Here is a 72,089-nt window from a genome sequence, read left to right as displayed (position 1 = left end):
GAAGCTTCCAGTTTCCCAAGTGTGTCCTAAGCGAGGGCCTATTGCTTTTCTTTCCTTATGGTTCTAAGGAAGTTAACAAATGCTAGTCACTTCTACAGCCCATATAATTACCATTGCTCTCAAATTGTGCTGAAGTGTAAGAGTTACTGCATAAGTTAGCAGTTCTGCTTCAGCCGCAGAGGGAGACTGAGTAATTATGATGCTACAACAGTCTGGGGATTATCACTACTCCACTCACCACCACCGGCAGCAAGAGCTCCTGATGCCATAGGACCAATGGGTGGTCCAATTTCTGGAACTCTCAGAGTCTGCTTGTTGGTATAACTTCTAGTACTAACCCTTTTCATTTGAGTTCCTTAAACAGAAGACACTGAGATAAAGACTTTCATGCAGGCAGTTTATTTAGGATATGATCCAGGAAACATAATTAGAGCAGTAGAGAAAGTGTGCCAGAGAAAGGAGAAAGCTAATAAATAGGTTACTCTGAGAAGCAACTGGAGTTCAATCCCTCTAGGGCTTTCTAAAGAATCATGTAGAGATTCCTCATGGTTTTTTCACTGAGGGATGAAAAATTCCACTAACTCTCTCCTTTGTTGAGGACTGCTGGGTAAGGCACAAAATGCTCACATGCCAGCTGAACAAGATACTGTGGTACCAGACAAGTTCGCAGGTAGGAGAGCCCATAGATGAGGGTGCTGGAGATTGGAAAGCACCAGTAAGCCGGGGAACTCCCCATCACAGACAAGTGCATGGGGATCTGGAACAAGGGGACAGCACCTGCCTCACTGACCATGCCTCTTCCATTCTTAAAAGCGTCCAGTAACTTCCTATTGCCAAGTCGCCATGTTCTGAGTGATAAACCCTCTGCCCTGTGATCCCTTTGTGTCAGCCCTTCAATCATCCCAGGTCTTCTTTCTGTACCTCAAGCATGCCCTCTAACACCAGTGCACCTCTGTGGGCACTGTTCTAGCACCCTGGCCCTTTTCCTTGCTCTTTAATTTCCTATGCACCCCTCGGAGTTTATGGATGCTGTTCCCCTCAGGACTGCTTCTCTAAAACTTCAGGGAAGGTGAGCTCCCATTGTGATTTACCTCTGGGTCATTGCACATCCACGTAAACAACACGTGTCATCCTCATTACGACGTGTTCCATGTCTGACCTTGCCCACTCGACCGGAAGCTACAGGAGAAGAGAAACTACTTGTTTTGCCTCTCTAGCATCTAGCCAAATCATGTCACACAGTAAACCCTTCACTAACATGTGTTGACTGAGTAAAGAAAGAACTTAGAGCTGAGGGAGAAGATTAGAAGATAACAATTAGCAGAAGCCTTCTGATCAGAAACATGGAACTCATGACTCGTGATGTAGTGACCATGCCCTACATATCCTGGCATTTTCACCAGGCTTTTTGCACTATCTGGCACGACTGCTACTTCTGAATGCTTGCAAAAGCCCGCGAGCGCCTTCAGATTTGTGTCTGTGGAGTAGAATAACTGATTCTCATGAAAAAAAAAACAAATCACTTGCACAACGCAACCTTAGTTTTTATATCTAAAAAGAAAACATATAACTAATATTGGAAGAAACCAAAACAGGATAGAACACCTATTGATTCTTTCCTGGAGGGAAATATATCTACAAAGATAATTGGGCCAAAGAGCACAGAGAAGATTTAGGAACGTCACTCCGAACAGAATCTCAACAATTTTCATTACACCCTTTTCCCCTCAATTTTGTGTGTTTCAGAATGCACACGACAGCGAATGGAGAAAATGAATCACAGCTGAGATCTGGCCCATACGCGCTCAACTACACTTCTCCCCTCTGTCAAAGCACAGCCTGCAGTGACGTGCACACATCTGCAGCCGTGCTCAACTCAGGGACACGAAATGGCATCTGGCTGCAGTCCTGTCATCACCTAGTTCTGAGCCTCCCCACAAGTGACGGTAGTGGTGGGCCCTCAAAAATATGTCCACCCGGAATATCTGGTAGAATTTTCCTGGGGGTGGGATTCAGGCATTGGTGTTTTTGAAAATTTCCCCCAGCTGACTCCTATCTGCAGTTGGGGCTGAGAAGCTTTGTAACAGAGAAAGCCTCACCGAAGCACAGTCCATTCTGGCACGAAAGTCTGGCAAAATCATTATGCCAACTGATGATGATGATGATGATGATGATGATGATGATGATGATAATGGCGGCATAGTAATTGTACTAGTCGTGGCGGTGATGGTGGTGACAGCCGCAGGAGTGGTGATGGAGGAGGAGGGAAGAGGAGGAAGGGCACTGGTAAGAGCAGTATTCCGAGTAGAAGTAGCAGTGACAGTAGACGGAGAGTCACAGTGGTGGCGGCTGAAACTTACCGAGCTCATACTAATATGCTCGGGCTCTTCTAAACTCTCTGAAGATCAATTTGAGCCCATCCCAATTTTGCAGATTAAGAAACTTGGCCACAAAGAGTATTAACTTTCCCAAGGCCAGTGAGTGGAGAACATGAACTCAGACATCTGACTTCAGAACCACTGCCTTTGACCATTACACTCCCTTTGACAACTTACCACTCAAGACTGGCATCCGTGAGGATATCTTTGGGTTGGTGGGCAATCTGGCATTGAGAAAAATGACTGGTCTTCTCCGGAAACTATAGTTCACCACATAGAAAATTACACAGGTAAAGAAATAACCTTGTAAGATTACCACACAAGGATTTCACTGAGAACTAAGCGCAATAGGACATCAAGATTGAAAGTTCCAGAACGCCTGGGTGGCTCAGTCAGTTAAGTATCTGACTTCGGCTCAGGTCATGATCTTGTGGTTCATAGGTCTGAGCCCTGCATCAGGCTCCATGCTGACAGCTTAGAGCCTGGAGCCTGTTGCGGATTCTGTGTCTTCCTCTCTCTCTGCCCCTCCCCAACTTGCATGCGTGCACGCGCTCTCTCTCTCAAAAATAAGTAAACATTAAAAAAAAAAAAGTAAGCCTTTCCAGAAGAATTCCCAGAAAGGACTGAGTCTGAATTGAGAGCCACAGAAATGCTTTTAATCCTTCAGTGTACAACACAAAGTGTCTCCTCAAGAAAAAGATTCTCCACCTCATACATGGGAGAGAGGAGGAGACAAAATAAAATTAGTTTAGGCAATTTCAGCTACAATCTGCCTCATACCAGTATCAGTCTACAAGAGAATATCTGGGATTATTGCCCTCTACCACAGTAATCCCTTTGTTATGAATGTGTCATTGACTTCATTATTAAATGTGGGGTTGTACTTATGAGGGGGGCACAAATATCCTAGTTATCCCACAACAAAAACTTGAATGACACAGATCGCACATGCATTGATATATACATATATATCTGTGTACATATAATAAATAATACACTATTATGTATTTTTATATGCTATATATTATCTAATAATTACTAACATATATGCTTACATATAGTACTATGTGTGTTTAATATACACAGATACATATCTGTACATAACATATACACACACACACACACACACACACACATATGTATTCTTCCAAATGAGGGGTAAAGATGTGTTAGAAATACAATAGTTAACTTCATATAGTTGGCATAATTTCAATAGTTTTTTTAGACAACGTTATTTATCTAGAAGCAAGATTTTTTCAATGAATACTTAAAAACTAGATCTACATTTTAAAATTGAAGAAAACGGGAGGAGATAAATATGCATAAGAAATAAGAGCATATATGGTAATGGATATATACATGCTTTTCTGGTGATTTTCATCCTTAGAGCTTCTCTTTTTCATCATCATATCCCTTACATACTCTAAACAAACATGTTCTCTTCCAGTGACTTTGGCTTATCCTTATCTTCAAAAAATACATAATTGTATGTGACACAATGAAGTCAGGAAAGTATATAGGTTGAATAACAGGAGCCTGGGTTTTGATTAAGTATTAAGACCTGTATCTGAGAACAATAAGACAGCCACACATCCATTCTTAGTTGTCATAATGAACTATCTCATTGTCTAAACTAGGCGATTTGCTACAGTATATTTGACTTCCCTAGAGGTTGAAAAATAGGAAATGATACTCCCATGTTTCATGGCTAGTTCAGTTAGATCTTATAGAAAATAAGTCAGCTTGGCAGTCATTCCATCATTCAACTACTTTCTTTAGGCTGAAATAACCCTCTATTATCCAAAATAGAGCACTGTATGAGAAGATGACAATTTGTCTTGGTAATGAAGCTAATTATGCCATCAGTTACAGTCACATTGCTTGGATATGGTGGTTCTGAGGCTGGGCAACAAGTGAGTCCTTCACATGAAAATGAAACCAATTGTGTGAGATATTAATGGAATTAGTTTTGTCTTCCTGACTCCCAACCACCTAGTGATTCAACCCTTATGTTGCCTTTGAGCATGGATTAAACATACATATTAAACTTGATGATTTTTCTTTAATTTCAGAGTCATTACAACTGGTTTTTTGGATAAATACTAATGCTGAATTGACACTTCTATTAAAATAATCTATTAGTCATCACTAAGTTTACTTAAACTTAGAAATGCATGTTTACAGTTTTGTTTTTTTTTTTTTAATTTTTCCAAGGATCCATCTTTCCTCTAACTTTCCTCAAATGTTTAATGCAATCTTACAAATAATATAGCAAAATAATAAAGTTAACCAAAATTTTCACAGGCCTGAAAACTGGTATTGTCTATGCTCACTTTAAAGTCTGCTTCTGACAGTAAAAAGTCATCCATAATCTCATATACAGATACATTTATTAATTTATTCAACAAAGATTTATTCAATTAGTTACATCCTGGGTACACTGCTGTGTGTTAAGAAAGCAACATTGAACAAGACACATGTTTCAGATCCTCCCGGAGCTTAAATTCACAAACCTGCTGGTGTCAGAAGAGTTTTCTCAGCGGGAGGGCCAATTTGCTGAATTCACCAATTCACTGATTTGCCAAAAATATATAGAAGTATGTCCTACATTTGGCAAATAAATCCCAAACTCTTTTTACAGTTGTTAAAACATTGTTTCTACGTTGGTAACAAGCCCGTCAAAACTATTAAAAACTTGTGTTGAGTCACTAAGTTTTGTACGTGTGGTGATTTGGTCATTTACAAGTTCATCATGCAGGGAGTTGATTTTGGAAAGGTGAGTGTTACTGAATTGACCTAAAGATGCTTTCTTCTTACCCTTGCTGACGTCCAAATCCCAGAACAAGCTTGTCAATGCATCTCACCGAATCTCACCAGAAACTATGTGCAGCTCTTGCAGGAGGAACTAAGATCCGCCACGTAGATGATGACACCGAGTCAAATATGTGACAAAGATCATAAAGTTCACATCATGCACGAGCACCGTGTCTTTCAACTTAGCGACCAGTCCATTTTAACTACAAGGGTCTCCACCATGTCTTTTGTCCTCGACTGCTGGAGCTGCATCTTTTTGTGTGTTTTTTTTTTCTTGGTGATATCAACCGACATGTGTGGATTGATCATGCTGGTAATTTCTAGTACCCAAACGTCAGTTGCGGTCCAGCTCAGGGAGATCCCACAGCCAGCCCGTATGCTTGAAAATTCGGAGCTGAAACCTGCTGCCATGTTGGTACGTAGGCCATCCCTGGATTCACAAATGAGCCACAGAGCGGGCCAAGTACATGCAGTAGGTTCTTCGGAAGCATGACATATGCTGGCAAAATCAAGTGTCAAGTTTACACAGCAAAGCTCACGGACTTCTGTAGAAAGTTTTGAGGACGGAACTGCTATCAGAAAACATATCCGGCTTACATTTTTCATTTACCCAGCAAATATTTGAGCTACCCAGTTTAATTATTAAACCCCAACAGGACACAGTCTCTGCCTTCAAATTTCAACTCTGGTGGAGAAAGAATGTGATAGGACCCCAGGAAACTTTTAAACTTCTGTGCCTCAGTGTCCTCAACGACGTGATGGAAATTATAGTGATAATGATCCCGTCGAGTAGTGATGAGGATGAAATAACACAATAAAGATTAAATGCTTAGAAGCTCCTTCTCAGTGCTGACACTGGACTGAATCTGGAGCAGGAAAAACAGGTGAACAGATACTGACAATCACATATGCACAGGTCACAGGCACAGGTCATAGGGGGTCTCTGCAGTGCTGGGATACCTGGGCTCCTACAGACAAAAGACTGGGATGTCCAGTAAGAATCAAAACAAAGGCCTTTTACACATCAAGGGCTCTGAGTTTCATCCTCTAGACTTTAAAGACATGAACTGAGGGGTGTGAAGCAGAAAAGTGTCATAATGAAACGTACATGTTAAATGGATGGCCGAAAATCCAGAGATAGCAAGATTAAAGTCATCAGATCAATAAAATAGTAATTACCATGAGCCTACTGTGCGCAGAAGGATAGTCCGTGAACTTGGAGCTTTCAAAACCAAAGCGGACATGAAGCTCAGAAGCATGACATCACAGGATGGCTTATAAATGAAAACGGGGACTGTTTAACCTTTACAGTGATTGGTTATCACAATGGAAGTTTCCAGATGGCAGGGTACTGGTTAGAAGTGATTATCTTATACCATTTTCAGGAAGATAATTTTAGTTTCCTTTATGATTGCCAGAGGCATTTACAAGAAATAAGCTAAGTTTCACGTATGTTCATGAAATAAGCTAGATTTAGAATAAGTTTACGTGACTTAAATGGCATTGTCTGGTTGGATCAAGCCTGGTCTCCATTTTATTGTAACAAAATCATTCCACGAACGGTATGAATGACTGGATACGGATAGATAGCACTGTAAATATGGGCAGAGGTATAGATAGGATAGGTGTGGATAGGTAGATGCAGAGGTATAGATAGGATAGATGCTGTCGACGTAAGTGTAGACATGGCATTTAACCAGTGAAAGAAGTTTCTTCCTGTCCCAGGCCCTGTGCCTGGTGCTTCACACATACGACTTCAGAAATTAACAAGAGAGCCTCTTAGCCCTCGAGGAGTTTAAATTCAGGAATGAGAGAGGTTTTGCCACAAGACATTTCAGGGAGAAATTATATTGAAACTCAGCCCGCGGGGTGCAGTCAGGGAACAAGTGTTACCATGCAGCAAAAGCAGCATGGGCAGAGACCCAGAGGCAAAGGAACACACACTCCAGTGTGCTGTGGCAAGGAGGCTGGGGTACTTTTATTGCATGACAGGCACTAGGTCCCTTATCTAACAGAATGGCCACCACAAATATGCAGGGCATCATCCATTACTATGCCCATTTTACAGATGAGAAAAGCACAATCAATGGAAGCCATTTCATGAACTTACACTCAAGAATCACATATTCAGGGATTTTTTTAGGAAAATAACTGTGACAAGGGGTGCCTGGGTGTCTCAGTTGGTTAAGCGTCCGACTTCGGCTCAGGTCATGATCTCACAGTTCGTGAGTTCGAGCCCTGCGTCAGGCTCTGTGCTGAAAGCTCAGAGCCTGGAGCCTGCTTCCGATTCTGTGTCTCCCTCTCTCTCTGCTCCTCCCCCACTCATGCTCTGTCTCTCAAAAATAAATAAAAAACATTAAAAAAAAAGAAAAGAAAAATAACTGTGACAAGAGTAATCTGAGTAACCCCTCATTCCTTTCTCTTTAAGATGAATAGGGGACAGATTGTGGGAATATGAACTTGAAGGCAGGGAGACCACACTGGAAACTATGGTAGTGGTTCAATGCCAAATGTTAGGGATCCTGACATCAGCCAGGCGACATGGCAAAGGTCAATGGGACCAGCAGAATGAGCAAGAGGGGAAGAAGGCTAGAATGGAGAATCTACAATCTAGAGTGACTCCCAGACAACACTGTGTAGCCTGGTGAAAAAAAAAGGAAAAAAAAAAAAAAGGTAAACATGGAGTTTAGAAGAAAAAGCAGGTCTGGCAGAGGTCATATCAATTTTTAATGTTTTGAGAACAAGGCTTATCTGGCTATTCTAAGGGAAGCATCACCTGGAGAGGTGCATCTGGAGCACAGGGCTGAGGTCTGTAAGTCCTCCTGGCAGAGCCGGTAGTCGAAGCTGCACCGGGCATCCCGGTAAAGAAACCCACTGGGAAGTAAGGGGTTGGGCTGCACCCCCTCTCCCTTGAAGCACTGTCATGATGACATAGCTCAGTAGGACCGTCCCTCCTTGAAGACGCCTGGTCCTGCTGAGCTGTGACATATTCAAGGAGTGAAAGACTCCCAGGTGTGCAAACATCAGCTAATTTAATGCAGGTTAGAAAGGAAAGCTCTCGTAAGGTGTCATGATAGGCAGCTCTCAACAGTTCCCCGACACCGTGTACCAACACAGAGTATCGTGATTGCCATTAGACTCGAATCTAAGAGAGGAATTTACGGTACTACAGGAAGGCTTGAAGAGTCGTGAGTGGAAGAGGCTGCTCTGTCACACCATGAAATCTTTCTGGAGGGCACCCCATGACCAGCAGCTGAAGTCCGTCAAACAGAAGCACCATGAAGGAGGCACTGCTGTCCGGCTGGCCTTCCCGCACTCACGTTTGGTAAGCAGCGTCAGCAAAGACCGCCTTTAAAACAAAGGTTGATGGTTTTACACAACATTTGATTGTTCTGTCTTCTCGGAACGACCATAACAGTACGCTTGACTAAGAGACAGACTGATCATACTTCACTTTGACTTACTCCAGAGACACAGCAAATGTGTCCTGAATACTCTGCATTTAAAACTCATTACATAAAAAATATTCTACATCCTTCGTAATAAATTCTGCTAAATTAAGACAAACTATGTTCAAATGAGAACAGCGGTTGATGACCACTTTTATTTAAGAAGTTAACATTTTTTTCCTTTAGTTTAAAACACTTCGAAAACAAAACCAGCATGCTGTCCATAACAGAATAGGATCCTTCTGGCACAGAGTGTATTAAGACCTTCTGAGAGTAGATTATTACTATGTTTTGGATCCTTAATTCAAAGCATGTCTAAATGCTTTGAGGCTTACAGGCAGATTTTCATGATTATGTGGAGAACTGCTTATAAAAGATAAAAAATATGAAATAAACAAAACCACCTCTGTGAGTGAAGGATAATACACAACAATGACCCTCAGGAAGGGAGTCAGTGAAAACAGTGGACGAGATAAATGGCCTGAAGTCTAGTAAAAAAGAAAAATGTTTTTTAATTCCCCCTGCTATGCAACTGCAAATTCCATTTTAGTTACTAGTCATTAAAGCCATTTAGAATTTAGCTTAAATGTTAAAAAAAAAAACATTAACTTCAGTATCTTTTCAATGTGTTTCCTTAATATTCTGTCTGTACATATCATTATTGTATTATATTTAAAGCCAAGAGGATCTTTTAATGACATCAATCTATACCCTGCTAACAATTGCTTTCTATTTTTAAAGCTATTTTCTTATATACCAGACATTTCTCTACCTAAACGTTCCATTCCTACGCACACCTACACAAATATGCAAACATAGAAACAAACACACACACGCACAGTATTTTATGATTTAGTAACAGGTCTTAGCTGCATCTTACAAATCTGATAAAAATGTAATTTGAGAGTCCCACTAAGAGTAATATTGATTCTAGCACACGTATACTGTCCTGCATGGTTTGGTAGCATTAGAAAGATATCTTCCAAGTAAAGGAATGTTTCTGGCATAGAAACAAAGTGTGGAGGGCCACCTGGGTGGCTCAGTCAAACATCTGACTCTTGACTTCGGCTCAGGTCATGATCTCGCAGTTCATGAGTTCAAGCCACACATCGGGCTCTGTGCTGACAGTGCGGAGCCTGCTTGGGATTCGCTCTCTCTCCCTCTCTCTCTGCCCCTCTCATTCTTTCTCGCTCTCTCAAAATAAATAAATAAACCTTAAAAAAATGTAGAGCGCGACAAGTATACGATCGCTCTTTCAGTCACGTAATTTGATCCATTCTCCTAGGTGCTATGGTTAGTATACAGAAATTTTAAAAATTAAAATTTTAAGATGCTAACAAGCCATATTCATAAGTCCAATACTTACTCAAGATGCTGGTTGGTAGCTTTCTGAAACAATGTGTCATCCCAAAGCTGACAATTCTAGAAGTTGACAATCTTTTATTTTAACCTAAAGGTAGCTACAATTTCTTCAGCTTTCCATGACATTTGAGTTGGTTATTTATTTGGTATTCACTGACTTTTTTTTTTACATTAAAAAAAGTATTTAGGTTCTACTACTCAGTGCTAGATGATAGGTAAATTATGTAAAACATGTAAATATTTTGATTATATAAATACCAAGCTCGCTGCAAATAAATTCCTCTAATTCTAGTTGTTACATTTTATAAGGGCTTTTAAAGAAAAGTATAATTACTTATTATCATTGATCTGAGTTCTTAAAGGAGTTATGGATGTCATAAACAGGTTGTATCATATCTGTTCATTCAGTCCAACCAATCAACAGATATAAGCAAACAATACATATGTTAAGAAACAGGAGAATAACATTTAATAGCAATGTGTGCCAAAAGTGATCTTTAAACACACAAAAAAATGATTTTCACAAAAATTTTTAAATGCTTACTCTATTTAAAGATATTAAACAACCCATAAAACTGGAAGGTTCAACAAAAATGCATTCATTTGCATCACACACACAACACACGCAAGTATGTATGTGTATATATATATATATATATATACACACACACACACACACATATACACACACATGCATGATATATATATATATATGATGTATATATCATATATATAAGATGTATATATATATGTATGTATAAGATGTGTGTGTATGTGTGTGTGTATATATATATATATGTGATGTATATATATGACGTTCAACTTTTGGTCATAGTTATTAGGCATTGTGTAAACAAAACAAAGACAAGCAAGTAGGTTTGAGACCTGGTTAAGGTCAGATTATAATTCCCATGAAAACTGTCTGTCACTCTTTTATCCTCTACCTTCCTGTATCAGTCTGTTCAGGCTGCAGTAACAAATTACCATAGACTAAGTGGCTTAAACAACAGGCATCTATTTCTCACGGTTCCGAGACTGAGAAGTCCACAAATAAGGTGAACTCACTCCTACACATTCTGTTCCTGTTGAGAGCTCTCTCACTGGCTTCCAAATGGTCACTTTCTCTCTGAGTCTTCATATCAGAGACACAGCCTTGTCTCTCTTTTCCTCTTCTTCTGAAGCCACTAATCCCAGCATGGGGCCCCACTCTCATGACTTCACGTAACCTTAAGTACCCTCCAAAGGCTTCATCTCCAAATACCATCATATTGGAGTGACTTCAATATATGAATTTAGTGGATACACAATTCAGTCCTGGTACTTCTTATCTCTTCTTCACTATTACTTCTTTTATCTTCAAAAAAAATTATACAGGAGATATGAAAACTTTGGGCAGCTAGAGGTGCAAATGTATGTCCCCAGTGATGTCCCCATTCAGTATATGTAGGCAGAAAGATAAAAGATCTCTGGGTAAAAAACATCATCAATTCATAGCAAGTGTCTATGAAAAGTGTTCACAACTTTCAGTTAAAGTCAGTTTGGCAAAACAAATACTGCTATATGTCCCCATGATATGCTACATATTAAATTAGTAACACTACATGCACAAAATACATAAAAATACACGACTGATAGCAGTGATGAACACAGTCTCCAGAACTCGACAGTTTGAGTTTGAACTCCTGTTCTGGCCCTTACTAAGTAGCTGACTTCGAGCAAGTTAATTGACTTGTCTGTGCCTCAACTTCCTCATCTGTAACACAGAAATAACAGTAATATCCACCTCCTATGACAGTTGTGAAGAGTAAATGAGCTCATCCATAGAAGGTACTCATATATATTATATAAAGTACAATTTCTGGTAAATAGTAAGCACTAGAAGTTTGTTATCATTCGCAATGAATGAAAGAATCACCAAATATGAAGATGAAACCTAACATACACTCTCAAAGGAATTGCAATTATAAAGAAGACTGGAAAAGGATATGGACTCTACTGCCAAGTAACAGAATAATAACCCTGAAAAAGCAAGGACTTTCTGAACTAGTCAAGTTTCTTACCATTGCATAACATGGCTCAAATTCATGATGGGAACCAGAGTATTCATCAAATCAAATGTAAGGTACATGAGGACATGTTGGCTTCATTGATGAATCCCCAGAACTCAACCAATGTATGTTGAATGTTTCGATGAAGAAATATAAGCCCCAGTGGGAATGATGTATGGATGAGGAAAATTCACATAAATGGTGGTGATAAATTTGGCCATTTGGAATCTCAGCAAAGCACACCAGACACCTGGTGAGAAGTTAAGAACAGAAATGGAACGGTCTTCTCATTTGGAAGTCTGAATTGTTAGGGCTAAAAGAGAGTAACAAACTCAAAAAAGGGTAACAACGAAATGCTTTGAATTCACCTACATAGAACTACCTGTGAGCCAGTTGTGGAAGACATTGTGAGAAGTCTAGTAACAAGCAATAGTTATTCATTCACTCCAACAGTGTAGGCAAGAGAACTTACACACATGCCTCCCGCCTGTTCGACATTGAAGCCACTTCTTTTAGTAACACCACATGATTCATCTTTGAATAAAACCGTCCTCCAAAATAAGAGAATCACAGCTTGCAAAGATACCAGCCAAAAAGTTGGACCTGTGTTGGAGGCACTATAGAAAGCCAGCTTTGCTCTATTAAGAATCAGCTCTATCTTTCATTGCTGCAAATCACAATCTACGACTTGCAGCCTCATGTCTGGCATGCAGAGGGTATCGTCACAGTATGACTTCAGTGTATAAACAGCTAAAATTTCAAAATCTACAGATGCTTGAGAATGTCGTTAAACTCTCCCATAGCCTTTTAAATTTCTATTTCTAGAGTAGTTAAGTGACAGAAAGTTCAGTAAACACATATGTACTGTTATTTGTGTACATGTATATATCTGGATATTTCCAAGTGTTCCAAATATCTTATCTTCCAAGATTTAAAATGTCAATGTATTTTTAAATTTGTCAAATGACATTATAAATGGCTAACAATAAATTCCTATTTGTACAGTCTCAGGAAAACTGCTTAATTCCTAAAAAGAAATAGGAGTTTGATTGAGCACCAAGGAATGAATGAATGAATGACTGGGAGTTGAGAAGCAGAAATAGTGAAAGCTGATAACTCCCCTCTCTCTCATATATATGTATGTCAGTAGTATAGTAACATTTATGGCTAATAACAGGTGTTTCCTGTAAAGAACAATATCCTGTAGCACTCACCAAAGCAGAAGTGAACAAGAATGGAAGAAAGAAATTAGCAGAATGCTGCTTACATACTGGAGCACTAGTTAAGAAGATCTAAAAACTGATATGGCTGCTGTTGATGAGCAGACCCGAAGAACTCAGCATGGCACAGCTAGGTTATCAACCTCTGCTCTTCTACTCATCCCATTATAATAACTGTCCTCATTGCCTTTGCATTAAGTGTGTCATTATTCTTTGGAAAGATTTTTTTTCACATTCCTTCAAATATGTCTAAAATTATCTATGCCGCCAAAGTCTCTCCATCTTAGCCAAAAGGATTTTCGTTCAACATTGCAAAACTGTGTAGAATGAACCCACCCTGATCCCAAATTCAGTGCATGGAAAGAAAGCGTTTGTGTGCAGTCTGGTGAAAAGTAACACAACAGCAATGCTACTGCAGTGGACTTCTCCATTGGGTCCAGTTTGCCAGCAGGAGTGAGCACTCCAGTCCACCAGAGACAAAGCCAAAAGCTGAGCGACTTCAAAGACGCATTGGATTTCCCAGCATAAATACAAGAACATGAAATAACATTCGAGATGTGATTTCTGGCATTTACCTTTGGATACAGGTGTAGTTTTTCATATTCACCCCTATTAAATTTAACATCACTGGTTTGGGATGATTTTTCTAGCGTGTTGAGTTCTTTTTGAAGATTCTTAATGTATTACCTAAGCAAATTAGTACGAGATAATTTGGGGAAGGTTATATGCACTTTTGTTGTATCAAACTGGATAAGCCAAAGGCAATCAGGAGACACACCCTTGTTAAAGTATGGCCCCAGCAACCAAGCAGTACTGACTGGGTGCTGATTGGGTACTGGTGACTCCTGAGACTGTCATGCAGACAACCGAAGCAAATCTCTAGTTTCTGGGAATGCTAGTTGTCATGTCTACACAGTGGAAGGGAAGACTGCCGCAACATGAGGGGATCAAAGACTCTGATGTCATGACCTTGCTGTAAGCTGCATCAGTTTTCTAGGTCTGCTGTGACAAAGTCTGAAAGACTGCGTGGCTGAAAACAACATAAACATATTGCCTTATAGTTCCGGAGGTTAAAAGTCCAAAATGAAGGAATCAGGAAGGCTATGCTCCTGATAGTTCTAGGGGACAATCATGCCCCACCTCTTCTAGCTTCTGGTGTTTGCAGGCAACGCATGGCTTTCCTCAGATTGTAGGTGCAATGCTACAGTCACATGACCATCTTATTTGTCTTCACATCATTTTCCCTGGGTGCATGTCTATCTCTGTGTCCACATTTCCGCCTTTAAAAAAAAATGTTTATTTATTTATTTGGAGAGAGAGGAACAGACAGAGAGAGCTGGGAGGGGTAGAGAGAGAAGAAGAAAGAGAATCCCAAGCAGGCTCCACACTGTCAGCACAGAGCGCGATATGGGGCTTGTACTCATGGACCGCAACATCATGACCTGAGCTGAAATCAAGAGTCTTATGCTCAACCGACTGGGCCAACAGTCTTCTGCTCAACCCACTATTTCCCCAGGACACCAAAAATATTGTATCAGGATCCACCCTAATGATCTCATTTTAACTTGATTACCTCTGTAAAGATTCTGTTTCCAAAGAACAGCACCTGCTAAGGTACATGGGTTAGAACTTCACCATATCTCTTTGCAGGGAAGAGCACAATTCAATCCATAACATACAACTTGTTGAAATTCTGACACATACAACACTCATGAGAGTATACCGATCTGCTAAAATTTCATTTCAAGTTCTCTTGATAAGGATTGTATCTCTTCATTCCTAAATCAGTGTTTGGAATTTTCATAGTTTGTGTGTTTTTAAAAATCCCCAGTCAGGGGCGCCTGGGTGGCGCAGTCCGTTAAGCGTCCGACTTCAGCCAGGTCACGATCTCGCGGTCCGTGAGTTCGAGCCCCGCGTCAGGCTCTGGGCTGATGGCTCAGAGCCTGGAGCCTGTTTCCGATTCTGTGTCTCCCTCTCTCTCTGACCCTCCCCCGTTCATGCTCTGTCTCTCTCTGTCCCAAAAATAAATAAACGTTGAAAAAAAAAATCCCCGGTCAAATAGAATAAATGTTATTTTTAAACAAATTAAAATGGGCTTATCTATTCTAAAACACTCCAGTCTTTGTTATAGTAATATGTACTGAAAAGTCTGAATAGATGAAGATAATATGCAATGTTGACATACATGTCAATGAAATCCTTTTATCATGTAATACCACATGGGAAACACACTTTAGGAATTACTGCCCGAAGACATGCAACTACTAAAAATAACTTTTTAACCTTATTCTTTAAAATCATCTATGTAATCAAATACTCAGTTTTCATACTGTCCTTTCTCTGCAGTATTATGACTCTCGATATGTAAGAAGAGACTGAAATATTATCTTTGTTTTCTGCTCATCCCATCTTCTATTTATTAAAAAATTCACTAGCTTTCCATTTCTTTTTCCTGAGTAGTCAACTACGCTTTGGTGTGTCTATGTAAGAATTACTTCCTTTGGGAAATCACCCTTCTCTCATTCGGAAAATCATACTGCCCAGCACACTGCGTTTGGATGAGACCAATCCCACCCAGGCGTGAGAAATACAAGAGTATTCTCTTGGGGTTTTATGTGAAGCAAAGCAAAGAGAGAGATTTATCCTTGCAAGTTCTGTGGTCGGGGAAAAAGAAAAAGAGAAGAGGGGCACCTGGGTGGCTCAGTCAGTTGGGTGTCCGACTTTGGCTCAGGTCATGATCTCACAGCTTGTGGGTTCAAGCCCCACATCCGGCTCTGTGCTGACAGCTCGGAGCCTGGAGCCTGCTTTGAATTCTGCGTCCCTCTCTCACTCTGCCCTTCCCCCACTCATGCTCTGTCTCTCTCTTAAGAATAAATAAAACTTGGGGCGCCTGGGTGGCTCAGTCGGTTAAGCATCCGACTTCGACTCAGGTCACGATCTCGTGGTCCGTGAGTTCGAGCTCCGCATCGGGCTCTGGGCTGATGGCTCGGAGCCTGGAGCTTGCTTTGGATTCTGTGTCTCCCTCTCTCTCTGCCCCTCCCCCGTTCATGCTCTCTCTCTGTCTCAAAAATAAATAAACGTTAAAAAACAAAAAAAGAATAAATAAAACTTTTTAAACAAGGAAAAGAAAAGAATCTTGGTTTGCTTGAAAACTGTCAGCAGGTATTTTGCGGGCAGCAACCGGTATGCTCACCTTCTTCTTTGCCTGGGAAAGTTTGAGTTAATTTTTATCCCAGGCCACTGAAAGAGTAGTAACACATGCATGATAGTTATTAGCGAGGCATCAAGGATTCCTGTAGTTCACACGCAGGAACAATACCAGATACCGAAACAATACCCAATACAATGCGGTACTTCTCCATTTTAAACGAGGTCCTAAATTCCAACAGAAATAGCATTCACCAGCCTTCCTGCCTCGTTCTGCTTCTGTTTCCTCTAGGAACTGCACTGGCAAGTACAGCAAAGGCATTTTCTTCAGAGAGTAAGTCGCTTAAGAGCAGACACAATATGTTGCCTTATTTGCATCTTTCATAAATCTTAGCAGAGTGCTCAATAAATATTTGTTAAATTAAATTATTTCTTTGATATCTCAGTAGATAATGCATCATTGAGTTTATTGATTAGAATTAATTGCTCTGTCTCCAATTAGAATTCATTCACTGTAACCCCAAAGCATGCCCATCTTAAGATATTTTACATAAATTGGGTTCCAAATTGAATATCAGGTTGAGGGATTTCCCTTGCCCTTGTTTCTGGCAGTCTGTTTCCCTTCGTGTGAAATATTAGTCTCTAAAGACGAGTTTCCTTCGAGCAGATTATCAAGATTAACAATCATCCTGCACTCTCTGTTCCACAAGGAAAGCTTTTACTCAATCTCTCCAGGGAAACGAATGCACTCTGTACTCTTCCCGATTTGTTAGGTTAACCTATGTTATTTCCTGTTGTTGGAGCTGCTGCTACTGTTATTATTATAATGTTTAATTTTTGGAGTAAGTTCTCTGAATAGCATTGAGAATATCCCCACAAAGCTCTGGTTTTTTTTCTTAAAATACTAGGAACATTATTCCTACAGAACGATAACAGCAAGATGGCCGTTTGATCCCTATATATGTCCACTATGTGCAAATACTAAGATCTTCATTCACCAACAGGTTTACCTTAACATATGCATTAGCAAACATTATTCAAGCACCTACTTTCTACCAGCTTCTACCTCTGGCGTTGTGGACACACAGTTGAAAAACCACACCTGGCTTAGGGAATATGGTCAATGGTATTGTAATAGTGCTGTATGGTGATACACGGTAAGCGCAGCATAACATATAGAGTTGTTAAATCACCATGTTGTATACCTGAAACTAATGGAACATTGTGTGTGAACTACGATTCAATTTTTTAAAAAATTGGGACGCCTGGGTGGCTCAGTCGGTCAAGTGTCCAACTTCGGCTCAGGTCATGATCTCACGGTTCGTGAGCTCGAGCCCCGCACTGGGCTCTGTGCTGACAGCTCAGCACCTGGAGCCTGCTTCGGATTCTGTGTTTCCCTCTCTCTGCCGCTCCCCCACTCACACCCTATCTCTCTTTGTCTCTCAAAAATGAATTTTAAAAATGTTAAAAAAAAAAAAAGGAGGGGGTCCTGGGTGGTTCAGAGAGTTGAGTATCTGACTTTTGATTTCCACTCAGGTCATTTATTATCCCCTGATTGTGGGATCAAGCCCCACATGGGGCTCTGCACTGAGCATGGAGCCTGCTTAAGAGTCTCTCTCTCCCTCTCTCTCTCTCTCTTCCTCCCTCCCTCCCTCTGCCCCTCTCTCCTACTTGTGTTCTATAAATAAATAAATATATACATACATACATAAAAAATAGGGGGGGGAAGAAAAACATACCTTGCTTTTCTTTCACTAAATGTATTTTTTTCCCGAACATCAACAGGAAACACCAACCCTTACAGTCTGATCCTCTACTTCATTATGTTTCTGCCATTTATTTTCGCTTGAATTTTTTTATAACTCTCTCTGGTGGTTAAGATTAGATTTGGCCGTGAGTGGGCGCCTGGATAGCTCAGTCAGTTAAGCATCCCACTCTTGATTTCGGCCCAGGTCATGATCTCAGGTTCATGGGTTCAAGCCCCGGGGTGGGCTCCATGATGGCAGTGCAGAGCCTGCTTGGGATTCTGTCTATCCCTCTCTCTTCCTGCTCATGCTCTCTCTCAAACACGCACACACACAGACGTACACACACACACACACACACACACACACACACACACAGATTTGGATGTGACAACAGAGAATTGAAATTATAGTGGCTGAAACATGATGGGAAGTCTTTTTCCTCCCTCAACTAATAGTCTGGATGAAAGGAGCCCAGTGCAATACAGTGACTCCACGGTGCCAGGGACACGTGCACATTATCGGGCTTGTTGTTCTGCCGTGTTTAGAGGGCTGTTTCCCCCCGTGGCCTGGCAAGGCTCACCCTCTCATCTGCAGTCTGGCCAGTTAGGAGGGAAAAGGCGAGCAGAGTGCAAGCCTCATACCTTCAACACAAATCCAAGCTGGCCAGAAAATGGCTACACTTCCTCACCAGAGAGTATAGGAAATAGCACTCTTAGCCTTGCCTGCTAAGAACCAGAAGTTATATAATTACAGGAACAATGAGGAAAGTGATCAGGGATAATTAGCGGCTCAGCAATTCACAGAGTTTACTTTCCCTCCCTTGGCTTTGCTTTCCCAACACAATTTACCAGGTACACAGCTAACAAGACTCTGAATTATAAGATACTACACCTATAACAGAAGTTTATCCTTGGTTACAGAATAGATCATTAGCTGTTAAGGACCATAAGTTAAGATAAGGCTTTACATTTAAATGTGCTTTAATCACCAACAAATAGCTTCACTGAAGCCAAAGTCTGTATTACATGTCTCTTCACCAACCGCCCAGGCACCACCAGGAGGTGGAATTTCAGGTATTTTTCTCACCACCTGAGCAGATCAGCAGGTGGTAAGTAATCCTAGTCTTTGGAATCCAGAAAGTAAGACAGAAACCTGTGAATTCCATATAAGTTTTACCTTTTTATGCTTCCACAAATAATGATGTGTGCCTTAACGGGAAAATAGAAAAAAAAAATGCAGTTGTGTGATAACAATATAATTGAACATACGGTTCTGCTCATTTCAATACTGCCTCTATCGTTAACATCCTCTCGTTATTTTTCATTTAACATATGATAAGAATAAAGGAAAAGAAATTAGTGTGGGATATGGTTGAGATTATTTCCAGGTGCTCATGCAAAGGTGATATCATAGAGGGACCAGTCGCTCAAAAGATGTTAGCACCGACTTTAGGGAGAGAGGCCAAAATAATTATCAGCAGCTGAGGAAAAAAGAAAGCTAGGAATTGTTTAATGTCCATAGGCTATCCCAAAGAGCAATGAAAAATCAGGATGTAAAAACTAGTTTTGCATAGTAAATGTGTTTTATGGTACCAAAGCATAGCTTTGAAATGAAGGTCCAAGGTACATCAACTCTAAGTGCCCTATTCATCACCTGCGAGGCGTCCGTAGTCGGGGAGCATTAATTCTATGGTTTTGTATTGCAAGTCAGGCCACAGGATACATATTATTTTACAGGGAAATATTGGAAATGGTTGGAGGTGCTTGCGAACATATACTTGAGATAGAATGACGACATATAGCACATTTACTATGCACACAGAATTTAGATAAGTGGAAGGAACATCCTTGCTCGTCTTAAAGAATCAGCCCACCAGGCCCTAGGTAAGGTTTATGCGCTGGTTCAGCACATTCACATTATGCAGGAGGAAGGAGACGTGTGCCAAACAATTAATTTGATACCTTGAGGAGCATGAGCATCCCATTAATGGCCTCTAAACAAGAAGGCCTTCTCTCACCATGGTAACCGGTAAGAGCTGTCAGAGTTTTTACAGTTCAGGCTTCTGTCACTGCTCAAGGGAATCCTGTAGATGCCTTAATTTCCTCTGCTTCTAGACATGTTTTCCAAAGGTTAAGGCACTTTTTTGAGGGTCACGTTTAAGGTTCTTTTTTAGTATCAAGAATAAAATCAAATAAAGCAGACCTAACTGAAAATTCTGTGCAACACATTAGCACTTGCTAAACAAGGTCGGTGTCTGCATTCTGTAACTCCGGCAAAAGGTGTGGGGGAAAAAGGGCGTGGTGCCCAGGAAGGCAAGAATGTGTCACAACGTGTGGGTGAGGGGCGCTTTCGGAGACCCAGAGTTGAACTTGCCATACAGGCATAATTTTCACCATCTGGGTGAAAAGGCATCTAAGAATTGAAATGCTTTATGATTCTAATGGAGAAGCCATTGCAAAAAGGCTGTGCACATGTTCAAACGCAGCCGAAATGGATGGTGGGTAATCACTGTCCATTAAAGAAAGGTTAGGTCGCGGATAACCATGGCAGACATCTGGACCAGGGTGAACTGTCGCAGAGATGACTGCTCACGTGATCTTAGTTGTAAACAGATTTTCTCCCTCAACACGAGCTGCTCTTTTTCACGCTCACTGACTCCCTGTGTTTATCTTCTCACTTATGAAGCCTTTAGCCTTATCTGTTATGTTACACGTTTGCTTCTTGGGCAAGTGATCTTGTCAAATGTCCACCGCAGTGATAACCGAAGCCAGTCGTCTTCTATCTACAGGGCCCACGGTTATATGCTCTGGACTCAAATAATTAAGAGACCCTGGTCCCCCACGGAGGAAAGGTCTTCCAGAGCTCCGTTATCTCAGAGTCCCGTTTTCACTATTTTTATGACAACTAACCTGATGGGTTCAAATGCCGAACATATGGTATCATAGGCATACCGTGTCTTGATTTTAATAGGATACTTGAAAAACAAAAGTGTGGTCTTTGGGGATGTATTGATGAATACAAACTAGAAAACAATATAATTATGGAGACATGTAGCTGAGTATAGAGCCTACCTACCATAAAAATCTTGGTCAATGAGTTGATGCAAAAAATTTTTTAAGGAGAGAAAATGTTTCTAAAATTTTTCAGAGTCCCATCCTTGTCTTTTGCTATTTAACACAGAAATAGAAAAACTTATTTTTTTTTCTAGAATTTGAGTGTAACATACATTTGGTAGCTCATTTGAGCAGATGATATAATTATCTTTCAATATTATCCTTTTAATCTAGAATAACAGCTTGAAATTTTAACATTAAAACTGACAAAATTTTAACATTAAAATTGAGGCAAAGTAGACATACAGAAAGAGCCAATGGAAGTCAACAGAGGAATATGACATCCAAACAATAAATGTGAAATAAGGCTAGATTCATGGAAACAAAGTACTGAAATTAAAAAAAAAAAAAGATGATTTATTCATTCAAATTCAAAGAACATTGCAGTCACCCATGCACTTTGAACATGACTGGGATTTAAAGGGTGAGCAAAGCTGGACATTGGAGAACTTGCAGTGGGACAAACATAGTAGAGGACACAGGTTTGCAAACATAAACGTCAGAGAGCGTGACACTCAGAGATGACATCCAAGGTGCCGCCCAACAGCGTCCAGGCTTGTGTTAACTCTGCCTAGTGACAGACGCCCAGCCGACCCCAACTAATAAATATTTTAAAAATCACCTGAACCTGGTGATACGTTCTATCACACCGAGGTACCTAAAGACAGGCAGAATTTCTAACAAGACAGAAGCCACGAAACAGCATGGAAGGCTGAAGGAGCATTGGGAGCAAAGCCTGGAGACGTAAAAAGACTGGACGAATGGCAGGTCAAGTCACGGGTCCAGGGAAGGACTTTGCTGGAAGGCAGACCCAGAGGAGTTCGGAGTGAGCCCAGGCATGGATTTGGGAATCTCCCAGGTGGGCACGACAGATCCAATAACAGAGTGAATACAATCTCCAGGGAAGAGAATGCAATTGGCAAAGGAGAGGATGACTCCATCAGACAAACGTAAGATTTCTAGTCTAAGAAAAGTAGTAAGAATTAAAAACCACTAGCCATCTGTAATGTAGAACAAATTGCTTTTATAGAAAAGGAGAGAATGAAACGCCCACACAGCACAGTCCTATCTGTGTCCTACCCTTCTGGGTCCTGGAACACGCCTCTCAACCATGCCGGAGCATCAAACAGAACCAAACAGGAAGTCGTAAGAGGCCCTAATTTTATTTGTGCTACTGTAGTTTGCCAACTTACGTTCACATGGCCCCAAATATTCCATTGAGAAACTTAAAACTTCAGTTTGCTGGTGACATGTCTCCAAACCATAAGTCAGCCAGACTGATTCTTTCCAAGGGTTCTCTCTGGGCTTAAGTAAAGACGATCTCAATGTGTAAATTTTCTCGCTCTTTGGTTTTACCAACCTTCTTATCCCAACATCTCCCTTGGTAACTACGACAATGTCTGAGGAGGGAAAAAATGAAGAGAAATCTCTTAGAGGATTTGGCTCAGAGGTGCCCAGAATTATAAATGATGATGTTTTCCTGGGCATTCACAACAGTCATCTGATTGGAGCTCCGTGCTTGGAAGATGAAAAGGTTTGCTTCTGACACTCCTCCCACGCTGTCCCAAGTCTCGCTCGCTGACGTCCTACCTTCCGGCTCCCGCAGCAGCACTGTCACCTAATTTAACGTCACACCTGAGAGAGACTGCGTCTGCCTTGCATGACAGAACAGCAGCCACAACGGGCAGCGTGGCTCCGGTAGGGGTCACAGCCAGGCAATTTCATTGTGACGACTGAAGACCGATCAGAAGCTCTGCAGTGCAAGCCACCCTTGACAGAGACTGGCTGGGACGACCGGGATTTCATTTCATGGCTCCTCTTTAAAAAACGTACATACTGGGGCGCCTGGGTGGCGCAGTCGGTTAAGCGTCCGACTTCAGCCAGGTCACGATCTCGCGGTCCGGGAGTTCGAGCCCCGCGTCAGGCTCTGGGCTGATGGCTCGGAGCCTGGAGCCTGTTTCTGATTCTGTGTCTCCCTCTCTCTCTGCCCCTCCCCCGTTCATGCTCTGTCTCTCTCTGTCCCAAAAATAGATAAACGTTGAAAAAAAAAATTTAAAAAAAAAAATAAATAAAAAATAAAAAACGTACATACTTATGAAATCACCCTCGTGAAGTTCAGCGCGATCTTGATTAAGTGCGTCTGTATTGTTGTGAGATGCAGTTTAGGGGCAGAAGCTGAGAATATCCTTAAATCAAAAATAGTGATGCCAGTTGCAATTTTTAAGTTGAAAGAGAAGAAATGCTTCCCAAGAACAATCCCTTATGCCAAACCAACTGTTGGAGCAGACATTACTACCCTTGCGGCAGTCACCTTCTGCTCAGAGAGTCTGTTGCAAGGAAAAGGAACAGCTGTCACCCCTTACGCTGGCTGCGGTGGGGAGGGGCCGGGCTGCTGTTCCCAGGGCACATCTGGGTGTGCTGGCTCACGTCCCATTAAAGGTCCACATAAAGTGAATGTACACACTGCCCAGGTGCTGGGCTTTTGCTGGGAGCACATAATATGAGGCCAGATCACATCTGTGTGACAGCCACAGGCTGAAAATGCTGGCAGGGCTATTTACAGAGGGTTTCTTCTAAATGGAGTTTGCCTCCTCTGAATGTACTGCTCCGCCATTATGCAAAGTCAGAATGGCCTTCGATTCAGGGGCACAGAACCCTGAGGCCACAGAGATACCCAAAACCTTTCGGCAGAAACAATCCTCAATTCTCACGTTACTAAAGGATCACCTGTGTAGAGCTTCTGACAGTTACTTATTGAACCTACAGAGGTTACACGTCAAGTTCCAGATCTTCTTTCCAATGGTTCTTGCACATGACTCTCAACTAGATGGTCTACAGCCTGTTTTGCTGCCGTCAAACTGAGAAACGTAAAATGGTACAAAACATCAGACAGAGACGCTGATCCAACATACTCCGTGTAAAGGTGAAAACTGAGTCAATATTTCACTATTTTTGTTTATATCTTGATTCAACTCATTGATTTTTTTGTTTTCAAAACCTCATCGTCTTTTTCTGGCTCCCTGTCTCCCTGGAACGTTCAAAGTTGCAGGAAGATTTCGAAAAATAAGTCAGCCTTGTTCTCATGGATACCCATACTATGATGTTCCTTCTTTATCTGCTCTGTAATCTGAGAAAAGGCATAAATGAAATGTTAACTCTCCTTTCTCTCTGACATCAGGCCATAAGAGAAACATGACAGGTGATATCACAGGGTGAAATTTATACATATATATATATATATATATATATATATATATATATATATATTACTTTACATTACTGGCCAGGAGGAACTATAATGTGTAGAATTTATGCACAAATTTTAGAAGCATTTGGGTCCTCCAGACCACTCTTTTAAATTGGGGACTTTTCAAATCTCTAATTTAAATGTAAGTTTAAGCAATGAATACTAAAGGCATGACCTAAATGGAAAAGAATTGCTTAGATGAAAATGTTAGAATACAGAGAGTTGCTCTATGAGCTTGGTACAGGGTCTGAATGAAAAACCTAAGTAGTCAGAAGCCAGGATCAACTAGGTAGATTCAGGAGACTCGGCCATGACCCGCGTGTAACTCGGAAAATCGAGCGAATAGAGGTGGAACATTTAGCTGTGTAAACCACACTGCTCACTTTTAAACACATCCCACGGCACCTGGTAATTCAGCATGGCATCTGGGAGACTCACAGCCATCCACGGAGCTGAGGCCCCAGCTGGCACCTGCCTAGGCTGAGTTGCAAGGCGATTCCAAACACTCTTCTTGACTGAGCCGAACGGCGACGGACATGGGCATTGTTCACTTGAAAACTGTGTTCACGGCACCTGCAACTTTAAATTCATGACGCTCTTTAAGGGCGCTGCTGTCATTCAGGCTGCGTACTGGTTCCGAGAGAGCTCTCCCTCATGCGGGTGGCATGGGGGAGCTCTGCGCTGAAGGCACGGTGTCCGTCCCCATAAAGCTTCCCTCCCCGGAATGAGCTCCAGCAGTGTGACCGCTGACCTTAGCAGAAACCTTCGTCTCCTTTGCGCTCCGTCTTCACCAGTTACGCAGACACAGACGCTGTCCTTGCCTGGTTCCGACGAGGCCGTTATTTTCCTCCTATTTTCTTTTCGGAGCAATAGACACAACAAAACAATACACACAACAAAGCCTTGATCTCTAGGCGTTTTTTTAAAGAGACGTTAATGGACAGTGATGTGTGAGCGCAGGCCAACTTGGGGATAAAAAACTGAAAATTTGTCAGAGCTGTATCAATGAATTTAGTCACTGTCTCAGACATCTAGTAGATGGGTGAATGCAGACGTAAGGAGTACGAACGAGTGCTTACCAGGCCCCAGGGCAAGATTTTACCAACACAATTTTACTTATTTAATTCTGAAAATATAGCCTGAGATACACCTGACTTCAGCTCAGGTCATGATCTCGCAGGTTATGAGTTCAAGCCCCACATCGGGCTCTGTGCTAACAGCTCAGAGCCTGGAGCCTGCTTGGGATTCTGTCTCTCTCACTCTCTGCCCCTCCCCCACTCAGGTTCTCTCTCACTCTCTCTCTCTCTCTCCCTCTCTCCCTCCCTCCCTCCCAAAAATAAATAAACATTAAAAAACATTTATAAAAAAATTCTAACTTCTCTGACTTAAAACCTAATAATCTTTTGGGGCACGTGGGTGGCTCAGTTGGTTAAGTGTCCAACTTTAGCTCAGATAATGATCTCACGGCTCATGAGTTTGAGCCCCGCGTCGGGTTCTGTGCTGACAGCTCGGAGCCTGGAGACTGCTTCCGATTCTGTGTCTCATCTGTAGAACTGTACCTTCCAAGATTCCTTGAGATGGGAACAGGTGGAAGGATGGAATTAATGAACAAAGTGAGCCTTTCAGCTGTCCATAAATAAATAAATAAATAAATAAATAAATAAAGATGTCCCACGCACCAATCATTGCAACTAAGTGCTGGGGAAGCAATAATAAAGAGAACATACATTCTGATGTTCTTGAGTTACATAAACAAGACAATGAGAACATAGATTATTGCACTAGAATGCCAAAGAGTTCACCCTTACTAGAAAAGTCTCAAAATAAATAACACAGGTTTATAAGAATAATAGGAAAACAAGTAAAACTTGATAATGGTTTACTCTGATGCATCTATTGAGACATATTGCTTCTTCTCTGCTAGAATGGAGTATCTGTAAGCATTGCATGTCTATCGTAGCAATTCTAAGGGATCATTGACAGGCTTACCGAATGAATGAATGAATGAATGAATGAATATTAAAAAGAGTGCCAGTTTGATCATCAGGAGGCCACACTCCGGTCCTCTCTCCCACTGGTTCACTGTTGAGCTGTGGAGCACAAAGCTTCTCAGATCTTGACTTTCTGATGAGCATGGTTTCCTTCAAATTCCAAAATTCTAAGTTGATGAGTACTTTCATTATAAATTTTAAATATGTGCTTCTTAAGATACCACCCAAAGAGAAAGTCTTAGATATAGTTAAGTGTCCTCCTAAAACGTCACGGCTACAAATTTAGATATTTGCTCACTATTCTGGGGTTATACAACATTAAGAAGGAAGATAACACAAATCTGTCATCTATGCCAAAAAGGATAAAAATCCTCTTTTCTTTGGCTGAAAATGTTGATGTCTTTGCTGTAATTAAATCCACAGGAAAACTAACCCATCCAAATAGCAACAAATTCTTCTGTGAATTATCATCTATTCCTAAGCACCAACTAAGGCTCATTTCCCATATTAAAGGCAATACTGAACAAGCTAGACAAGCAGGAATTTTATTTTTTTCACATATTTACTCTCTATTCATTTTTTCCATTACATAAAAAAAAGTCTGCTGCTATTCAGAAGAAAACTTTTGAAATAAAATAGCACATGCCCTCAAAGTTGACATTCCCTGCTTTTCAAAGTACTAGCTCAATTAAAGCTTAAAATAATCCTATGAAGATGATATAACTGGTTATTTTACTATTTCATGGTTGGAGAAACAGAGGCCTTAAGTTACTTGCTCAAGGTCAGAAGGACAGTAAGAGGGGGTGCCTAGGTGGCTTAGTCGGTTAACTTCTGACTTTGGCTCAGGTCATGATCTCACGGTTCGTGGGTTCGAGCCCCGTGTCAGGCTCTGTGCTGACAGCTCAGAGCCTGGAACCTGCTTCAGATTCTGTGTCTCCTTCTTTCTCTCTGCCCCTCCCCAACTCATGCTCTGTCCCTCTCCCAAAGGTAAATAAATAAACATTATTTTTTAAAAAAGGCAGCTAGTAAGAGGCACAACCCGTGTTGATTCGAGAGTAGAACTCTCCTCTTGACCACAACAAACTGAGTGGAAATCTATTTTTACTCTGTCATAATTAAAATAAGTTCAGTGAAGATTTTGTGTTTGATGGATTAATAGTGATAAATTTTCAGTATCACAATAGCTGGTTAACTCATAAGCCTCAGTTGGCGTATTGTCAGGAACTATACATTAATTTTAATATTGACTGAAAATACCTAACAGCAGTGTCATGAAGCCAAATAAATACTTCAGATAACACTTATAACTGCTCTCTGTTACTGAATACTTAAAGTTTTAAATCAGGGGCTCCTGGGTGGCTCAGTCGGTTAAGCATCCGACTTCGGCTCAGGTCATGATCTTGCGGTTTGTGAGTTCGAGCCCCGCATCGGGCTCTGTGCTGACATCTCAGAGCCTGGAGCCTGTTTCAGATTCTGTGTCTCCCTCTCTCTCTGCCCGTCCCCCGTTCGTGCTCTGTCTCTCTCTGTCTCAAAAATAAATAAACCTTAAAAAAAAATTAAATCAGCGGTAAGACAGAGATGAGTTTGGAAGGAAGATTTAAAAAAAATAACTCTTTGTTTCTTAGATTTCAGTAATTTGGATGTATTTGTTTTTTCATGGTCAAATTTAATGTCTATGATCCAAGTCAGAATACAGAATAAAAAATAGAGTATATTGAATATGTGTAGATAAATATAGGTTATTACATGATCCGTTTGAGTATAAAAATTACTCCATTCCAAGAAGATAATTGAAGTGATTGCATCAGATCCATCCTCCCCACCTTGGCAGCCACATACAAAACTTCCATCTTTCTACCTGTTTCGGTTTTGTGTTGTTCTCGCTTTTAATAACTGACTCCTTGCTATGAAATGTCACAGAAAGAGAGCTGTCATTAAATTTCTAGACAAACTTTCCAGAAATAAATAAATCTATCCAACTTCACAGGATTTGAGATTCCACCAGATTTGAGAAACGTTCGTTCATTCTGGAGCCACGACCGGGGTACATTTTCTGCCCCGGGGACAATGCCTACACAGTGCAAGGGGAGGGCCGCGGGCCATCTAGCCCTTTCTGTCGATGGCTCAGGGTCCATCAGAAAGACAGAGCACATTCACAGAAAGCACATGAGGGTTCCACGAAAGGAGTATTTATAAAGTAGTGGGACCCAGCAAGCAAGAATTGGGCCATCTGCCCTCAGAAGGAGACCCCCATGGCAAGAGAGGGAGCCCTTATGTTCCTTACTTAAGGAAGACACTCATGTGAAACAGACTTGTCACTTTGTGGTCAGGCCATATAACCTTAACTAGGAAACCACTTTGAAAGAAAATGAATATAATTGGTATTTTGTAGTAATTTTGATGGAAGCATCACTGTGGAAACTTGTTTCCACTCTAACCATGAGGAGGAAGATCACCTCTGGAAGTTCCAGTACATATAACGTCATTTGCCTGGGGATTACATGCACTTAAATATCTTGTTGTTCATTGCTCACTCTTAAATTTTGGTTTGATTCTATCGCCTTCCTTTACTCATGAAGGACGACATGGATACATAATACTTACTCGGCAACAGGCACATTTTACAATACTAGCTATACCCCCCAGGGAAAGCTTGGCCAGGAGCCCAGGCACTGGCCCTCCGGTCCCTGGCATAAGGGAATTCTCTGACCCCACTCTCTAGCTCCCAGCTCTACCAACGCCTCCCACTGGCCAAGCCTGACAAGAAGCCAGCAGCAACCCCGGTGAAGTCAGACTGACTCGATACTGCAGGGTGGAGAAGGGTGGGGACTGGGCAGATCTTGAGAAGGAACTGGAAAATATCCAGGACATGCTCCCCCCCACCCCCAGCAAAAGCACATGATAGTCAGAGACTCTCCCCACAAACAGGTGTGGAAAAGGTGTGAGAAGAACAAAAACAGGGCCAAGAATGCCCACCACATGAACGTGGGAAGGAGGCGGGGCTACACTTTACCCAACTGTACATTAACATCATGCTTTGCAGTCTGCGTAGAAATTACTAACCCGGTTTTATAGGGAAAAGGAGCTGCAGAAAAATTAAATAAATTGCCAAAATTCATACGACCAACAAGTGGAAGAATTGGGAGTTGAAACAAAAGCATTCTGATTTCAAATAACAAGCTTTTCCAGGAGGGAACCCACACCCCAAGCCATAGGTGAGGAGCCGTTTGATTTCCCACTGGCCTGAGACACAGCTCTACTAAAGAAAATCAGATTTTAACTGACCCTGTTTGCATCCAGGTTAGGAACAGCTGAAGGTCCCTGAGACTTGGGTACCTGAGAAATCCAACAAATCACATGAAGAACAGAACTAGTTGTTGAGAGTTTGTTTTTTGCCTTTTAATCTACTGAAGACACATACTGGAAGAAAATGTGCCACCCAGGCATTTTTCCTCTTGCCACAGGCATGAGTACCACTTGAGAGAAGACACTGTCATTTATATAATACTGGAATGGTTAATATTTATGCTCAGTTGTCTGCTACTATGTGCCCCAGGACAACTTGAACTAATTTTTACAGTATAACTGGCAACATGCTTTGTGAAAACAAGACAAGAAATACATGTAACCACGCTGGTTTTGATTTGGCCTCAATAAACTTATCTCCCATTAACCTCCTTCAATTATCTAACAATTCTCAACAGCAAAGATAATTTCTCTTACATCCCTTGAGTAAAACACGCATACGAAATGGACTTATTTGGGATCAATCCAGGCAATCTTTTTTTTTTTATTGAAATATACTTGACATTCAACAATGTGCAAATTTAAAGTGTAGAACATGTTAATTTGATGAGTTTATATTCCGTAATATGATTGTCATTGTAAAGATAATTAGCACCTCTGTTACATTACATAATTAGCATTTCTTTTAAGTGGTTGGGATAATCAAGTTCTAGATTCTTAGCAAATTTGGTGATACTGTTGCCTGTGTTCCTTACGCTGTGTGTTAGAGTTCTAGGACTTAGTCACTCCTCACAGCAAGTTTGTCCACTTAAACAACTACCCCCCCAACCTCCCAGCCCCTGGCAACCACCACTGTGCTCTCTGCTTTAATGAGTTTGGCTTTTTTACATTCCACATATAAGTGGTATCATACAGCATTCATCGTTTTCTGCATCAATATTGCCACAAATGACAGGATGTCCTTTCTCATGACTGGACAACATTCCAGTATATACATAATATAAACATGTATGTATTATATGTATATGTATATATAATAGGTAGAAAGTGTGTATATGTATATATACATAGAATTTTCTTTATGTTGTTTCTATAAACAACTGAGGTTTTTGCATATCTTGGATATTGTGCTATTGTGAGTAATGCTACAATAAACATATGCCCAGAAGTAAAATTTCTAGATCATATGGTAGATCTATTTTTAATTGTGTATCCTCTTCCTGTACTCATGAAAGAGCAACATGGATACTTCATGAGCAATAGACACATATTAAAATACTACATAATGATCATTGTCTAGGCATTATGGAGAGGAGTGCACAAAGAAAGACCAAGGGATACAATGAAACACACATACCCACTCATCATCATCATCACCTTTGGACCAAAGGACTTTGCCATCTGATGGGATGGGTGAAATTCTCCTACAAGCCGAGACAGATAAACAAAGAAATCACCCATTTTCAGAACACCACAAGCATTGTCATGCCATTTTTTGCAACTCATACAAAGGACTTTGCCATCTGATGGGATGGGTGAAATTCTCCTACAAGCCGAGACAGATATACAAAGAAATCACCCATTTTCAGAACACCACAAGCATTGTCATGCCATTTTTTGCAACTCATACAAAGGACGATACTGTCTATTTCATGCAGGGATATGGATACATATATAAATAGAACTGGCCTGGTGGAATATTCCCCACACTGAGAATAGCAGTTCCATCTAAGGAGTATGAAAAGAAGGAACTGAAGACAATAGTCAAGAGAACTTAACCCCACCTGTAATGCTTCAACTTTTATAAGATGAATATATTTTTGCCTATGTCGTGTATTTTTCAAAACCTTTACAATAACACAAATAACAGTGTATACAAAGTTGTATCAGCACAGATGAAGGAAATGTTAAATGTGCCTGTGTAATCATGGAAGCCATCTTAGAGGAGGTGCCGTTTGAATTTAGTCTTAAATAGGAATACTCTGATGAGAAACGTGAGAGTGGGGCGTATCAAGAAAAAAGCAGCACGGTATGCAAAAACAAAGAAATGGGACAAAACCTGGTGTGGCTAACAGGTGGAAGGCGTAGGTAGGACAGAGGGAACACTGGCAGATGTGGCTGGAAGAGGCTGGCTTGCAAGACTAGAGAATTTAGATGGAACTGGAGGGTATCACACTAAGTGACATAAGTCAGTCAGAGAAAGACAGATATCATATGTTTTCACTCATATGTGGATCTTGAGAAACTTAACAGAAGACCATGGGGGAGGGGAAGGGCAAAAAAAAGTTACAGACAGGGAGGGAGGCAAACCATAAGAGAGTCTTAAGGACTGAGAACAAACTAAGGGTAGATGGGAGGTGGAGCAGAGGGGAAAGTGGGTGAATGGCAGGGAGGAGGGCACCTGTTGGGATGAGCACTGGGTGTTGTATGGAAGCCAATTTGACAATAAATTATATTAAATAAATAAAGACTTAAAAAAAAGAATTTAGAATCAGGATTATCAACTTTTGACCCATGACCCTTTACATAAACAGAAGCATCTCCTGCCTTCCTTTAATGTTAATTGAAATTTCAAAAGTACATTAAATATTGAAACTAAAAATTAAAAAAAGGAATGATAGCCTTAGTATTACATTCATACACACACATACACACACAATTTAATTATATGATCTGGCTACAAGTTTTGTATCCTTTAGGAAAAAGTTGGTTTGTTTGTTTGTTTATTTATTGAGAGAGAGAGAGAAAGAGAGAGAGAGAGAGAGCATGCATGCAGGTGGGGAAAGTGCAGAGAGAGAGGGAGAGAGAATCCCAAGCAGGCTCCACATGATCAGCATTGAGCCCAATGCGGGGCTCAAACTCATGAACCATGAAATCATGACCTGAGCTGAAATCAAGAGTGAGACGTTTAACAGACTGAGCACCCAGACGCCCCTACAAGTTTTGGATGCTATGCATCATGAAAGAAAGAAACGGCTCATGTTAAATATCGACCCAGTTATACTGTTTCGTTTCCACAGAAAACAAAACACATAAAGCAACTTTCCCCATTATGTACAGATTCAAAAAATGAGGTAACGCCCCGAGCCAGCAAAGGAACAGCGATTTACCTCATAATCAAATCCTAAAAGTTACTTTCTGGAAGTTAACTATGCCAAATTAATCAAACGTTAATTTTAAAAACTAAAACTTTTCTGGACCATTCGACAAAACTGAACATCTCTGAGGAGAGTTTTGCACAAGTTTAATTCTGTGCCAGGGCATAGGACACCACAGACAAGCTCTCTGGATTTGTTCTTCTTCAGATGAGGTGTGCTTTCCTTCCTGTAACTCACTGTCAAGACCACTGCCCTTCTGAGATCTTCATTAAAGGATGAGCATCTATACCCCAGTTTTTCCTTCTGTGGCCGGAGCAGGTATTGCACGTTGCTGGCGGTTTTTTCCCCTCAGTTGTGGGTTCAACATTTTCGAAGCTCATATACTTGCCAAATATGCTAAGCTCTTTGGAAAATTATCATTTTTGGAAGTTTAAAGCATTTGGCATTTTCCCCTGGTGTTCCCAAACCAGAGCAACTTCAAGTTGTAGATAAGGACACCTTTCCTTTTGACCAGATTGCAACATGGTTTCTATGGGCGAATTTCCATAATCTATCAGCAGCCTATTCTAGGTCTGTTGAGCCAACCTTTGTGGTACAACCAATTAAGTTTTTTGTTTCTTTTTAACTCTGGGTGTTTTCAAAAGAAAAGAAGTCAGTTCACTGGACAAAAGAGTCCAAGAAGAAAGACTTTGGAATGGAGCCTATCACGTGACTCCCTCTGATCCACTCTATGCGTACTCACAAGCCTGGGGTGGACATTAATTTTGGAGATATCGATGTTAATGGCTCCTCCTGGATCCAGGCCTCAACTGTGTGAACATCATCTTATCAAGCACAAACAAACCTTGTGGGGAGCGGGGGTATATCCCAATGCATCATGCTAATGGAAAAGTTGCCGTATCAACCACAGTGGAATGTGGCAAGGCTATAATTTTTTTTAAGAGTATCTACCCTTCTTTCCTGTCTAAAAAAATGCAAAACCAGATTCTCACTGAACCATTAAAGGATCCAGGAAAAGAATATAGCTCACACTGATGATTTTCTTCTGAGACAGACCCTGATAGAGTACAGAGGCTCTAGTATCATTGGATGAACTACGATCTTACTTAGGAGGAAGGATTAAAAAACTCAGAATATATTCTTCTCACAAAGTTCTCTTTTGATTTGTAATACCTTAGGACAAAGTATATTCATTACATCCTCTCTGACAGTGAGAAAGCCATTGGTTTTATTTTTCTCCCTCCCTTGAGGAGTAAAAGCATCTTCAGAAGAAATTCCCAAACACAGGAGGAAAATCACTTCATTTTTTTAACATTTCAAGTCCAATGAGAAGATACTCTAATCCGAATCTCAAAAATTCTGATAGACTTTAAAATGGTGTCAGTGTGGAAAATAAGCAAATTGTTTGTCATTTACAATCTTCACGGTGCAACTTTGAACAATCTGCTATTCAACATCAGTGTGTAATGAACCACATTAATAGCAAGAATGAAGTCTTCCCTTGGATCGCTAGGCAGGGTTTTCAAAGTTAATATTTGCTTGTGAACAATCTCTTGCATTCCAAAGAGAAGAGCCCATGTCTCTTCTTTGTCTTTCCACCGAAAATCCCTAGAAAAACACGGGCAGAGCTGACACTTCATCAGTTAATGCTTCAATCATTTTTTTCCCTAAATTAATTCCTTATATAAAAAATTTTACTCAGCGGCAGAGCTATCATCGGCTTTTATTGTAATCTTCAGGGCTTGAGACAAAATTGGATTTTTTCCATAGTCTTTTTTTAGCCACATATGCATAAACTAGAATTTGGAAAAAAAAATTGTTTTGCTATGAAATTCATCACAATGAATAGCATAAGAGTCATGACATCATTCTTAGCACATTTTATAGTTTGACACACTAAATTATTAATTCAGCACTTGACTACTGTGACAGTTAAATTTATGTGTCAACTTAGCTGAGCCACGGTACCCAGATATTTGTCAAACATTATCTTAGAGATTTCTGTGAAGGGAGTTTTTAGATGACATATAACACTGAAATCAGTAGACTTAGACAGATTGCCTCCATAATGTGGGTGGGCCTCATCAAATCAGTTGAAGACCTTAACAGAACAAAGACTGACTTCTCTCTAAGAAGAGGGAATTCTGCCCGCAGAAGACTCCCTTCAGATTCACATGGTAGCATTAACTGTTCCCTGGATATGCAGCATGCTGGTCTACACTGAAGAATTTAGACTTGTCAGCTTCCATACCCATGAGAGCCAATTACAATATATTTTTTTATATATTCATGTTGTATGTTTTAAGAAATATGCGTATGTACATACGGACATTCTATTGATTCTGTTTCTTTGGAGAACCCTCACTAATACAAACTACACACCCAAACAAATTAATATTCTGGAATTTTTTCCTCAATTTCCAGTCCAGGTAAAATTCAGAAGTCCTCATAATGAGCTTTTTCATCCGGTTTCCTCAAAGATACGACATTTGTAAAAAAAAAAAAAATGTGTATATGTATATATACAAATAATATGTTATTTATATTTTATATTATATATATGTATTTATAATTAGAAGTGTAAGTTCTCAGATTCTAACATTTTTTACATAAAGTTCACATGAGTATGACTTGAATTTTTTCCAAGTAGTCAAGAAGGCCATGTGATATTCTTGCTTAGAACTTTTAGACATGAAATATCACCCCCCACCCGCAATCTTGTTCTTTTCAATATATGTGAATTAATCCTAGGTACAAGCCTGCCTTGTAAATTTTTCAATTTTATATTTCCATCATCAGTTTCCTAAAAGAAGAGAAAAACAAAAGTAGTGACCAGACATTCTTGCAGAGAAAGAAACAATGCTGGTTGTCAATGATTGATAGAAGTCTTCCAACCATATGCTCTTTTGTGAACCATGAAAAAGGAACCTTGTGTTATCTTCAGTATGAACCTATATCCACAGTCTATCATTAGTCAGCAATTGGTGATGCCCACAGTAAATTATTTTACATTGATAATCTTCTGATACTTGCCTGAAAATCAGCATGAAAAATAACTCCTGAGAAAGACAAAATAAGATACAGTATGCTTCTCAGGGTTGAAGAATGCATTATGTATATCAAATTATAGCATAAAATTAAACTTTATTTTAACAAGAGTAATAAAAAAATTGATTAATGGTGGCTATGTGCATAAGGATATTTATGATTTACTAAAAAGAAGTCATCTGAGAGGCAGTCACAGAGTTGATTCAATGGTTCAAGGAAGTCATTAAGCCCAGGCTCCCCAACCTTGTTTCAGGGTCTTGGCTTTGTCCTCAGGCTTAAATCTTCATTGTCACAAGATGGCTGCCACAGCACCAGTCATCATGCCGAATATAGAAAGCATGGGACAGCCAAAAATAAAGGATTTTCTCATTACATATCTGTCTCTTGTCAAGAAGGAAGATTTTCCCAGAGAAGTCCATTAGACCCCCATCATAGATTACTTCCTAGAATTGAGTCTCATCGTCCTTTAGAACATTCATCTTCAAAGAAACACAGAATTGCTATGATTCTGAGACCAACTGTTTTTTGTCCACCAAAGCTAAACACTTTGCCATTTAAACAAAACTGGAATTTTGTTAGCAACAAAGAATAGAGCATAAACACTGTGGATGGCCCATAGGCCATCTTAGGCCACAGGCCAAGTCAGTAGGCATTTATTGCATCACATATGCATGGGAACATTATCTATAATTAAGTAACATGCCACACTTTTTGTAATACTAGGATTTATATCAAATACTTTCATATTCTATAGTCAGCACATTTCCACTTGCCAAGAGAATTTTGCCAAGGGTTACTTTTACATTTTCATTTATTACTTTATTTTATTTACGTTATGAAATTACGTAAGTTTTTTCCATGTATCCAAATACATTTGCATTCCAAATACAAACTTATCCCAATGGAGTGAAATTTCTCAACCACCCACACCTTTATTCCAACATCCTTTCTCCATGCCAGGAAAAGAATCATTAGTTTAGACTGTATCCCGTTACAAATGTGTCCTCCCTACCAGCTGTAAATGGGAAACGGCAAAAGGTGAAGGACATACGTGTAGGGGGAAACAGAGACTGGAGGCCAGTCAGAAAAAGAATAAAATTTTCCACCAAGGGATAAATGTGAGAAAGGACATAGCACTGTCACTGTCCCCATGGGCTGTCACTCCTGAAAGCATTTAAAACAGGAGAACATACACTCCCTGGGAAGGAGGCTAAAAGTGATTGCCAACTCAATAGTAATCACCCATGTTTTGGTCATTTCAAGGTCCTAAATACTTAGAGAATATACTAATAATATACAGTTGCAGATGCCTATCCTAGCTAATTTACTTTCAGGAATGTTACATGATATTCAGTACAGGAGCACAAAGAATTGAGAAAGCAAAAAGTACTGAGCACGAAGCTTTACAAGAGCCGCATAATAATATTCCTGGTTATGACCTGCCATACCCCGCTTTCCAGTCGACGTACTATCAAAAGAAAATCTGAATTGCTTTGGGAAACAAGTCATTTATAAGCAATTTGCAAGAGTCTAACAGATTTGCTTCTAAACACAGAGAAACCCATGCTTCAGTTTTAAACTTAATCAGCGACCTATACCCAATTGGTTCTCAGAACTGGAATCTCTTTAGAAATTGGTATAAGTAGCCTCGCTCAGAAACATGGTGTCTGGAACCTACAGGAAAGTGTTTGGCCACATTCATCCCTACCTCACTCCACCCTCTTAACCACAGTGTTGTGATTCTATTTTCTGAAGCAGTCAAATGATGTGACATTTATTTTTCTAAATCTCATCTGTGACTGCAACCTTTCAAAGACAGCCATACGGAATATATAGGATATTGAGACCTGCTTATGGATTCTTCCACAAACTGGGGTGATCAAGGATTGAGACATCCAGCCTGGGCGACTGACATTTCAAGGGAAGAATTCCGTCATGCCTCCAATTATTTGAAAAATAAAATATTCCCCTAATAATGTGAGAAGAGTGAATCCTAGTCCAAAAGGCCCACATTAGACAAATGCATTCTAGGAAATCCCGAGGGAGCCAAGCCAGCTCTCTGTCCCCTCCTCCTTCCCTCACCCAGCTCAATCAGCAGTTAAAGCAAAGCCTCACGGATATGTGTCCTCAGCCCAGATCTCTCCCCTGAGGTCAGACAAATGTCACACCGTTCACAGGACAGTAATGTTTCCAAAACCAAACTTCAGTCTTCCCCGACCGCACCTTCTCCCAGTGTTTCCCACTGCATGAGTGCCACCGGCATCCAAAAGCAGCCCATCCGGACACCTGGAAACCATCTAATGCCTCAGGCCACATATCCCCACTATTATCAATCTTAATCATTGTCCCTCCCACGTAACTCGCCGATCTGCCCATTCTTCTCCTTCTCCGTTATCACCACAGGAGTCTGAGGCCCTTCCTAACGGAACGACCCACACTCCAACCCTACTTCCGAAGTCCGATCTAGTCTAAGCAGTATAGCCAGAGTGTTCTTTCTCAGATTCAACTCTGACTTCACTGCCCCATCCCCAATCCCACCTCCTACCTGCCTACAACCCTAGAGCAGTTTGCTATTGCTCTTAGAATCCAGACAAAACTGCTTCCTACGGTCTACACCACCTTCAATGGCTTTGCTCCCACTAGTGTACGTCAGGCACCCCTCTTTCTTTCTCCACTGCATTTGCATTTGTTTTTAGCCTACTTTGTGCCCTCACGCAGCAAGCTTGTGCACATTCTGTGTCTCCTCCCTGGAACGTATTACCTCCCTCGTTACCCGGCTAACTCTGCCTGAGCTCATGCTCCCCAGAAAGCCAGGTCTGAGGCAATGACTAAATAAATACTGATGCTTTATTTAAGAGAGGCAACCCCATGACAGGAGGGGAGGCAAAGAAGCAATGCAAAGCGACGTATTACCATCCTGGCTGCAGCCTCATGAGGTGGGTCCTTTGGTGGGTGCACTCATCTGGCCACAACAGGCACCTCAGACAGGCTGTTCAGGACCTCGTGTCTGAGAGCGGTCCATCAGAGGGCAGGAGAGGGGAGAACTGCTCTGCCCAGGTCTCTCGCCAAGGTCTTTTTCTCTCATTAGCCAAAACTGTTTCTATGGGGAGCTCCCTCGCTCATGGTTCCAGGTTGTGACTCCCAATTTCATTATTTAGAAACCACACTGCAACCCACAGTGTACTGTTTTATCAAGTCCTTCAGGAAAAAACAGAGTCGGGGTGTGTGAGTGTAGGAGCAGCCAAGGTGGGGCAGGGGGTAGTCCGGCCCTGTTAGGCAAAGCCTGCCCCCCCGCAGGTCACCCTGATTGGACACCATGGGACATCAAGCCAAGGATGGCACACTCCTAGGATGTCGCTGTACCTCTTGCAACTGTAATAACGGTATTTACTACAGGTTTAATGACACAGAGAATTTGTTTAGAGTCCAATACTAAGGGAAAGGAGTCTAAAAAAACTGTGCATAAGCTTTGTTTCCATTACACTCTTTGGTTCTTCTGGAACTTTTTTTCCCAAGAGCATATATTACTTTCATAACTTTATAAAATGGAAGAAAGAGTACGTCAAGAAGAGGGGGTAACGGGTGGCACAGTCATCTGTCAGGAATGCACAAGATATGGAGGGACCAGGAACACCCAGGGACAGCCCAGCCCCAGGGTGAAGAAAGGAAGTGAAGGTCATTTTCTGGGCAATCTTGTGAGTCAAGTCCTTGGCTTCCCCACTGGAAATTCCAAATGAGATCTTCACTTGTGGGTAATGAAAAGAAAGTGAAGAAATGTATCTGAGAGCTGGCTTCAAAACCCTGATGCTACGTCTCCATTCTAACTGCTGCAACATAGCAAGACTTTCCTGTGTCACTTTCCAGCTCAGTGACTACGGTCTTTTTCAAATTTATCTTTTTCTCTGAAACTTCTCTCTAACTTTATTTGACATTGCAGTAGTAAATAATAGATGTGAAACACTTCACATCTGTACTGAAAAAAAAAATGTTACAAAATAAAGTTGTATAATGCCTCCAGCTATCATTATAACTGAACAGCAGAGAATATTTCAAAATATTTTGGAAAAAAAAAGATTGTTATGAAACATCATCACATTTCAACAGCGATTTTCTTTTGGAGTGGTGACTGTTCTGTAGTTTCCATATTTTCTGCCATCAGCATAAATGTCTTATATTTCAGGAAATACATATTCTTCCAATATTTTTAATAAAATAGCAGTTGAGGATGTATTTTTAAAGGATGATGTGTAATGCTGATAGTCACCTCCTAAGGTGACTCTAGCATTCTCATATGATTGGCAAATATATTCAATCTACCTGGAAAACAAACAGCATATCACATTGAAATGATTACACTCCTTGGTGCAGTAATATTATACATCCAAATCTCTCCCAAGGGAAAAAAATTTAAATGTGGATGAAATTTCATGCACAAAGAAATGCTGGGGGAAAATGTTGACTGCTGTATCACATATGATCACGAATCAGAAAAATTGTAAAAGGTCCCCAAACAATAATTAAATTAAAATACATCCATATTGTGAACATCATAAAGATTTCAGAAATTAGATTTGTAAAGAATTTTAACTTTTTATTATGGAAATGTTTAAACACACACAAAGTACAGAGAATGGTGTATGTAATGAATTCCCAAATTCCCATCACGGAGCTGCAACAATTATCAACACGTTACCAAACTTGTTTCATGTATACTCTGGCTAACTTCACCCCCCTCAAACATACATTTTGAAACAAGATTCTCACATTCATACCATTTCATCCATAAATTATTCAGTATGTGTCATAAGGAGTTTTGAATTATTACAATATTGCTATTATACTTAAAAAACAAATAATAATTCCTTAACATAATCAAATCTGTACTTAAGAATTTTAATTCTTCTAATGACATGGGAAGCACTTTGATAATTTAAGGGAAAAAGCAGGATACAAATCTGTACGTAGTGCATTATTCAAACACATAAAAACAAATGTAGAAAGAGGTAATAAGAAATACAGGGGCAATCTCAAATTTAATATCCATAATCTCAGCTCTCCACAAATGAAGGAGCTTGACTTATTACGTTTCTGGGGCCCTACCTGGAACCATAACCCTGTACACGGTCTGTGTGCATACGTGAACATGAGTGGGCAATTAGGGAATGAGCCAAGGCTACCTCCCAGCTCCCATGCCTCCCAAATGAACTCTGCTATCTTCTGCAGACCACTGTGCTTGTACTTTATGGGAAGATGCATGCACAAATTTGGGATGTCCAAAATCCTTCTGAAATTCTTTTCCTAAATATCATCGATCTATTACAACAAAATGTTTCATAAAGTATATTTTTATTGGACACATCATGCTTTGGGGGTTATTTATTGAATACTTCTTTTTATTCCATTTAAAAAACCAGGATAAATATATTCACCAGGTCATTGTGAAAATTAAATTAGCCACTGCTGGCCAGGCGCCTACGGCAGTAAGTATCTGGAGTTCGGGGAGCCCCTTGGAAGTGAAGGTCATTATGGTACCAAGCTGCATTGATCTCTGGGTATAAAAAAAGAATATATAACACCAGTCTTCCATCTAGGAGGAACATACCAAGTAAATTGCATTTATTTTCTCTATTTTACCCCCAAACTAAACTGCTTTTTATAGTTAATCGACCTATATGACCTAATTACAAGCAGAAAATAAATAACTTGTATTTTTTACTCAGGCTGTGGACCCCCTATATCACTGTGAGTTTAACTCTCTTAAATCGTCCATATTCCTCAACTGCATAAGGTTTATTGTTTCATCATTCCACATGACATCCATGTAGGAAACCTCTGTCCTACTATGTATTTTAAAAACTGAATGAAAAGGCAGTATAACTAAAGCAAATTTTTAATGAGTGATAGGAACGCTCCTCAAGCTGCTATGCATGTTCTCTAATTCAAACCTAAAGCTAGATGGACTGCTTGCTAATAACCATTTTAGATGAAGATATTCTAGGGATCTATAATTACCTCCATCTGGCTGTAATATACTGTATTAATGAATATAAAATGGAGAAAGATCACTTTAGATTTTGAGTTTGAATCTTCTAAAAATCTATGATTATCACAGAAGTGGGAAATCCACGGTTGTGTCCCAGCTTTTTCTTTACGGGTATGAGACACCACTTCCTGTGACTCATCCTTCCCTTTGGAGCCAATGACTCAATAGTGATTACATAAGGCATTGCTACCTATTATATCTGGATCATGAAGCAAGGGCTGGAACCTGTCAAGTACAATTCAGAAAATGCTGGTGGTTTGTAAATATGACTTTTTGAAATAGCACACAGTAAGTATATTCTTAACAATGCTTATAAATAGAAAAACAATTCTAGCTTGCTATCCTTAGAAAGCAAATGCATCACAGATCACTTAATAAGAATCAGCCCCCAAGGAAATAAGACCCACAAGGAATTTCTATAAGTGACGTGAATGTGTGCATAAATGGTGTGTGTGTGTGTGTGTGTGTGTGTGTGTGTGCGCGCGTGCGCGCGTGTGTTGTAGGAGGATGGGGTGGGTATTTAGCAGAATCACCTGACAGGATTTCAAAATATGCATTCCCTCTTTCAATAAAGCCTTCATTCAACAAATATTTGCCGAGTGTGTTAGGTACCAGCCATTGTTTCTCCTACATACAACACCCCATCCTTCAATTTCATTCTCCAACAAAACACATATTCCAGGATTTGTTGGCTTTCTCTGGAGGTGAGGGGTAGTGTGTGCAGTGTTTAAATTTGTTTATCTCCCCCCAACTCTCCATTATCTTCAACTAATTAAAGGCTCTTTCACATAACATCCAAGGAGGCAATCTATCCTACCATGCATTTTTAAACTAGAAAAACAAAAACAAAGAAATGGAGACACCCCAAATTTAAGAAATCTTCCCAAGATCACACAGCTAGTCATTAGCAGAAGTGAGATTTGAACTTCAGCCACTTGGCTCCACATGTGAACACATCTTCCAGACAGACGGCTAATCCTAAGGGGTGTTGAGGGGGGAGAGAAAAGGAAGCCAGAGGGACTAAGTCAAGGTTGTTCAGTTTGTTCTTTTTATGAACCAGAGAAGTGTCATGTTCCCCTCTACTGGGGAGAAAGGAGTGATCGAGGAGGCAAGAGGGAGGCAGGAGATGTTACTCAAATACACATCCTTCCATATGGAAACATGAGCCCGAGTTCTGAGTTTCCCAACAGCAAACACCTGTTCTGACATGACACAGGTACCTGCATGTGCATTCAAGCGTGTTGAGAAGCAAGGTCCAGTTTTGTGGAAGAAACGAATGCATGTCTTTTCTAGCTTCCCTATTCAATCATGCCTGGTTATACCAAATTTACTTGATTCTTGAGATAGAGAAAGCTTTAGGTAACCCACATTAACATACGGTGTATGGCATATCTAAGGAAGGAAACTCAGCATGCCAGTGAGACTATTTTCCCAAGCCCTGCCCCAATGTATTTGGTGAACATGTCATTTCTGTCGTTAATCTCATGCCAATGCCCGCAAAGCACTGTGACTCCAATATTCTTGTCTAGACCCCACTCCTTCTCTTGAGGCTGCCAATAAAATGCACGTGTGTGTGTGTGTATGTGTGTGTGTGTGTGTGTGTGTGTGTGTGTGTTCTACTCCAAAATCTACATTATTTCCTTTGTTTCCTTTTTCTAATTTTACCTCTTGTAATTATCATCAACATCTCATACATTAGACTTTATACTAGAAGTCTGAAAGGTTTATGTTTCTCTTTAAAAAATACAAACAAGTGGGGCTCCTGGGTGGCTTAGTCAGTTGAACGTCTGACTTCAGCTCAGGTCATGATGTCGCGGTTCATGAGTTCAAGCCCCATATCGGGCTCTGTGCTGACAGCTCAGAGCCTGGAGCCTGCTTCGGATTCTGTGTCACCCTCTCTCTCTGCCCCTCCTCCACTCACATTCTGTCTCTCTCTGTCTCTCAAAAGCAAATAAACATTAAAAGTAAAAATGAAAATATATATAAAATAAAATAAAATAAAATAAAATAACACAAACAAGTCTGTCCAGGGATTCAAAGAAAACTGAAATCCCTCAAACAGGAGAAAAATAATAAAGCATTATGGGATGTAAAAAAGTAGGGAATATTCCATTGATCTTTCATTTATTCCCTATGGCATTTATTTCAAGAAGCCTGAAAATGGGTTCACCTGGATTGCTTCTAGGCTAATCAGGAAGCCAAAAAAGAGAGAAAGAGAGAGAGAGAGAGAGAGAGAGAGAAGGAAAAAAAAAAGAAAGAAAAAAACACAATGCACCCTCACTAAAAATTTCCAAAGGTTCCAAAGCCCCAAACACTCAGTACCATTAAAGTAATCTCCATATAATGAACTTAATGAATGACTTAAATGAAAAGTAATAATTACACAATTGGACAATAATAAACGGAGATTGCATGCAAATTATTCTCCAGCTCTTTCCTCCGTATTCCAGGCTAGACCGAACTTGTGTCTCAACCCCACTGATGTTTCCCCCCTTGAGACAAAGTACAATGTACAGCATGAATCCAGGTTGCAGAACATCACACACAGAAACCATTGCTGTTGGAGGGGTTTCAGGCCACAGTTGGCGCAGTAAAATTCAAAAAAACACCAAACTATCACAGGCCCCGATTCAGCCATCTTACCTGGCTAGAGGAAATGGAATCCTTGCAAAGTATTGATCGATCAGTTTATGCTGATTCTCATTTCATCAATGGCCATGGGCATATGCAAATACTTTTTAGCTCGGTCATTACACACCGCACGAGGCACATAAAAATAGCCAATCATCTTTCCCTAAACAATAAAATTTTTAACAGTAAAAAGAAGCCAAACCCAAAGATGGTCAAGGAAAATAAATGCGCTGTTATAATGAGGCAGCACTTACTTTAACAATTCCATCTAGGAATTATCCATAAACCAAAAGTAGGTTAGATCCCAAGGTGAGATCCACATTTCCTCCGAATTAATGATGCACAGGTGTAGCTGCGGCCTGAGGGAGAGGGCGTCTTGCTGACACAGCCAATCCCCCTGTAGAGTCCACACCGCACTCCATGCCAGAGATTCTTCCACACTATTCCCAGAAATCCCGGCTGCCCTTGGAAGAAGATCTTTGCAAAGAACATTTGAGCCAAACACCATTAGAAGACAGCAAATTTCTCTCCATTTTACTGAAATTTGAGTATAAATTATCAAATTGTCCAAAGTCTTCACGTTTGCATCCCAATCCATCGTCATTGAGTTTATTACTGTCATTAGTATGGTACTCGCAGGACCGTCCCAGAATGTGTCAAGAAAGCAAAAGACCAATTACATATCTCTTCCAAAATGTTTCTTTAAATCTTGCACAATTCTTCAACACAAATCGTACCTCTTATAAGTTAAGATTACACATTAAATTCAATGCTAAACTGGGACAATCTTCAATTAGAACTGTATTAATACAACTCAGTTCACAGTTCTAACCATGTGTTTAGATTTTACTGTGACTGGTCAGGACAACCTAGCACCATGGAGGTCGCCCAGTGAGAGGAAAAAGGTTAGAGAGGGAAGGAAAGAGTGAGAGAAAGAGAGAGAGGGAAGGAGGGAAGGAGAAAGAAATAGAAAGAGAGAGAGAGAGGGAGGGAGGAAAGGAGGGAGGGAGGGATAAAACAAGAAAGAGATAAATGGGGGATGAAGGATTGAAGGAAGAAGGAAAGAGGAAGGAAGGAAGGAAGGAAGGAAGGAAGGAAGGAAGGAGAAAGAAAGAAAGAAAGAAAGAAAGAAAGAGAAAGAAAGAAAGAAAAGTAAAGGAAAAAGAAAAAAGAAAATAATAGAAGGTGAAGAATCACCACCTGCCATCTGCTTGCAAGTGTTTTTACTCCTCTGGTTTATTGTTCCTGTTTATGTGTGTGTGCGCACGTCTATACTGAGTAGACCAGAACTTAATTTCCAATATAGAATCAACTACATCCCACAAAGGATTTGAAGTCGGCTCCCTTCACCTGTAGGGAAAGTATGTACATCACTCCTTCAACCTGAGGACCTTCCTCAACAGGCACGAAAAGAGGCAGCTAGCCGGCAAAGTTGTAAGGCTGTGTGAACCAAAGGTTGCAAAATGAGAATCAGTAGCTCAGAGAAGAAAGCTTCTTAAAAGCCTAAAGAGGAAGAAGGGATCTGAGAAACCCTGGAAATGATGTTAGGATAGATGAAAAAGATGTGGAAAGAAGACAAAAGACAAAGGCATGGAAGACAAAAAAAAAAGGGGGACACGATTCAAGCACCTCAGTGTGGTTACCAGTATCCTCACTGCTTCTGTACTGGTACACATTCCAATCAAAATCTTCAAACAGAGGGGTTCCTGGGTGGCATCAGTTGGTTAAAGGCCAGACTCTTGGTTTTAGGTCAGGTCACGATCTCACAGTTCCTGAGTTCGAGCCCCACATCGGGCTCCATGCTGACAGCTCATAGCCTGCTTGGGATTCTCTCTCTCTCTCTCTCTCTCTCTCTCTCTCTCTCTCTTTCTCTCTCTCTCTCTCCCTGCCCCTTCCCTACTTGCTCTCTCTCTCTCAAAACAAATAAATTTTTAAAATTTTAATACAAAATCTTAAAGCAGAAACTTAAAAAGTTAGTGTCATTGGAGCAAATGGCTTGTGGAAAGGAGCACTCACAGAACATAAAGCTAAAACTAGAAATCAGATCTAAACTCTGGGAGCCTAGGAAGCCCCGAAACAAAACATGTGTTTAGATTTTAACCTGTAGGTGTCAGGAGTCACTGAAGGGTCTCATTCCATGACGGGAACAATGAAAGGGATCTTTCAGAAATACCGAATTGCAGCAACGTTAGGATGAACCCGGGAGGCAAAAGGCGGCAACCTCAATCCGATAAATGAGGTGTGTTCACTCCAACGCAAGACAGATGAAATTTTTATGAAATTCTCCACTTCAGTTTTGAAAAAGACAAATCAATGTTGACAAATCGAAGCATGAGAAAAGGACGCAGCATCAAGGTCAGAAGTGGGTCTGTGGTGTTTCTTCTAATCAAACAGTTCAGAGGCAGGGCCTGTTCAATAATTAAACGTTTGTTCTCAGTGCATCACGCCATTGTGTCATTCTGGAACACCCGGGAAGCAGCAAAGAGGAGTGCAGGTCATTTGACTTCAATTGGAAGAGTTGTGATCAAGGAAGCGAGTGCCAGGCTTTCTTCCCCAAATTCGCCTAGTGGCTGGAGCCGGTGCTGGGAGCCCAGCTGAGACCAGAAGGGCACACAGCAGGGGACACACGCGAGAGGCAGGCAGGTGCTTGGAGGAGACACACGTGGGCTCCGTGCTCCTGCAGACCAGGATCCCAAATCCACGCATTTTGGAAAACGCTGACAATTTACAAGGTTTCTGTCGTGTGCCTCTGACTCTGACGGCACAACCAGTGGGCGCAGAGCTGAGGCTTCCACGGAGGACCGTCCAGCGCTTTCTCATTCCAGCAGGTCAAGCATCTTAAGGAAGACATTAAGACGCCTTCCCTAGCGTCTCCCCTCCTCCAAAATACCCTGCCAGCTCTCCTCCTCGTGGCCCACCCGTACTGTCTCCCCCATTCCCACCTGACTGGATTCCTCAGACGTTGGAAAGCAAGCCACCTATTTATTTGCAAGTAATCACTTAAAGTAAGCGTTTAGCTATTGAAGCCGTCATCTCATCGCCTGAAGGACCGGAGCCAGCTATCAAAACCACATAGAAGAAAATGGGGTAATCGATAAAGAGGTTGGCAATTTGAAGGAAAGAGAAAGGAGAAGAGGAAGACAAGGTGGCAGGAATAAAGGCCATAAAAAGGAGCAACGCGAGAGTGTGTTGGCAACTGCATGCACAAGGCCGCTACGCAAGACTGAATATTAAGCTGCAGAAACAGGGAGAAGACGGGAGGTTGATAGATTCGTCTACGGATCCTGCCTTCACTATGGGGCTTTGGAAGCACTGAACCAAAATGAAAGGCAAAGTCAGTAAAACGCCTACGACAAAAAGATACCGGTAAGTAGTTAAAATCAATGGGAAAACTAAGGCAGAGTCTGATGTCCCGGATACTGAGAAAGGGAGCGCTGAGTGGCCTTGGGGCCGGGCGGGCCAGCGGGAGCAGGTGCGCACAGTTCACAAGGGGAGCGGGGCGAGTCAGATCTGAAGCTTTGCCACCACGGCCATGGCCACCTTGTCCGGGCCAGAGACGAGAGATTTCTGTTTCAGCATTTGCTGATTTTACTCCGAACCTGTTGGCAACCAAAACAAGGAGGAAAAACACGAAAGGACAACAGTATTCCTCCAACTGGTATCTATTTAATGCTGTTCTGCCGCGTCACAACTGAAATGTCACACACACACACACACACACACACACACACGCTCAGTGTAAGAAATACTGGCAAACAGAGGATTAAAACAAATACACTCGTTTCTCCTTCACTGTACGACTACACGCGGCCATCAGTATGCTGACATACTGAGAGGTCAGCAAGGTATGAGGCACAGGAAGCTTTTTTTCATGCACCAATTAGTGGCCTTCCTATGAAAAGGGCTCTGCAGAATGCAGTTTGGGAAATAATGACTTAAAAACTAACAATGGTCAAGAGAAAAAATAATGTTCAGAAATTCAGGTTTTCTCTGGTACCAAGACCTTAGAGATGTCTATGCTGCGGATTCCGGCGAAGGACACGCTGCGTAAGTGGAGGCCGGCATCCCCCACATCAGCCCTGCCATAAATGCCCAAATAACATCACTCTGACAAAATACACGAGCATGTGCATAAAACAAAGGAAAAACTGTGCATGTCAATGTAGGGTTTTTTAAAGGCCAAGGCTGTTGTCTGATTGTCTAAGTCCATGCTTCTCTAGTGATCTCAAGTGACCCAAGACTAAAATTTAGAATAGCACGAATAGATTACTACCTATACTTCAAGTAACCTCCAAGGAATGTTCTAGATTGATGTGTCAGCTGACTTTCTACAGCTTAAGGGTTAAAGCTCTTTGGAAGAACATGGAGATAATCTATGCTGCCAATGAAGGACAGATTGATTTATTTTGTGCATAAACAAAGAAAAGGACTGCAGTTTAAGCCTCTAATAAAAGCTAAGGATTTATGCTTGCATAGAAAATTCTGTGACTGATACATGGAGACGGGCAAAGGAAAGGTCAACAGGAATGATCACGATTTCTTGCCAAAGAGTCCACACAGGTCCACTCAAACAAAAGGTATCAAAGTTCTGCACCATACAGCTTCGAAATAAGGATTTTATCCCGGAATATTTTTAAAGCGGATGTTGCAAATTACCCATTTAAACCATTTAAAAGTTTTCAGTATTGCACCCAAAGGCCAACTAATTTTAATGAAAGGTAACTTCCTGGTGTACCTCCAAGATAAATCGGATAAAAAATTTAATGCCAAGTAACCAAATGAGTTAAACAGGATTTCTGTGATAAGCCTATTATATTTAAAGAATGTCTACCAAAAAGAACGACTAGGTTTTCAGAGTAATCGATCTTAAACTACTCTTCTAGAGATTAGGACCACTCACCAACTGAGGCCACATCCATTTTTGATGGTAATGCCTTGTCTCCCTTTTTTATTCTCAATAGCATGAAGTTTCATGTCACTGAGATATAAAGGAAGGCCAAATAGGGTTTCATTTGTCCCCTTGTGAAACTGTTCTTACCAGAGAGATCAATCTGACTCTTCTAGATACTAGTGGAGGTCCCCATATGAGCCTAAACATCAGGTAAGGGCCCAGACCAGCGTCTACAATAAGTTTGAGCCCAGCCCCTTGCTTTCCTGGTCCCAGAGGTAAAGACTGGAGCACAGGACAGGGAAGTGACAATTATCCACCGGCTACAAAGAACAGTTCTGTCTTAGGACAGACGTGCTCACATTCAGGGCAGAGTGCACAGTATGCATTGGTGTCGGTGTCCCCACAGAACAGGGAGCCCAAGGTAAGGTGGAGTCAACATTCACTCCCCTAAGCAACCCGGCCAGAACCAGGGTCACTGTGGGCTCCCCCACCGGCCTCCAGCCAAGTTTCATAAACCTATGTTCCCACCTCTCAGTGTTCTGTGAGTTGGGAAAGTATCATTTGCTCCTTCTGAGGGAGTAGAACCAATTGTCCCCTCTGCGGCAACGGTCCACCTTTGGCCTCAGTCTCTGATTCAGGCCCCCTGTTATTATTACGTCTTGAATAGAAGACAACAAGAAAATAACCAAGAATCTATGTTTTGTCTTTTAGAAAATAACGATGAACTTCGTAGCCCAAGACTGCCAACAATGATACTGACATTCAGAAATGTCTTTGCAAGTTGATACCCTGAAATACCCTGAGGCTGTTTCCGGATTAAGGTCCGTATACTGTTTTCTGGCCAAGGTGCTGCAGGGTCACTGCAGGAGACACAGAGACCTAGATGCCAGTCTTCCAAGACTTCTGCATAAAAACTGCCCATCCCATAGCACTCTGGGATTCTCTCAGCTTTAGAAGCAAGTGAAAAGGAGACACTGTTTGCTAAGAGCTTCTGGGGAGTGACTTTGCCACCCCTAACATGCTATCTTCACTTGCCAAGGCCTTCTGCAGGACATGGGCCAACCAAATCATAAATACACACACGCTGAGCACCTATTAATTTCTAGGCTCTCTGCTGAAGGAGACTGAACAGAAGTATGAGCCATTCTTCCTGGACTCAAGGAGCTAGAAGGCAAAACTGGGGTAAGGAAGTAAACGTACACATTAGACACATAAACATGTAGGTCTGGGGTTCAGCTTTGGGCTTGGATCCAGGCCACATCACATACTGCCCTGGTCACTTTGCTTACCTTTATAGCATATAAGGTGCTCTGCATAATGTCTGTCCCAAAGTAATTCCTTAACAAACTGTAATTATTATTATCTATAAAAGATCCAGAAAGCAAGAACATTTAAATGATCATTGTTGGCCTAATATACATCAGTCACCCTGTCTATCTATCTATCTATCTAATGTATATGAATGATGATCAGTATATTTGTTAATTCTCATACTGCCCTCAGGCACTGTTTTTAACTGCACTGATATGGCTAAGTTCCCGTGACCTGTAAAAGACTGGGTTCAAACTCCATCTGACCCCAAGCCTGTGCTCCTTCCACTACAGAACGCTTGGAGCTACAACCTAGAACGACACTGTCCCAGACGGCAGCCAGTAGCCGGTGTGGCTATTTACATTTAAATTCTAACTCGTTCAGTTAAATTAATAAGAAATCTAGTTCCTTGGTTGTACTAGGTCTCAAAACTCACATGTGGCTCGTGGCCACCATACTGGACAGCGGAGATACAGAGCATTCCACCAGCACAGAAAGTTCCACTGGGCAGCACTGATCTACGTAAAAGACGAACAGAGAACACTGTTTTTCACAGCCCAGGAAAACGGTATCTCTTAAGATAAGGCATGATGAAGTGAAGGGAAGTGATCCATTCAGTAGTCCTGAGTGAGGCTGCCACAATCATCAGGAGCATAATGGGGTCCAATAGCTATGTCTTCACCTTTAAGTCTCTACTATACAGGAGTTAGGAAACCTCTACATTCCTAGAAACTGCTGTTAGCTAGCTGGTTAACATGCTTCCCCCATGCTCGGAGAAGGGTTCTTTCTCTGCTTCTTTAGTAAACTGCTGGAGTAAAATAAAATCGCATGGAACCCAGGAAAGCAAGGTGTCAGGAATAGCTCTTGGATGCATGCCCACGTCAACCGCTTGTTCGTCTACTTCGGGTTTTTCTTACGTGTTTGTTTACATGCTTGTGTTTTGTGCTGCAAAAGGCAACAGCCAAATGACCAAACGTTTCAATTAGCCTCCTTTTCAAGAGCTCCATTTAACCAAGCCTATTTTTAAAAAGTTATTGGGTGACTCCGTCGGTTGAGCAGCCGACTTCAGCTCAGGTCATGATCTTGCAGCTCGTGAGTTCAAGCCCCACGTCGGGCTCTGTGCTGACAGCTGGGAGCCTGCTTCGGTTTCTGTCTCTCTCTCTCTCTCTCTCTCTCTCTCTCTCTCTCTCTCTACCCCTCACTCACTCACACTGTGTCTCTCAAAAATAAATACACATTTAAAAAAATTTAATTACTTGTAGGATACTATCCTCTTTCCATTTTTATTCTCTCATTTAATCAAGAAATATTTGTTGATTACCTACTATGTGCCTGGCACTGGACTGGATGCCAAGGATACAAAAGTGAACTGAAACAAACCCAGTGGCTAATGTCAGGGCATTTACACTCTGCAGTCTTCTCTCCTCACAGATTAGTTAGGTTTTACTACAAAGGATGAAATTAATGTACAGGAAATAATTTAACTGATATAATTCAGCAAACAATGACACATCCCAAGTACAACCAATAACTTAATAACCTCTAGAATATAAATTTATCGCTTGCCATTTTTCTCTCTCCTCTGTCTTATTACTCCTCTGTATTATACTTAAATCCCTGTGTTAAAAAGAAAACTATAGGCCCCAAATGGCATCTCTTAGGCAGAGTCCCCAAACTGGGCTCAATATCTAATCTAATTGTAGTTTCAACCTTCCCCACAAATATAGTCTTAACCAGTCAGCCAGGAATTTTCCAATCAGTGCAAAGGAGTGTGCCTCTGTGCCTCATGGGCCCTCTCCATCCTCCAAGGGAAGATGAGGAAATCTGCATGAGACCTCCTATTCTTCCCCTAAGGGAAAGCCACTTGGCCTGGAACAATCTTTTCCTTCTATAAAAACCTTCCATTTTGAACAACTTCTTGGAGCTCCCCTCTGTACTATGGGGGGCTGCCCAATTCACGAATGGTTTAATAAAACCAATGAGGTCTTCACATTTATTAGGTTGAATTTTGCTCATTAACACCTGTCAATATTATGCTTGTTCTCAGAGAAACTTCAGGTAAGTCCTTACTTTTCTCTCAAAGATGGGAAGAAAATTATACAAAAGAGCCACTGTATGTCCAAGCTTATACACAACATAGAGACCCTAGAAATAGTCTCTATGCTTAGCCCCTCTGAGAATCACTGTTCAGATCTTTGAAAGTCTGCTTTTTACATCTGTGCATTTAAATTATGAAGGCCAATGAGATGCGGGCAATGCAGGACGCCAAAGCAGAGTCAAATGGACAAGAAGACTAAAGAATTGCTTCTTTTTGTTCCGTTTTGTTCATAATTCTTAAAATGGTGAGGCTACAGAGGCCAGTGTGATTGAATATTATTTCGTGGTCTCTGAGATGAATTTGCACACCTTCTAATATCTTCTCTGTGGCCTGAGGCTGAATGGTCATGAGCAATGACTGTGTTTGACTGGGTTCTAACAAACTACACTGTTTCTAAGCTCAGTATAATGGACAATTCCAAAGGGAAAGAAAATAGTTAAGACAACTTAAACTTAGTTAAGACAACTTAAAACAGGAAAATAAAAGGACAGAGAAGGGACAATGTCAGTAACTTCACTTTTACATAACACATCTCTGTAGCCTGAAAAAGCCACTTTTCTTAGTAATGTCTGGAAAAACGTGAAGGAATAACAGGGACACGTGCAAAGAGGAGGGAGCCCCATTAAGGACATTCAAAATCAGAGCTGTTAATGCTAAAGCATCTGTTCTTCTTAAGGTATGAATTATTTTGACTTAGTCTAAAGAGGTGAGAAAATAGGTAGAAGGAGGCTCTCCATCTTAATATGAAGTAAGGGGTGCCTGGGTGGCTCTGTCTGTTAAGCTTCTGACTCTCGGTTTCCGTTCAGCTCATGATCTCAAGGTTCCGGAGATGGAGTCCCACATCAGGTTCTGCACAGACCCTGCTTGGGATTCTCTCCCCCCCCCAACCCCTGCCCTCGCCCACTCATGCTGTCTCTCACTCTTTCTCTCTCAAAATAAAAAATAAGTAAACATTAATAAATAAGTAAGTAAAATAATGCTGCCATCCTGCATTCTTTTTATTCCCAGGACCTCACAGGGTCACTTCAAATGCCATCATCTGAAAAGGAGAACATTTTGGTGTAGAAAAGAGATTCCGTTGTGGAAAAAGATCTGTATGTGGTTTGCAGGAGACAGACTCCACTTCCCCTCAGTCTAACTTCACCCTCAATTTTTCTTTTTCTAAATATGAAAGTTAAATATTTCTTTTTTTTTTTCCTCTAAAATCTCTTGGCCCTACATCAATGGCTTCCAGTCAATACTTTGCCTCCTTAATCTCAAATTCACCAAACTTTAAATTGATTTTCAAAACATTTTCTCACCAAATAAATGTGTTTTTGAGCTATTTCTGACCAATTAACTTTGTTTAGCTCTCAAGGAGTTCCTCTTAGAGCAGCTCTTTTTACTCATCTGATCATTCCTGCCGTCACAAATACCCTATGTTACTTTCTAACAGCTGAAATACACTGAGTATTCCTTCCTACGAAGAATTTACAACACACTTGACAAGTCAGGAGATCAGTCAGGTTTTAGAGGATAACCATTCAAACCAGGAGATTACACATTCACTACAGAACTTCTAAGGATAGTGTTTATAACTGAGGAAAGATTTTTTTATATAAAATGTGGTACCTAATTAGGGTTGTTGAATTAAATAAATGAGGAGAACAGGAGATGGATGTGGCCCCAGTGCCCAGGTGGCCTAAGGAAGTGAACAAAATCTGAGCCAGTAAATGCTTCAAGGTTATGAAATTGAAACCTAACAACAACTGGGGCCCCTGAGTGGCTCTGTCGGTTAAGCATCCGACTTTCGATTTTGGCTTAGGTCATGAGCTCACAGTTTGTGAGCTTGAGTCCTGCATTGGGCTCTGAGCTGACAACACAGAGCCTACTTGGGATTCTCTCTCTCCCTGTCTCTCTGCCCCTTCCCCACTCTGGATCTGTCTCTCTCAAAATAAGTAAAAAGAAGAAGAAGAAGAAGAAGAAGAAGAAGAAGAAGAAGAAGAGGAGGAGGAAGAAGAGGAAAGAAAAAGAAAAGAAACCTAAGGACCACTAATTACGAAGAGCCAATGAGGCCTTAAGCTATAGTCAATTCAAGAATTCCCTTTCTTTGTTTCTGCACCTTCTTTACATTAAGTCTTTCCCCGGGCTCCTGTCCGGGGAGTACTCCTAACAACCTGCCGTGTAGTGCTCCCCAATTCAAAATGATTTTTGCTCAACGAACTCTCGAAATATTTCAGGCCTCAGTTTACCTCTTAACAAGTCTAAGATAAAGGGAAGACTTTTAGGAAGAGACAGCCAAGGGAAGACAATGGCATGAGCAATGATCATTTCAGAGTGAGTTCTAAGAAATCATACGGTCTCTGAATTCCAGGAACAAAAATGGCATGTATGTGTTATATTTTAAAGGACAATGAGTGACCCAATTTGACTAGAGGAACAGATATTCTAAACTCTGCTAATCATTGAGTTTCACTGACCCTCTTTCTAGAATATTCCAGACCAGGAATGGTGACCTTACCCACTTGAAGCTTTGTTCCATCATTCGTTGCCAATGAGGAGAAATGAACCAGGAGAAAGAAACCTCACTACCTTGTCTATTGTGGGGGATGTTATTGGCTAATTAGAATAACTACCTTTACACAGTGCCCTCCAGTTACACGGCCATCTCACATTCTTGCTGTTTCCTCCCCACAAGCACCAAATTTTAGTGTCATGTTTAAATTTTTTTAATGTTTTTTTTCATTTTTGAGAGCAAGAGAGACAGAGCACAAGTGGGGAATGGGGCGGAGAGAGAGAGGGGGAGACACAGAATCCAAAGCAGGCTCCAGGGTCTGAGCTGTCAGCACAGAGCCCGATGCAGAGCCCGACCCCATGAACCGCGAGATCATGACCTGAGCTGAGGTCGGACATTTAACTGACTGAGCCACTCAGGTGCCCCTGGTGTCATGTTTAGACCTGAGTAAGGCACAAACTAGCATTTCTACTAAAAAAAAAAAAAATTATAAAGTTTAAAAAACTGAATCTTAATTGACACCTTTAATCACCCTATTGTAAATGACAGAGCAAGATTTTTACACCTGGTCTTTGGACACCACAGCACTCTTTCTGCAAGTGCACCATCCCCAGCGAAGAAGCCAGGCCTGTTTAGACTAGCTGACGAGGTCACGTTGTTCTTTTCTGCAGGTTCTTCCCTAACTGATATCTCCCACGGCTCCAATGCAGAGCTGAGTTAATCATCCTAATCTACCGCACAGACAATTAAGTAGAAATATGAGAATACCATGCCTGACTGTTATATACTCCACACTGTCACTATGCCCTTCTCTTCTGATCAATTATCCCGCACATTCACAACATTTTCCCCAAGAGGCTGGATCACCGTAATTCCTCACCATCACAGGGAAACACTAGTTTCCCTGACTTATAATCAGTAGAGTCTTTTAAACATGTGAAGATGTACATGTCAATACATGTCTACCCAGCAATCTGTTCGATGATGATCGTGGATGCATACAAAAGGCTCCGTTGTGTTTCCTGTTTCATACAGTTCACACAGACGGTAGTTGGAGAACCACTCACATTGCCGCTAATTTGCGAAAGGATTAAACCACCTCAGGTTTCTGAAAGACCCGGCATGCGCTAGATCTCCTTCTGTCTGGGTCTTGACCTCGCCTGGTCCACACAGCAAGGCTACCTCTCCTAATGAAATTAGAGGAACCAAAACCCAGCTCTCAGCATGGGAACCTCCCACCAACCTGTTTCTGGGGTGTCTGCCAGAAACTCACAGCTGAGGTAAACCAGGGTGTGCTTCCCCCTTGCAAGATCTAAACAATAATTTAAGAGTGAGCTGGAGAGAGGGAAGGAAAGGGGGGGGAGGGGCTCCCAATTACAGTCTGAATGGTTTCTTAACTTTCTGAAAGACTGAGAGCATAGCAGAGTCTGCTTTTCAAAGAGGGCCATTAATTTCCCTTAATTCGAAACTACATCTCAAAGTATATTTTATTCGTATTCAGAAAGGGATAAATGGAAGATCAAAAAGCAATAAGGCAGACCTCACCGGTGCCTGGCCCCTGAGGGAACCATCACGGCACATTTTTCATGTTAGCCGACCTTTTCTTTTCAGTATTCATGAAAACTTAGCCAAAAATCACATCGAACTGATTTCAGGGACATATTCCTTTGCTTCCTGCCTTAAACAGGAAATTCAAGCATGTTTATCTGACACTGGAATGCACTTTCTTTCCATCTTCAGTAAGAGCCACTGAACAAGAGCAGCAAACCAAACAAGCGTCGCGATGAAATCTCCATCCAATGTCGGTACTCGCCCTGCTATTCATCTTCCCCCGTCTACACAGGACTCTGTCTCCTTCAAAGCAAGCTCTGTGGCTACGGAAGAAGAATCAGGTGCAATGAACAGGAACCACTTTGCTTGTTAGCCAAGAGGATGGTTAAGGTGCTGAAAAATGAAACGTTAGGGCAACGGACAATCCAGCCTCAATCGCCTTTGAGGTTAACGTCCCATCAGACAGTGACGCCCCATGTTTAATGCCATGTTTACCCACATATCACTTACGAGTTTCATGATGACTCCCTGACTGAGAAAAACAATACATTACAATGCAAGATGGAATCGAAGCTATTTGTTTTCACTTTGTGAGAAAGACAGCTGAGAGATGACTTGTTCAAAGGAAGGCAAAAGACAATCAGGTGTCACGGGCTCAAGATAAGCCAGCTGGCACCATCAGCCATGCCAAGCAGGCTACCAATTCATAATTCAAATGTTGGGAGGTTTATCATTCAAATGTTCAACTTCCTGCAGCAAACATTTATGGCTTTGCCAGTAACATGAGCCAAAAATGCTATTACATTCTGCTTAGGAGTCACAATAAGATAAAAGCTAAGCAACCCATCTTCTAGAAACTCCCCATTTATCCACAGAGGGTTTCCCAATGTGGTAGTCACTGGCTAACAAATGTGCTGTGCTGTGATCTGAAATATAGTATAATATTCCCTCTATTCCCATGACCAAGAGGCCTAGGATTCTGTTGACTAAAACGATTCTTGGTGTTTTTTTTTTTTTTTAATGTTTATTTATTTTTAAGACAGAGACAGAACACAAGCAGGGGAGGGGCAGAGAGAGAGGGAGCCAGAATCCGAAGCAGGCTGCAGGCTCCAGGCTCTGAGCTGTCGGCACAGAGCCCGACACGGGGCTCGAACCCACGAACCGCGAGATCATGACCTGAGCTCCAGTTGGACGCTTAACTGATTAAGCCACCCAGGCGGCCCAACTGAAATGATTCTTTCAACTCAAGGTGTAATTCTCTAAGATGGGTATATGTATGTGACCCTGTGTGCATCACACCAGACCCCATTAAAAGGTATTGACTCACTATCGTTCACAGCAGAGACGGGACTGGACAGGTGAATGTTGACAGAGATGGCTTGTTGGACAACTTTCAGAAACTCAGAATGCCACAGTGTACCGTCCAGTGCTGGGTACAGCTAGAGTAGATCAGAAGAGACCACTCTACAGCAAGCACAGGCTGTATTGCACAACGAAAAAAGTATTTAAAGGCTCTCCCTCTTGGCCTAGTTTTGAATTTTGTCCCATTCTATAATAATCGCAAAATTCAAACTGCCCCAAAACTGATTAACTGCAAGATTAAAAGAGAACCACCAACCACAGTGAAAAGACCAACCCCAGGTGGGAAATAAGGAGACGAAGAGAAAACAGCATGTCAGGCAATTTGGAAATAAAATTCAGGAAATTCAATATTCACTGTTAATTTTCACACAAATCCCTTATACTGTTTTCCTTTTTGTCTCTAGCCAGCTGTGTTTTTTAATAGGACAATTATTTGCTATTCAGATGTATTCCAATTATTTCTTTAAAAAAAAACTTCCATAGGATAATCAAGTTTGTCCATTTGAGAAAATTTCTCTCTACTTTTTATTGCCTCATGTGGCATCTACAAAGGTAATTTTGACTATGCAGAATTAAATTATTCATCATGATTAATAACAATCACTTTCACAAGTAAAGATATAGGCTGTTTATAGCTTTGATTCAAGTGCAAACAATGAGAGCCAAATAAATTGCAGAAGAATTGGAAATTGGGCGATACGGGTAAGGCCATACGGTAAGCAATTCCCAAGCAAGCCGGGCACAGGATGAACCATTCGCATCTGAACGCCCGGGTCAGTCACAGAAAGGACCAGCACAAGCTGCCTCCACAAAAACGAGTTTATTAAATTCCAGCAAGCCCTCCAGCTGCTCATTAGCTGGGAATACTCTAGAGAGAAACACCAGGAGCTGCTTCCTTTAGTACTACTTTAAAGCAGCAAAAATACGGTTTTTAATGTGATGCACACTGGAGACACTGATTTATTAAAAGTTGTGGGTTTTTGTTTTTTTTTTTTTTTAATGTAAGTTCCTTGTGCTTTTGAGGCTCCGAGGGGTGTGTGTGTGTTTTAATGACAACATTCGCCATTAGTGTCTCTGTGTTTCTTCTATCTGCAAGTGTAATTGATGGATAAAGATACGTGGTGACTTTTCTCTATCTCCAAAGTTTAATTAGTGCCACCATGTTTGTTTTCCATTCTTCTCTTTTCATGGGACTATTTCCACAAGGGTTAAGGTTGAGCAACACTGAAGCAATGGAACATTGGTTTCACAAGTGGTTAGTCTGTCCTGGCTTAACTCACTTACACCTCCTTCCCACATGAGACAAGCGTCCAATCCCTGACATAAAAGCCCAGGACTAATGCTAATGACATGCTTACCTACTTTATTATTGACTGCAAGCCCTTGATGAATCACATGTTTTTCTGTTTGTAAAAGTGTTCTGGAAAAGTCGGGTTAAATCATGAATGCCCCTCAGCGCTCACCTGGCAAGAAGCAGAAAGCAACCTCCCTCAATTCCCTGGGAACTAAGGGAATGACCTACTTCTCCCCAAATCAAATGATGTTTTTTTTTTTTTAATCTTCATTGTCCTTGACATTTTTTGGCACATCAAGCTCCTTACCACTCCCTCCTTGCTGGAACGCCACCTTTGGCTCACATGGCGATGCACTCATTCGGTCTTCCCGCCTCTAATCTGACAGCTGTTGCTTCTTCACAGACACGCTGACCTCACTCCCTCTCCCAGGCGGTATCTGTGCTCTCGCTTCCCCCAGATGCAATCATCGATTACCATCTTCTGTCATGGTGGAAAGAAAATCTAAGAAAATCCATTCATTGATTTGCTCTGCTGCCACCTCTGTGTATTTGAAAATCAAATCTTTCTTGACAACTCATTCTTCATCCAATTCTGGGACTGCATCTTTATCATTCTATCGCCTAGATTTTCCAGAGAAAAGAATGGGGTTGTCATTTTTAACAGAACTACATACCCAAGTGATGAGCTTCCCAAACATGTTACCGTGCTATGGCCCTCCAGGAAAAAAGTTAATAACTGGGAAATTAGCCAAAACGGAAGCAATGAACTATCAGTTTCACAAGTGGTTAGACTGCAGGTTTTCTTAGCTTTCACTAAATCAATTTTTTCATTCCAGTTTCGATGAAATTTTACAGATAGGTTATATGCCCTAAAACTTCATATATCCTCTTTCTGACCTTGAAATCAAGAACTGTCTCAACATGGTCTTTTATAGGGGACACTGAGCACAGAGGCTGTCTTCGTGGGAATGCACTCTGATTCGATCATAAATTACAGACAGCACCTCAGAGAGCACAGCATAAACTACCACCACCGATTCCTGAAAATGATCAGAGTGATCCTTTCTATACAGCGTGTCTTTCTGTCACCAGGGATTTGAGAGTTGAGTGCATTCTGTACTAGAAGAGACCCTGGGTGGGTCAAGTTTTTCTTCATGGACATTTTCCACTTCTCTGATATTAAATCGGGAACATTTCTCAATGCCCACAGTTGTCATAAATAGTCCCCTCTAATTTACATCGAATTCCAGTCAGCAAACATTTGCCGAGGAGGCGCGAGCAACCTAGACATCAGTACATCAGAACCTCTGTGGGTGAGGACTCTGCAGGAGGTGCTCCAATCCTGGCTTCACGACCTGAGAGCTGTGCCACCTTGGGCAAGTTAATTCACCTCTCTGTGCCCAGAATTTCGCTTCCGCAAAACGTGGAGAATAGGAGTCGCTGCAGTAGCCAAGGCAGAGCAGGAACACAGCCTGGCCTGAGGGGGTCGCTGCTAAGCAGTGGGGGGGGGGGGGGATACAAAGACTTGGAGGTGGTCCGCAGGGCCAACAGACCCCGGCATTAGGAGTCAGAAGACGAAATGTAAGCACTGATTCCTCTCATCCTGTGATGTGGGGCAAGAATATCATCCGGTGACAGCTTGTCATGAAGACATCGTAATTTTGTTTTAAGGCCTGAAACACATGATGTGGCCGTGATCTGCGATCTGGAAAGGTCCACGCATCTGTACAGTATTTATATTTCCTCCAAAGTAGAGTCTTCCTTGGAGAGGTTTGGGATGATGCCTCAAGAATCGGGGGCTCCACACTACTCCAATGCTAGATGATTTTCTCAGGTAGAAAGCTATGTATTTTTCTGAGGGAGACCTCTTTCTTGGAGGAATCTCTTAATTATCTTCAATTTTTTTTTACTCAAAAGAATACATATATATACATATATATACACATGTATATATATATACACACACGTGTGTGTGTTTAACTGTGTGTGTGTGTGTGTATATATATGTATATATATATATGTTTATGTATATGTATATATACATATATGTATATGTATATATACATATATACATATATATGTATATATATACATATATGTATATATACATGTATATATATGTATATATATGTATATATATGTCATTAGCACCATCCACCTGACTGGCTAGGTCCCTGTTTCCAATAACATTATACTCATGTGTGCATGAATGCACGCTTCTTCCTTCCTTGATTATTTCCCAACTTCTAATCAAAACAGTCATCAGAGTGTGACCAGAGAGCACTAAAAAGGTCCTAAATGCCATGTAAGGTCTGAATGCAGAGAATCCTTCCACATTTCCTGGCGAGTTGAAGCATGATGGTCCAGGGATAACAAAAGTTACATGGGAAGGGCGCCCACTCCTTCAGCCGTCGTGGCCAACGCAACAAGTGTTCAAATGACAGGAAACAGGAACATTTGGGAACCAATCCTTTTCTGCTTACTATAGTTGTTGAGTATAGTTCAAGTATTATTCCTGTGTTTTTTGGGTTATTATAATTCCACCAAAGATGCATCTAAGAAATCACTTTGGGGTCAAAATACCAGGGGCACCTGGGTGGCTCAGTTGGTTAAGCATCCAACTTCGGCTCAGGTCATGATCTCGTGGTTCGTGGGTTCGAGCCGCATGTCAGGCTCTGTGCTGACAGCTCAGAGCCTGGAGCCCGCTTCGGATTCTGTGTCTCCCTCTCTCTCTGACCTTCCCCTGCTCATGTTCTGTCTCTCTCTGTCGCTTGAAAATAAATAAACATTGAAAACAAAAGAAAAAGAAAAACAACAAAATACCAATAACGGTTGATCCTAGGTATGATGGCAACAAAAAGATATGTTCATACCTTAAAACAAACAATCTGTTTGCTTGCTGGTCAATGTGAATCTCTCTGGACCAGTTATTTGTCACTTGGCCCACACCTACCTATCATTTCTCTGCTCAGTAAGGTTGCAGTTAGGCGAACACACACTTCCCAGGCTACCTCCTCGTCTGGCCTCCTGTTAGTTAGTAGTAATAGGCTGCAGGCACAGGAGAACGGAAGGCTAAGAAGATGACAGAACTCTTAGTCCTCTGTCCCTCCTTCCCTCCCTATCTCCTTCCTCCTCTCCACACCATCTCTCTCCCTCTGTCTGTCTCTCTCTCTCTCTACCTCTCTCCTCCTCTGGCAGGGCCTCTGAAAGTTGCTGGATTCTTCTCTCCATCCAGCACTGCCTGCTCCTCACCCCCAGTCCCAGCACTGACCAGGGAGCCCCTTTTCCAAGCCTTCCTGGGCCTGAGTGAATCCTCAGCAGTCCCAGCCTGGGGGGATGAGGGGAGGCGGGGAGGGCCCTCTTACAAATGGCCACGCCCCCTGTGCCACAGCTCCCAGGATCCAGTACTTGTGTTTTGGATTCTGATAACACCGTCTCCTCCCTGTCCTCTCGGAGATCTGTGCTCAGGGCAGAGTCCTCATGTTACCAAGTTCTGGGTCATCTTGCCACCCCCCGTTCTCCCCTTCCTGCTCTTCTGATATTTTTTAGAGCTATTCCCTTGATTCAGTCCCCTCTCTATGGAATGCCTAGGTGTTTGTTTCCCTTAAAGGACTCTGACCGATACAGCACTGGGTACCAGGAGTAAACCCTTAGAACCTCGTTCTAAGCCGGCACTCTGGTATTGATCCACTGCCCTGTTTGAGCTTATGTGATGTCCTTAGCAGCAGCAGTACTGGCTACCCAGCCAACTGTGGCTTGAAACGGCATCATAATTAGTTAATCGCCAGTGGTATCTTGAGATAAAAATTCTATCAAAGACAAGACTTTGGGAAACCAAGCGGCTACTTCATTTAACCGTAACTTCCAGCAATGATGATTTAAAGGACTGTAGGGTAGGTACTCGCCTCTGACTACACGGGATATACAGAAAAAAAAAAAGGTATCTCAGGGGTTTAAACTCTCCATTCAGAGAATCAAAGAGCTTCTAATGAAAGGTAGCTGCTAAAAAAAAAAAAAAACAACAACACCCTCATCCCTCTCATAACAACAAAAACTCACATCTTCCAGCCAGAGTGCGTGTAGGGCTAAAGATTATGCCAACGATAAAAGAGCAGTGCAGATTTGCAAGGTGGCCACAGTCACCCCAGTGGGTAGCAGGGCCAGAAGGGGTATCAGAGAGCTTCCACTTACAGGGAACCGTGGTGGTGGCTAATCCGCTGGAAAGAGACAGTGAGCGAGCGGCCCCATGATCACCTGGTCTACATAACTGGCTTGTCTCAAGGTCTGGTGAGCAGATGCTGACTTGAGTCACCACAAATGGAGAAGCACAGCCTCTCACCCAGATCAGAAGGAAGCCTTTGCCCAGGTCGGAGCCCCCTCACCAAAGAGGAGCCTGGTTCCCCTTAGGGTTGGATCCTATCACACTCACTGTTCCCTTGTATCAATCCTCCCACGCCCTCCTTGAAGGGAGCTGTGGCCATCCTCTTGGGTGGCTATACACTTGGGAGACAGAAAACCAGATCATTGGGATTTACTACACACTTGATCTGTGTGGACACTAATCTCTAGGGAAAGTCGCTGTGATCTGCTGTCACAAGGGAGACTGTCCCATTTACTCAGTAACACAGTTGTGGCCCCCATCCCTTTCACAGTGGGTCCCAGACCAGCTTGTGCGAATGTCTCCAGTTCCCGAAGGCATAATTGGATGATAAATTCTCAGCAAGCGAATCCTCACACTGCCTACCTGACCCAAGGTAAGAAGAGCCAAACGGATGTCACCAAGGTACCACCACACCCTCTGCTACCAAACAGTCAAAGAAAAGCAATGTTACGCCCTTGAGGAAACCTATCGATTTAGTCATACCAGACAAATACCATAAAGGACCTGGAAACGGTAGTATTGATAACTAATAGCACATCCCTATTTAGTTCACCTATTTGGTCCAGGCAGAAGGTGGATCATTTTTATAAAGCACAGTTGTTATCTTCCTACGAAGATCCTATTCGTATTTTTTTTGTATGCTAGAGAGTTGACTTATGGACACAAGGCCTGGACTTCCTGTGAACCGAATACACATCATTTCTGCCAGAACTGCGCCTTTTGCAAATACTTTTGATATATACATTTAATATGTCAATCAGCGTTCTTATGCTTAAAGACAAGGTTTACGGTGTCAGAAGGCACAAGAAGAGAGGATCATGTTAGTGGTGTTTCAAAGATTTTATGGAACATTCTGAGCACAGCTGGTATTTCACTTTAAGAATCTAATAAATATTTTAGAATGGCATTTCATTTGTTTTACAATGACATTTGGTATTAGAATGAAAGAGCTGGAGAAAGAAATATAAAAATGTTCCTTCCACTATGTGCTGGAGTCCTTATATTTAGAGACCAAACTGATTTATAACGTTCATAAGAGTTATTCTAAATCATTGCCGACTGTAGAAGGATCTGAACCAGCGGTACAGAGGTGACGTCCACGGTTAGTCTGCTAAATACACAAATCTACACTTGACTCTGAATGCTTTTCAAATTTATTTATTTAGTGTATTCTATTGAATCCCATCTCAACCTATGCTATTTATTCTATGCTATTTATTTTATTTACGCTATTTATTCTCTTTATTCATTCTACAGGATGCCACTGGGACAGGTGCCATTTCACAGATGAATAAGAAATGAGATAGAAAAATTATATTATCCTAATTAAATCATATTTTTTAAGTTATTTGACTTAAGTCCTTGAATCGCCACAATACTCAACCTCAAGTTATTCTCAGCACAATATAGTCCTCACAGAGAAGCCAGTGGAAAAGAGAGGTCTACAGGATTCCAGGGCAAAATCTGTACAGAATCTCCGGATAGTGGCTCTTTTTTTTCCTTCTTTCAGAGAGAGAGAGCATGTGTGCAGAGAGAGAATCTTTAGCAGACTCCATGCTCAGCGTGGAGCCCGACACAGGTCCCGCTCTTACAACCATGAGATCATGACCTGGGCCAAAATCAAAAGTCAGACACTTCACCGACTGAGCCACCCAGGCACCCCCAGATCGTGGTTCTTAACTCTGAGTGTACATTAGTCTGATCTAGGTGATTCCTCCCCATTATTTAAGGCACCAGTATTTATCAGGAGGAAGGTAGTGTGATGGCCTGTGTCGGTCCAGGTAGAAACTAGACACTTCCTCTCTCCCATTCTCTATTTAAACCCTCAGGGCTAGTGAATTACAATCTAGGGAAGGATTGGCTCTGTTTTTTCTGCTTGCAGGTCTCCAACCTCCTATTTCCAAATCTCTTCCCTACTTCCAAAGCTCTTTAGAACTGACATAGATTGGGGTTCAGCCACAAAACAAAATAACATAACATTCAAAGAACACAACGATTCCTAAAGAAGAGCAACACATTGAAAGTACCAATTCTTGTCAGAATTTGTACCAAATTATAATACATGATCCAAGACTCTAAATTAGCATTATATACATTAGATGTGGATGTGAAAGGATAGTATCGGGAAGAAAGATGAAAGAATCAAACAGAAGTATCATGTATGAAAAACATAATAGCTGAAGTATGGAAAAATAGATGGGTGTGGCAGATTAGATTATTGTTTAAAAATGCACACTCCTGGGGCACCTGGGTGGCTCAGTCGGTTAACTGTCCAACTTTGGTCAGGTGATGATCTCCCGGTTCACGAGTTCAAGCCCTGCACTGTGCTCTGCGCTGACAGCTTAGAGTCTAGAGTCTGCTTCAGATTCTGTGTCTCGCTCTCTCTCTCTTCCTCTCTCTGTCCCTCTCCCACCCATGCTCTGTCTCTGTCTCTCTCTGAAAAATAAATAAACATTAAAATGTACACTACCATCCCCCACACCTTCATGGAAAGAGTGTGTTTCCCCACCCATTGTCTTTTGGCTCCACATGGGACTTGTTTTGGCCTGTGTGATCTTTGAGACATGACACAAGGTTTAGAATATATTTGTGTGGTCAGGTTTGTACTCTCACCCTCTGCTATCAACATGAAAAGAGTATGTCTTAGGTAGGTTACTAGCCCCAAGAGGAAGACGGGATGCACATATTTTTAAGTGCACAATACAGTAAACCAGAGACAATATATCGCACAGCAGATCTCTAGAGCTTATATAGTTATTTTACATAACTAAAATTTTATACCCATTGAATAACACCTCCCCATTACCCCCATCTCCTGGCAACCACCACTGTATTTTCTACTTCTGTGTGTTTGACTATTTTATATATCCCATACAAATGGAATCATGCAACATTTGTCTTTCTTTGACTGGCTTATTTCACTTAGCATAAATGTCTCCCAGGGTCATTCATGTTGTTGCCAATGTCAGGATTTCCTTTTTATAAGCTGACTCATATTTCACTAATGAATACACCACATTTTACTGATTCGTCCATTGACAAAGACTTAGGTTGTTTCCATATCATGGCTATCGTGAATAATGTTGCAGTGAGCATGGGGGTGCCAATATCTCCTCACGATCTTGATTTCAATTGTGTTGGATAAGTTGGATAAGTACCCAGAAGTGGATCATGTGGTAGTTCTCATTTCTTGAGGAATATCCATACTGTTTTCCGTAGCAGCTGCACAATTTTACACTCGCACCAACAGCGTACAAGGGTTCCAGTTTCTCCACCTCCGTGCCAACACTTGTCTTCCGTTCTGCTTTGTTTTTTATAATAACCATCCTAATAGGTGTTCACGTAACACCTCATTAATCACGGTCACTTTTGTGAACATAGTTCCAGACGGATATCAAAGATAAAGGCTGTACCTTCATGAGGGAGACACCCAAATTGTTCCCACACTGCTTTACCCTGTAGCTGAGGTCTTTCTGTCTGACCTGCATTGAAAGAGAGCACCAGGCAGTGGTTAAGAGCAGGCTACTGGACTATTCCCCTATCGAGTAGCTGTGTGATCTCTCTGCAACCTCATTTCCTATCTGAAAGTCGTGATAACTGTTACTGCTTCGTTCCACTGTCACTGGACAGTAAGGGACCCCAATTGATAAGACCGGTTGCCTGAGAGGTAAACTAACATCACCTTCAAACTACAGATTGGATAAGATTCACACTTCACGGTTGCCAACTGTTTGTGACTCTGACCGAAGACAACAAAATAAATCTGTGGAGATATAGACAGAGACCCTGTCAATTCAGCTCCCCCTGGGTGATGTACAGCACTGTCAGCCCCAGCCCACTCTCAGGTGGGACTTTTTAGATCAACCGAAGACACTAAATCAAATATGCCAATTGATGAATACACACACACACACCAACTTGTATACCACACAAGACAAAGACCACGTCTTCTATTTATTTTTCATTCATGCACAGCAACTGTTCGAGCAGTTTCTTCATACCAGATGTCCAAGCAATTCTACTTCATAGCAAAGGCCCTTCTCTTAGGAAATGTCCTACCAACAGTAATTCTTGTGGAAAAAAGACACTCCTTTCAAAGTTTCAAGCGAACTTGCATCCAAATGCTCCAGCTTTTTTTCTATGTCTTGCATTTCCACTGTTAGGAATTCTTCAGTGACACGTGAAGATGTGTTTCTGTCTTTCCATCTGTCTTTCCACTTAGTTAAGTAGTTACGATAAACGCCATTTTACCTAAACGGATTGAAAGTTTCTCAGAACGCAAGGATATTAACTAGAACATCAGTTTTAAAGAGTCAAATATGGTAATGTTTTACAACACGCTAAAATAATGCTTCTAAATGTTAAATAAGTGCGGCTATACAAAATGGAACGATCTGGCATACCTAGATTTCATCTCAAGAAGATATCTGTATAATAACCTATGCAAACAGCTCATTTGAAAAGTATGGCTGCTCTTCATTCACGTTGGAGGGAATTTCCAATCAGATCTCTGCATCGTCCTTAATTAAGACTCAGGTGACTTCAGAAAAGTGTCAATCAAAGCTCTTTCCCTTTCCATCACATATTGCCATGTAGGCCGAAGCCGGGAAAGGGAGGTCGAGATTTTCAGTGACCTTCTCAGCAGCTGGGCTAGCTTTCATCAGATAGCTCATTAGTGCAAACAGGCTGACTTGACACGGTTACCCCAAACTGAGAAGTGGAAACCAGGCAGATCATTTGCATATTATATTAATGACATTCAGAGTAGCATTTGGTGTTCCTAGGGGGATAGAAGAAGAACAAACTGTAATTTTCACAATCATTAATTGTTTAAAGGAAACCGCAGATTTCTTGCAACACTTCGGATGGTTAAGGAATTTCCATTTCACGGAGAAGAGAATGAAAGCCGGATAATTGTGGAACGGGAGCCTTGGGAGTCACTGATTTTGCTTGAGGTTAACTCTTCCCAGGGCCAAGGATGTCTACTAGAGGGTGACACTGTTGACAGACCCACCCTGCCGAGCCTCCTGACCTGATGAGGGATGGGGACCGAGAGCAGAAATGTAGGCAGTAAGGAGTGACAATCATGCGTGCATTTTGCTCTTGGGGGGATCAAAGCACGTGCCAGAGAGAGTGTCGAGCAAGGCTCACCTGATTCCTTGACCCCAGACTCCTGCAGCTTCCAGAGCAGGCTCTGCTTAGCCGTCTGACCCATTCCTACTATAGATTCTGGGACTCACTGACCTATGCCCGACAGGGGAAATACATGGTTGGCGTACTGTCCTGTGAATCCGGGAACCAGGTTGGATTCATTTCCTAAAGCCATAGCGACAAAGTACTATAAACTGGGTAAACACCACAGAAGTTTATTCTCTCTCAGTTCTGAAGGCTAGAAGCCCAAACTCTAGGTGTGGGCAGGGGCATGCTCTCTAAAGGCTCTTCTAGACTCTTCCAGCATCTTGTGGTTGCCTGTCATCCTGGGTGTTCCTAGGCTTGTAGGTACACCACTCCAGCCTCTGCCTCTATATTCACATAACTGACTTTCCCTTGTTCTCTGTGTCATCACGTGGCCTTCTCGTAAGGACATCAGTCATTGGAGTTAGGACCTGCCCTAACCTGTATGAAACCATCTTAACTAACTATACCTATAAAGACCCTATTTCCAAAAGAGATTACATTCTGAAGTCTCTGCCTTTTTGCTGGTGACTCAGATCTGCTTGGTCACCAGCTCTAATGACAGGTTCCCTGTCTCATTTCTTTGTATCCTAATTTCTAGTCTGTCTCTTTAGACAAATTTGGCTTTGCTTCCCTAATTCTCTGAGAAACCGAAGAATAGTACCTGAATCTCAGTACCTGGGACCAAGAGAAAGTGCCGATAGCTATCTCTGACATTGACCACCCCTCTGATTCTGATGTCTGATGTGAGAATCTCTTCCTAAGCTCCCTCTGGTGCAGAACCCCTTGGGGATAGCTCACATCCTTGACATCAACTGCCTGCCCATCAGACTTTTTGACGTTGTGCTAGGCTGAGCTCTGCTCCAGCACAACACTCCCCCTGGCCACTGCTGCCCGTGCCCACTGTCCAAACAGAATGCTGTCCAGAAAGGCAAAAATCCCACAAGACCCCATCCAACATTGTCTTTTCCAGATATTCTTCTATATGAATTTTTTTAAGTTTTAAAATTTAGTTAATTATGAAACATTTCAAGCATAGACAAAAGTACACAGATCTTGGAGGTTTTATTTCCTGCACAAACCACATGTCCTTCTCTGATTCACTGCATGTTCTGCTCTGCACTGTCTTTATTCTGGGACCCAGAATGCCCAAACAGCCACTATCTGGAACACCGATGGCCCTGAATGTTTTCTCACTGACTTTAAATGAACACTGTTGCTCATACTTCACTGGACCAAACGAATCACAGAGCCCACTCCCACCCCCAAGGACCAGAAACCACACTTCTCCCATGTGTCTAGATGTTGGAGAGCCTGGGGACATTTAATGACCTGAATTAGCCATGCACTGAACTAGGTGGGCAAGCCCAGAATTAGGTGTATTAATACATCAGTGAAGAAAGAATGGACCACTCAATCAATGAGGTCACTGGAAAAACAGATGTCCAAATAATCAAGATATTGGTAGGGCTACAAACATTGCTGGAGGCCCTGGGGAAGCGTCTACTTCCAAAGCCATTCAGTTTGTTAGAACTCAGCTCCAACTACTTGCAGTAGTTGGACTGGGGTCCCTGTTTTCTCAGTAGCTGTCAAAGAGCGGATGGCATGTCCTCCTAAACCTGCCTCTGCTCCCCTGTGGTCTGCCTACAACAAGAGTAGACCAGTCCTCCCATGCTTCAAATCTCTCTGACTACCTCTATTCCGTCTCTCTGACTCTGGCCAGAGAAAATCTTCCGTCTTTATTAAGGCCTCACATGATTACATTGACTCATCCAGGTAGCAGTGGTTAATCTCCCCATATTAAGCTTTGTAACCTTATCACATCTGCAGAGTCCCTGTTGCTGTATATGGTAACAGACTCCAGGGATTAGGGCACGAACGTCTTTGGAGGGCCATGCTGCCTACCACACTCGCCAATATTCTATCTTCTCTTCCTGTTAACTTCTGCTCTTATATTTATTACTTTCTTCTCCTTTTGTTCCACTACATAGGCCTATTTGAAACATTCAATATGTACTTGAAAACAATCTATATATTCACATGCCCTAATGTATGCTTCTTCATGTTTTTACATCGTGATACAAAGAGACAAAAGGAATATTTATTTCATACAGCAGGGTAAACTAGACATGTTGAGGGGCATCTATATGGAGCTTGTTGGAAAAACTCGGTTATATGTCCTTAATATTATATAGCTATAAAGGAAAAGTAACTACTGGTAAAGTATTAAGAAACATGTTAAATATGGAAATACGCATAAAATTTCCAAACTTCTTTCAAATATATAAACGAGAACCTTGAGGCTACTTTGGGTGTACATATCACTGTGATATGTTTGAAACGTCTGCCTGCAATTCCTGAACAAGACCTTTTATTGACGAGCTCTTCAGATTTGTGACAGTCACTTTTGACAAAAAAGTGTTCATAAAAAGTCGGTGGTAAAAACGTAAAAAACTTCAAAAATCTACAATAGGTGAAATTACATTTAATTTTTTTTAAGTGTATTTACTTTGAGAGGCAGAGTGAGTGGGGGAGGAGCAGAGAGAGAGGGAGAGAGAGAATCCCAAGCAGGCTCTGTCCACGCAGAGCCCCACATGGGGCTGGATCTCACAAACCGTGAGATCGTGATCTGAGCCAAAACCAAGAGTCTGAGACTTAACCTACTGAGAGCCGCTCAGGTGGCCCTGAAATTACATTTAACGAACTTACCCACATTTCTGTTTCAGTGACAAACGTCATGTTGAAATTTCTTCAAACATCAAAGGATTTTAAACCTAATCAAGCTTACCCATGTCAGGTATTTCAAAATAATGATGAAGTTCTAATTTTCGAGATCCACATGCATTTTCAAGAGCAGTTATTCTGGGATAAATGTGGATACCACTTAATAAAGGTGCTTCTGCCACAAAGGGGGAACATTCTAATACGTGTCAAAAAAAGAGGCTCAAT

Source organism: Prionailurus viverrinus, chromosome D3 (genome assembly GCF_022837055.1).
Source record: "Prionailurus viverrinus isolate Anna chromosome D3, UM_Priviv_1.0, whole genome shotgun sequence".
NCBI classification, from domain to species: Eukaryota; Metazoa; Chordata; class Mammalia; order Carnivora; family Felidae; genus Prionailurus; species Prionailurus viverrinus.
The sequence above is the reverse complement of the archived record's forward strand: the minus strand, read 5'-3'. Positions refer to the sequence as shown.